Here is a 56,209-nt window from a genome sequence, read left to right on the forward strand (position 1 = left end):
GTCTTTCATCTTTCAAAATTCAAAACTATTATTTTTACACCTTATAAAATAAGTAAATTTTGATTTTATCAACACAGGTTATTATGTCAAATTCTCATAGCACCCACATACCTATTTTCATATTTTTTTTTTTTAATTCCAACAATACATTTTTTTAATATAGTGGAGAGTAGGATGTTTTTTCATTGTTTTCTTTATTGATGGTTGCTTGGTCTATATATTTTCATACTCTCTTTTTTAATTTCAACAATATCTTTTTTAATATAGTGAAAAATGTGATGTATTTTTCATTATTTTTAAGTATAAGTGGTTGTTAGTAGTGGTTGGTGGCAGTTAATGGTGAACGTTGCCGGTTGAAGTAAGTTTTCTAGTGTTTTTGGGTGGTGGTTGTGTTTTCATTCACTTTCTTTTTCATTTTTTGGAAACCACAAAACCCATAAAAGAAATATCAACTAGGTGCAAAGATGAAGTACAAAACTAAAAAAAATATTCACTCCGAAAAACATTAAATACAACGAATATTCTCATCAACTCTCTCACACATGTTTAAATTATGAAACTATTCTCTCAAACACTGCGACAATATGGAAGTGTTCGAAGAAAGATGTAGGATGTAGGAGTATGATAAGGTTATACTTTATATATGATTATTTAAATTTTTAAAAAAATGAAATTGACTTTTTATAATTAATAAAAAATAGTAAAATACATAACTCGAGAGATAATTTATTAATCCACTATTATTTGGGTCTGAAATGTAAAATTGAGGGGGCAAAGAATGATGGGGTTGGGAGTTATTTATCCCAAAAAAAAAGAGTCTTAGAATTACATGGAATGAAGTTCATAGGAGGGCACAAATGTCTTAGAAATCTCAAAAATGATTCTGGCCTCAAAGGCATCCCTTGCATAAGACACTTCACGAGGCTTTGGAATCCCTTTAACACCAAAAATCTTATCACTGTTTATAGCACCTGTGTTCTTTGCCATCCCCAACATCAACTTCATATAAACACTCTTCAGCTTTGCCAACATCTTCAATGGTGATCTCATCACCCATCTAAGCCTTCCAATCCTTCTCACCCTCCAATGCCTGCGTGGACCTTTCAATTGGATCATCGCCATCTTCCTTCTTCCGGTGGCGGCGCCACCCTGTAGACGCCGGTAGCGCTGCCGTCTCAGCCACCTCTTTATGCCACCGTAGGTTGCCTTAGGGAATAGTAACTCCATTTTTCTTGCTTTGAATAGCTTCACTTTGAAGATGAGAGTGAATAGATTGTGTTTGAACTTGTCTTCGCAATTCAACAAATATATAAGTGAGAAACTCACGACGTGAAAGATAAGATAAGATAGATTTTAAATGATTATGATATTATAAGTGAATTTAAATCTAATTTAATCTCATATTATAGAAGTTGGTATCTATTTATTCTATTTATATACGATAAAATGTTCTAATATCTAATTTATCAATTGTTGTCCAAGATGAATACACGTGGATTGTTAATTTAATTAAGATTGTTAAAATCATAAACTATATATATGCTATGATTTTTTTTTTCAATATTATATATATGGCTGCTCTTGAGAAATAAAGAAAGTCAATCAATGATGTTTGACCAGAAATGGTGCTGATGTGTGTGAGACAACAATGACGACCAACACAGTGTTTGGCTTCAAATCCTTCGAATATTATGTAGGAAAATTGCTTTTTAATACTTTGAAGGAAGGAAAAAAAGGCAAAATCATTTTCATTATCATTGTGGTCACTTTCAGTTTCTGTTTGATTTTTTAAATATTTGATGGTTAAAAGTTTTAGACATGTTAGTCAAGTCAAGTGCACTTAATTATATTCAGATAGCTGCCGTATAAAAGAAAAATACTTGGTTTAATTATTTTTATTTTTTAATTCATTTAGGAATATTTAATTGGAGATCGAAAAATTAACATGTTTAATTCAATTATACTAGGATGTTAGTTCTGTGTTGTTATATATTAGAAGAGTTTAATTTGTTATTTCTAGTATTATGAAAAAAAAATTATGTGAGAATAAATGATGGGTGAAATTGAGTTTTAATAGAAATATTAATAAAAGTAATTCGTTCTATGTAAGGTGACTTTTTTTTCTTCTTGAAATAAAAATATGTATCTATGATATTTGTATATCTAACTCTTAACAAGTCATGCACAGATATTTATATAATTTATATTTGATTATAAATAACGGTAGCAGCAACTAAAGGTCAATTATAAATTTTGAATTTTGAAACTTTAAGTCAATAATAATATTTTATACTATTACTTATGAAAGTGGTAAATTAAAATAGAAAAAAAAAACTCAATACTACCAAGTACTAATAACATACTGGAACTAGTACAAATCCATTTAGAGAATTATTAAGTAAACCAATAGCAGAATGTTTGGTTATGCATTTTAATTTTTTTTTCAATTTTATATTATTTTTATTATGAAATGCACAAAACTAGAGTATAATCAATTATGCATTATTTGATGTGATAACCATAATTAATTGATGGGAGCATAATCAATTATGCATCATGCATCATCATTTGATGTGATAATTATAATCGACTAAGTAATTTTTAGCTTAATGAGTATAATTAATTGATGTGACAATATGATAATTAAGTAATTTTTAGCATTTTAAATATAATCAATTATATTCTATTTGTTGTGACATTCATAATCGATTCATTCAGCAGTTTTCAAACATACAAACTATAATCAATTATAATGACAGTGTTATTATAAATTTTGTAATTTCTATTAGTTTTGTTTAAACTAGATTAATGATTTTGAATTATTGTAAGATTATTATTATTATTTTATTGTTGTAAAAAAAATATTAATATTTATTTATTATGATCGTATATTGTTTGAATAAATAAATTTAAAAAATAACAATATCGTATAAATTTAGAAAAGAAATTTAATTATTTAAATTTAGATAATTTCAAACATTATCTTTAAAAAGAATATCGTATTCTTTGATAGTTTTTTTTTGTCTAATATATATATATATATATATATATATATATGTTTTTTTTAGCTTGATCTTTAAGAATGGAAATTATGTTCTTTAAGAACGTAACTCTTTCTAATATTCTTTTATTGCATTTAAAATTATTTTTAAAATATTTTTACAAATTTAATATTAAATTTTCTATTATAGCAGATTTTTTTTATTACATCTTTCATGTTACCAAAACGTTGAATAACTCGTATTCTTTTTTATAAATAATTATTTAATTATATAAAAAAATAATATATAAAATTTTAATTAACTAAAATCTACATAAAAATAACTCATTTTATTACCTCATTTCATTCTCTCAAATAGTATTTCATTCTCTCAAATAGTATTAAAAATAATGAAATAAATTTATAAAATTATATTTTAAATATTTTTAAAAAAATAGAAATTATATTACAATTATCGAATTACTCACTAATTTCAATAAATCTTCATTAGTAATATAAATTAAATTTTTTTCCACCCATTCACTTAATCACAACATCACATAATATATACATTAAATAATTTAAAACTTAAATATAAATTAAAATTTTAAATTATACCTTTTAAATTATTTCACACACTTATATTAAGGCATTAAAAAAAATTGAGCTCAGATGAACAACTTATTCCCTCTAATGCGGCATGAAATGAAATGGAATTGGTGGACTGTAAAATTGGACGTTACAACACGGCTTCATTCATGCTATCTTACAACCAAATACTTAACTTATTACTTCTTCACGTTAACTTTTTTATTATTAAAAGAACTAATGATTTAAGATATTTTAAAAATAAAACATTAACTATTTCTTATTTTTTTAATTTTATATTCTTTTATGAAATTATTTGAGTTTTAAGTACAACTAAATAAGTCAAAATAATATCTTTTATTAGATTAAATGTATTTTTCGTCCTAGTATTATAACACAAGATTTATTTTCATCTTTGGTTCAAACTTTAAATCATTCAAATACATGTAGTCTATAAAAATGATTGAAAATTGGTGATTATGTAGGTAAAATGATGGTTAGTTTTTTTTTTAAAAAAAAAATCGTTATTGTTTTGATTGGAAACTGATAGTCACTATAATTACTTTCTTACAATCTTAAACTGAATCAATTTCACACACAAAATGAATTATTTCAATCATTTTCATACTACAAACACCTGGTGGCCTGAAGTTTGAACAAGAAACGAAAATCAGTCTCATATTAAAGTAAATGGACGAAAAACATATTCAACCATTTTTTATTCCATTTATTTCTTACTCTTTGTTTACATTTTTTTTTTCTCTCAATTTCAACTCTTATATAAACAAAGTGTGAAAATGAAAAAAAGAGAGTCCAAGTTTCGTTCTCTTAATTATATTTTTAGTTAATTAAAAATATTTTATTCTAATGCTAAAAATACATTTAAATTACCTGATAAATCAATAATGTTTTAATAATTGTAAACAAAAACATGATATGTACAGTATCTTCATATATATAATTTAAAAAATTAAAAATTAAATATTTTCAGTGAGAAGAATATCTGAATTTTTTTTTCGTCAAAAACTTCAACGGTAATATAAAATTATAAAAATAAAGAAAACTCTTCTTTTATGCTAGATTTATATGTTTGAATAATATAAAAAAAAAATAACAAAGAGTATGAGATTTGTGTAAAAATAAGTCTTGCTTTTGAAAATGGTGATCGTGCGCAGAAAACATCATCAATATTTTTATAGTATGAATGAACTAATCAAAACTTGGCGGCTTTTCAATTTTTTCAACCAAAAAAAGTTATTAAAAGATGTGTATTAATTAAGTAACCAGATATTCATATCCAAACTTCTAGATGCACCATTTTTTTTTATATTTAATATAAAGTATATACATATTCATACTTTTCTTAATTTGATTCCATTTCCACATGATTGCAACAGTGTTCTTGTGTTGCACGCATAATCCTACCACGAATCATGAATAAAAAAAATAATTCCATGCATTAATAAACACTATTATATTTAGATTTTGGTGTAATCTCTTTATATTTTTTTTATATTTTTCTTTAATAAGATTTTATTTATACAATAATAAATAATTGTTGTTACTTATATTGGCTACTATTGTTTCTCTATATATGCTTTCATTCTACTCCAATTCTATATTTGTTACACCAATTAATATTATACACATATATATGGTTTTGAAATAATAAAAATAGCTTAATCAAATAATTCGTAACATCAATTTTTTCAACGTGCAACTCTTTCTTTCTAAGGTCATATAATTAAATATTTATACTTAAAATATTAATTTTGACATGTTGATAACACTTTTTTATCATGATTTTATTATTAATAAGGTTATATATACAACTTCCATTTATTTAAAATGGATAATTAGTTATATATGTGATTAGCAACATTTTAACAGAAATCAATACCCACAACTAATAAACTGAACTTTTTAAAAAAAAAAATAGATATATTGAACTATTTTTAGTAGTAGTAGTAGGTAAAACTATTTTTAGTTTTAAAAAGTTCAAAATAAATTAGTTCATATAAAAACAGTTCAATTTGATTTGCTTGAGCTACAAAAAAAAATAAAAAATCTTCAATTCCAATGAAATATTTTTAGTTTAGAATATTTTTTTATAATCTAATTCAGTCCAAACACTATAAGAAAATCACGAAATAGAAACTAATTTTTAGTAACAAAAAATAATTAGTTGTTATAATGATTAAATTAGAGATCATTTAGAGACTAAAAAATTTTTGATTTCTAAATTAATTTATATTATTATTAAATGATTTATAAATTGGTATCTAATTAACAACCAATGTTTTTGCTACCAAATTTAAAAACTAAATAATTGGTAGTTAAACCTGGATTGCTAATTAGATACTAATTTATAAACTATTTAACAATAATAGAAAGTAATTTAGAAATATATTTTTTTTCTAAAATGGTCTTTAATTTAGTTACTATAAAAACTAATTATTTTTTATATTTAAAATTGATTTATCTTTCTTGTTTTTTAATCATAGTTATTGTAGAAGGAGGAATAATTTGCTGGAAAAAATATAATATTAGAGGGAAATTAATTATGTTGTTCAATGTTCATGTTTAGTTCTATGATCAAACCTACCATTTTCTGGTCAAATATAGTTTCTTGACTTTGTCTTTTAAAAGCCAATAATAATCCCTTTAAATACTGCAACAAGCTGCAACTTCTAACACACTTTCACAAGAGAAGAGAGAATCACCTTCTTCTTCAACCTTTGCATCATCAACATGGAAACAGATTCACTGTTGTCTAAGCCAACATATGGTGGCATAAAGAGGTACTTTAGAAGACGGCGCTACCAACGCCTCGACAGCGGCGGCGCCGCCACCTTCACCGGAGAAAGGAAAACAAAGATGATCAGGCTAAGAAGAAGCCCACACAGGCAATGGAAGATCAGGGTAGTTCCAAAGTTGACATGGATGGTTAGGTCACCATTGAAGATGCTGGCAAAGCTGAAAAGTGCTTACATGAACTTCATGTTGAGATCTATGAACACCGACAACATCTTTGGTAACAAAAAGATTCTTAAGATTGATCGTCAAGCGTCTAAGGGTTACAAGAGCAATGAGTTTGAGGCTAGACTCATCTTTGAGATTTCCAAGGCCTTGGTTGCGTCTCATGAATTATATCCCATCAAATAATTTTCTTTTTTTGTTTACATTTTTCGATTTTTTCTTCCTAACTTTCTCGTGTGATCACACAAAATAATGTAGAAGAATCACCAGAAAATTGTATTTTTGTTTCTTGTTAATTATCATGACGTTATTTGTCTTGTACAATGTTAATATTGATTAAATTATATGAATATTGTTGAGTTAATATAAAGTCTTATATGATGAAATCATGAAATGAATAGTAGATTTTGTTATTAAATTATCTAATATAAGATTTTTTTTATGAAATTAACGAATGTAAACTTATCCTTTACCACTTAGTTGGATTACTGATTTTTTTTTATTGGCAATGAATTAAATTATTTGGAGTATTAATTAGAGGATACTTTAACTTTTATAAAAAAAAAAATCATATTTTTAAGAATACCAATAAAATCTTCTTTTCTAAAAAGATATATTATTATTCATAAGGAATACCTGATTTTATATGATCAAATCATACAAACATAATGTACTTGTATAGACAAAGTGGACTTAGACAGTAACTGGAACTAGTTGTACAATTGTTGATGTGTCGGCTGTCTACTCGCTCCTCACTACAAGTTTTCTCCTTTCATTGTTGGTGCTCGATTGGATTTAATCCGAAAAATGTACTCTGGCGATCAAGTAAGTACTATGTGTTAAGAGTGTATAGTGAAAACTGATTAAAGCGTACTTTACACATCTGTAAAGGGTTTATCTATAGTGTTTATTCATATGACTTTTTGTTGTAATTGACTGAATAAGTGTTAACTATTTTTTCCAGCATGATCCTTGCTTTAAAGGGAGGTATATTGATATATTTGGAAAATATCTATAATAAATCAACATCTTCCACTAACTCAGTATTGATTGATTCATTCAATACGGACTTATACACATAAGAATTACAAAAATCAAAACACACTTACTACTTTCTGATAAAGCTTTTACCACAAAAAAAAAATCATAATTCTCGTGATAAACATATGACTACAAATTAAACCATACGTGTTACTAAACAACTATACTATATGTTATCAAGTTAATTTTACTTCCATATGTTATCTAAAAGAAAAATCAAATCATATGTTATCTAAAAGAAAAATCAAATCATTGAATCTCTTTTTATACTTTATTTTGAGCATGATATGGTTGATTCCATGTTAAGATGACTTTGGGTTTGAAATATACATTTTACAATGTTAGATACAATTTGATTGTTTATTTCCTTTGACCATAACATTAAAAAAAAGGAAAATTCAGCCTTTGTTATATTTGACTAAAAAATAACAATTTATTTTTTTATGATAAATAAATTGAGAAATAAATGTACTAAAGTTTTGAATTCGTTGCACGTATACAATCACACCCACATGCAACATTTGACTCAACTGTTTTTGTTGAATTTCTACCTCGGAGCAAATCCCTTTGAAATTTAAATAGTCAAACACAAATTACGTTTATAATCCCTAATCTTCTTTAAGTTATGAGAATTAAGAAAAAATATTCTTTAAATGAGGAAAAAATGGAAGACCCATGCCTTTGTTGGTACAAAAAAGATAGCTTAAATTGAATGGTAAATTAAAATACTTTGAAAAATTTATAGAAAAAGTTAAATATTTTATCCTTTATTTTTATAAATATTTATCACCTTAAAACTAAAACATTTTTATTTTTTATTTTTTTTCTTATTTATATTCTTCTATTTAAAAAGTGACTGAGTAAAGACAAATATTACTTAACCAAAACATTACTTTACGTTTTTTTTTTTATAATTTTTATATAGGTTATATGTTTGTACGTGATAGTAATTATTCAAAGTCTTCTAGAAAGTGTTGGAGTCCTTTGTGAAAATACGTGAGGTAATTGAATTAAATATATGTGTAGATATACATGATGTTCAATGTTAAACATTAATTATTTAAACTAGTTAAATGTTTCGTGTTTTGTTTTATAAATAATATGATAATCATATTTTGTGAGATAATCGATGATATTGCGTTTTATAGTAGTTTAAGGTTGACATAGAAGTTGTGTACTTTATCTTACTCACTCACATTAGTTATTATGAGATTTATAAAATGAAATAAAATATTTATTTTATTAACTTTAACATTGGAGTGAAATAAATTTATATAAGATAAATAAATTAGTTAAATATTTTTTTAGGGAATACTTAAAATGTATTTGAAGTATATTTAAATTATTCTTAGTTATATTTTTACCATTGTGAATAAGCTATATCACTACAAGAAAATCATTAAATAGAAATTAATTTTAGAGATAAAAAATAATTAGTTGTTATAGTGACTAAATTATAGACAACTTTAAAGATTAAATAAATTTTTGATTTCTAAATTAGTTTCTATTATTGATAATTAATTTCTATTATTGATAATTGGTTTTTAAATTGGTATCTTTAACTACAAATTATTTAGATTTTAAATTTAGTAGCAAAAACCTTGGTAACTAATTAGATACCAATTTAGAAACTATTTAACAATAATATAAACTAGTTTAGAAATCAATAATTTTTTTAGTCCATAAAATGATCTCTAATTTAGTAACTATAGCAACTAAATATTTTTTTTCCCTAAAATTGATTTTATTTAATGATTTTGTTTGTAATCTATAAACAAAGAGTTTCTGCAGAATGACTTTTTTAATACAAAATGTTTGTAGGTATGAGTTTAAATGGATACCACAATACTTGTCTAATATCAAAACATTAGATAAAATTATTAAACATATTTTAAAATTAGGAGTTAACTAAATATTAATTTAAAAAATATTTATTAATAATAGAAATTATTATTATTTAAATAAAAGCTTTCATGAATAATAGAAATTAATTTAGATATTAATACTTTTTTGTTTTTAAAATAATATTTAATTTAATTAATATAATAATTAATTATTTTTTATTTCTAAATTTATTTCTATTTAATAATTTTTTAGTAATGAAATAATATAATTTATTTATGTTTGAAATAATTTAATTTAGTCGTATCCTATTTTTATTTTAGGAATTTTAACAAACATTATGGTATTGGGAGACTGATATAATATAAATAACCAATTAAAAAGATGTAAGTTTAGTCAAAATTAATAAATTTGATAGTAAAAGAATACTTTGATTTAATTTTAAAAAAAACTACTTTTAATGCTCGTTTATTATATAAAAGAAAGTGAGAGCATGTTCCTGAGATAATTAGCATGAAGTTTTTCCATGTTCACCACCTTTGAATTTGAGTTTCTTGAATATGTAATTCAACATATGAAAAAATGAATTTTATTATATTGTTTATGTTAAAATTTTCTATTTCAAACAAATATCTCATGTACATAATACTGTGGTCCTGTACAAAAAAAAAATCTATATAAAAGAATTATTATTTAAATCTTAATTAGTGTTTTTATATTTTATGAAAAATATAATTGGTATTTTTCTTTTTACCTCATTATTTAATACTGTATTATATAGTATTAATTAAAATATTTATTCAATCATCAGTTGTTTGACCATAATTAGAGTTGTGAACAGTTAATAATTACATTATGTATTAATGACTGATTTGATTTTCAAAATATTAAATTTTATAATTAATGATTAGCGTTGATTAACACAAGTTTCTAAGGATGTAAAGTCCCATTCTATCCCTCTATTTCACTACTAAATTATCAACATTTATTTATAATTGAGGAAAACCATTTCCTTCTTCCATTCATAACAATTACAATTTTAATATTTTAAAAATAAATAAATTTACTATTATTAGTTTTTTTTACAAAACTTTTCATATTTTTTTTATAAAAATTCATTTTTTTTTATAAAAACTTTGATATTAGACATTATTATAAAACTTAACATCTCAATTATAATGACATCTCAAATAACAACAATCATACGTCAACACATGAAAAAATATTATTAAGATGATTATTTTTTTTAATAGTTAAAAAATTTGTCTAATCTTGTCAGTAATGTTTGATATAAATAATTTTTTAATAGTTTCTAATGTTATTTTAGACAACTCTTTTTTTAAAAAAAAATACTAATTCTATTTTATATATTTTTTATTTATTTAAATATTTATTAAATTTATTTGTCATTTTTCTAAAATAAAATATTTGTTCACTTAAATTTATTTATTTTAGAAATTTCCTTTTTTTATATTGTACTATTTATTTTAACTATCATATTATTTATAATATTAACTAATTCATTGTTGTATTTCAAGAAATTGATAAGAGTAGATTTGTATTTTATTAATACAATGTTTTTATGCTTAACCACTTAGATTTAATTATGCATTAATTTTGTTTAAATTTAAACTTCGTTGAAACTATTTTAAGACATAGAGTATAAAAAATTAATAATATAATATAAAAATACAACGATTGAAACTAAAAAATTGTAAATAAATAATTCATTTACAAAAAAAAAATTGATTTTTTTAATAAACATTTCCAAATGTATTTTAACCAGAAAATAAAAAATTATATAATAAATGTCATATTTTGTATATTTGTTATTTTATATTTTCAATCACTCAAACTAATTTTTTTTCTAAACACTCATCATTAAATAACTTAGTTTAATAACATTAGGCTACCAACTAGTTTTTTCAAGTTGTAGCCAAATTTTGAGCCAGTTTATCGAAACGAACCTATTATAATTTTTAAATAAGTCATTAACTTTTTATTTTCTTTCTAATGCACTCTTAAATTAATTACCATTTGCATCTTAAATAAAATAATGTATTTATTAAAAGTTTAAAAATATTTTAATGCATGTGAAGAAACTTTAAATTTAGATATTAATCCTTTAAATGAATGAGTGTTGGCAGACTTCAATATTTTACAGAAGCCATGCCAATAATATTATATGCGTTTCCATATTTAAACTAAGCAAAATAAAATATCATTAATGTTTTAGCATATAATAAATGCAAATCAAGATAATAGAATTTACATGAATTTAATGATTATGTCGTTTTTAAATCCCAAGACTTATATTCAGATTTTCTTTTTTCTTTTTTCTTCTCTCAAAATTATTATAATTCACAATTTTATTTAAATAAGTGCTTATTTGCTTCCATCAATGAATTTTCACTAGTAATTCAGCTTCACCAAACATGTTACCCAATTCTGTGTTGATACCCTCTTGTTCAATTTCTCGGTATCTTCAAGATGATAGAGAGGTTAAGTGATTATTCTTGCTACGTGTTTGGTTTGGATCAAACGTGCTTATTTTCTTGAAAAGTGATTTTTTTTTTTCATTTTTTCTTGATGATGAATTGAACAGGGTGGCAATTTCAATCTACCATTGGATTGCAATAACAATTCAGTTCCATCAAATTTGCTCACAAATTCCATGGCCATGTCCCCTTATGTGATGTCTCAATTTTCTCAAGACAGAGAGGTTAAGTGATTCCATTCATACTCTATTTACTTATTCCCTAAAAAATCACTTATTTTCTAAATAATCACTTATTTTGACTGTGAAATTAAGCAGAGAAGCAGCAGCAATTTGGTTCCATCAAATTTGGTAACAAATTCCATACAGAATCCCTTTTATCCCAGGTTTGAGTACACTCAAGAAGATAGAGAGGTGAAAAGTGATTCCATTGAAACTTCAGTTTCATGTTTTAGTTGATTTTTCCCAAAAAAGAAAATGAATTATTTTAACAAATTTTGCAGGGAAGCAATTTTATTCTACCATTGGATTTCAATAATAATTTAGCTTCATCGAATATGGTATCAAATCTCATGTCAAATCCCTTTTATTCAATGCCTCAATCTAATGAAGAAGATAGACAGGTAAAGTGATTCCTTCTAAACCCCCAATTTTTTTTTGGTTGTTTTGACTTCATTTTCACTATGTTTATAGTTCATTTTGGTTTCAACAAAATTTTCACTATAGTTTTTATGTAAGATAAGAGTTAAATTTGATATCTTGAATCATGAAAAAAAAATTCAAAATTGTGTCTAAGATAGTAAATCATAATGGTTTAGAAAGTTAATATTAAGATTACGGCGCGATTAGGGTTGGAGTCGGAAAGGTGTTACGCTGGAGTTTCTTTGTTTTTGGGTTTACTAATGTAGGTGCGTTTTGAGTATATTGTATAAGGGTTGAAACACTTATAAAGTGTTCAATTTTATTTTATTTATTTATTGTTGAGAAAAAAATATTAACTTAAATTTAAAAATTTTAAAAATAAAAAAAATTCTAAATTGTGCTTTTTAGTACATGTTATAAGTATTCATGGCCTTAATCTTTAAATTTTTTGTTTTTGTTGTTTTAGAATATTTTGTAGGGTGGAAAATGTGCACTTACCATATATATTCATGCATGAATCTAAAATTTTGTTTTTTAAAAAAAAAGGATTATTTATTGTTTAAAACAATTCTACGACAATTTATTAAATGTTGTCAATGGAGTTTTTCAAAAAGAAAATGCTACTCAAACACCTCAAAATATTAAAGATGATACTTAGAGATTGAAAAAAAAAACATATAAATTTCATAAGTGTTATGAAGTGATAAGAATAGACAAAAAAAATAAAAATCATAAATGTTGATGATGGTCTTGTTTTGTTTTTAAAAATGAGAAAAATGTGTTCATGCTTAGAGAAAGAAGTGTTATTGATAAAGCAGGGAAGTAATTGCAATCAAGCAATGGATTTCCGCAGTAATTCAATTTCATCAAATCTGGTACCAAATTCTATGTCAGTGCCCTCTTGTCCTATACTTCATTATCATCAAGAAAAAAATAGAGAGGTAAAGTCATTCAGTTTAAACTCCAATTCCTTTGTTTCAACTACATTTGATTTGTGTGTAGAAAGTTACTCTTTGAATTTTCTTATTTTCTGTATAAGGTTGAACCACCCATTAAGTGAATCTATTTAATTTTATTATTTCTTGTTGAAGTAAAAAAATCACATTTACTTAGTTAGAAAAATGACTTTTTTTTTTTTGTTTATCTTGACAAATTTAGAGGAGGAACACTTTCAATCTACCATTGGATTTCAAAGGTAATTCATCTTCAACAAATGTGTTATCAAACTCCATGTCAATACCCTCATATCCAATGCCTCAGTATTATCCAGAAAGCATACAGGTAAAGTAATTGCCTTTCTCACATGCTTTTTTTTTTCTACTGTTAATGGTTTGAAGCTTAATCATACCATTTTTTTTTTCAGGAGGGGAAACTCCGATCCTTCTGGGAGAAGCAGTTGTTGGATATTCAAGCTGCTGAAGGTTTTTAATGACATTTTTTTAAACTATGATATTGTTGATGTAAAGTAATAAACTAATGACTATATGTTAAAAACAATGTACTATGTTTCTTTGTTCCATTGTATTCAAATGAAATCACAAGTAGATTTCAGTTAACCACTTGATTTAATGGTATGTGTATGTGATTTGCAGCATTTAAGAGCCAGCACAAGTTGCCGCTAGCTCGAATCAGAAGGATCATGAAAACAGACGCAGATGTGCAGGTTTATAGTTCTGATTCCACCACATTCTCTGTTTAGTGTTTATTGCCTGTTTATAAATAATATCCATAATTGATCAATATTGCATCTTAGAGGTAGTGTGTTGGAGATATCGTATCGATTAGAGATTAAGACATTTCATATATATAAGTAGATGCAAATCTCACCTTATAAGTCGGTTTTATGAGGTTGAGTTAAACTTAAATTTCACTTCTTAATGTAATATCAAGGTCATTTTGAATTTATCCTATCGATGGTTTGTTAGGCTTATCAGGTCACCCATTATCGGATTCATAATATTTAGTCTCACGCACGAGTTGGTAGCCTCGGCGTGAGTGGGTGTGTTGGAGATTCCATAAGCAACACCTGATGATGAAATGTTTGTGTGGTAAGCAGATGGTGAGTGCTGAAACTCCCATGCTGATGTCAAAAGCATGTGAGATTTTCATCCAGGAGCTGACTTTTCGTGCATGGATGCGTGCTGAAGAGAGCAACAAGAGTACTGTGCAGCCATGTGATGTTGCCAAGGTTATTATGCAAAATGATGCCTTGCATTTCCTCACTGATATTGTCCCAGATAACCTCCAAAATTTCTGTGCTTATGGTGCTGCTGAGGTATCTCCATTCTTTTCTTCATCTTCTATTTCCTGTTACACCTTCCATTTACATTCATTCAGTGACTTCCTTAGTTAAAACACCCTTGTTTTGATTGTTCCAGAGAAATACAAGAAACACACCCTTTACTCTTAGTTGAATTTTCTATAAGTCTCACTTTCATTCTTGATTTTGTTGTTATCAGCAAATTTTAATTGATAGCATAGAAGGTATTAAATGAAGAATGTTAAAAAGTGTCTGTCACAAAGTACTCTTTTGTTTAGAAAAATAAATATTGTTTGTTTAGTATATAATGGAGATCTGAAGTTATTATTTAGCAATACTATACAAAAAGATAACAAGGCCTTAAGTTTTTCTTTTTATTTAAAGTTTTCACTTTAGATATCATTATTCAGTTAAGCCAACATCTTTAATAACAATAATCATCTGTCATGACATGAAAAAGTATTATTAAAAAAAATATATATAAAAAAATTATAATTATTAGATAAAATCCATATATTAACAAAAACCATACATAGTAGACTATCCTATTCATAAATTTTGTTAAGAATAAACTAGATATAAATCTATTATACAAGTTCTTTAAGTTTTCTCTGCATCATATGATGTAAAGTTGGGTGAGAGATTTGGTGTTATTATGATTCAGACTATTTGGTGATCTTGCTCGAGTTATTTGTGTGCTTGTGATAAAAAAAAATGGTTATTTTATTCTGAGGTAAACAAGCAAATAGGTTATTTTATTCAGTTTTAGAAAATTCACAATTGAGTTATGGTACACTTGTTATAGCAGGAAGAGCATGCTACTGGAAACTTTCCAGAAGGAAGACATTCAAGCCAAACTGCCCTGCCTGACACAGCTGGTTTTAGAAATCCTATGAATATGATGAACATGAGCAGAGTAAGTATGAAGTAAATTCAAATTAGTCTGAGAAAATTGTTATTCCTATTCGTGAATGTTTTTTTTATCAACAAAGAATAAATAAAATAAAATAAGACATTTCAGAGATGTCCAAACCTTTACACAGACACTTTAGGAGTGTTCCAACCCTTATACAGACAATTCTCTTACTCGTGAATGTGTTGATTTGTTTAGTTAAATTAATGGAATTTTCTTTGTTTACTTCATAGGGCTTGGGGGCAGGAAACCAAGTGATTCCTCAACCCAACAACAACAACATGATGCAGCCTCCCTTTGTTATGCCTTCAGATCAATTGCCTTACAATTTTCATCCCAAGGTAAGAGGAACATTGTTAAGTACTATATAATGAACATAGTGTTTCATATACACTTTACACCAAAGCAAAATAACCTTTTATTGTACCTTCTTTCACATGTTGATGTCAATGTTAAGATCAATGTCTTGCATAATGCAGTGAGCTTAGGGATGCACCACAGGGGTGATGAATGAAGTCATGGTGTGCCTCAAAACTGTCTTCAAAACCAGAGCAACAATTTACATTATCAAATAATTCCTCCATCCTTTTTCTGTTTTTGGGAAACATTACCCTATGTCATCTTCATGTTTGAACATCCTATAGATTATCTGCTGAGACCATCAATGACCCTTTTGGAATGGTTACATCAAAATCTAGTTTCAAGATTGGTTATATTATAACTGACAACATTTGCATAATTCACTTCATCATAGAGCAGTTTAGTGATTACATGCACGAAATTACCACCATAAGGGATATTTTAACTGCTTATTTTTGAATTTTGGAATGGATGATACAAGTTGATGAAATATGAAATCTAAGCTTTGGTATCTATGTAACACAGACACTGACTCGGATACTGATACAACATGGACTCAAATACAGAGATACGTATAATCTCTAAAATGTAGGACACGGGAACACATAAACACGGATCTACACAAGTATGTTTCAATTTTTGTGTAGGAGAAAGATGTTTCTCATGGCTAATTCAAAATGATTTATTCTTTTTTTTTGTAATCATAATAAAAAAATTTACAATAAATTTGAATTTTTAGAAAATTAATGTATTTCTCATTTTTAAAATTGTGTTAAAACTGTGTTAGAATTGTGAGAAATCCGACAAATACTCTTTGAATTAAACACTTCATTGATACGTTTCTTAGAATGTCGTACAAGTATCGATGTCCGACATAGACACACTATTTAAGAGACGTGTCCGAACCTCTTTGTTATACAATTTGGGCAAAACACTAGTCATATAAAAGGGTTATGCTCAAGTTGTCAGCAATGAAATTCTGCTTTTGCGAGAGATTGATTATTGCTGATGAACTTTGCATTACTTGATCTGTTTTATACTGCACATTTACAAAGCGAACATTTGTGGTAGAATCTTGTTAAGAAGATTAATTACCAAATTTTTTCAATTAAAAGCATATATGCTGGTGACAAAATGCAGTTCAAATGAATTTAACTCTGCATCTTGTTCACGTTCAACGGTTGAAAAGCAGTTCCATGCTTTCAATCAAAATCAAATTCATGATGCACTTAGAAAGTGGAGAAATTAGGTACATTTGGACAGGCTAAAATAGCAAATAAAAAGCAAAAAAGAAAGAAAGAATCACTTTATGAATAAAGTGGAGAAATTGGGGAACCACGCACACGTTTTAAAGAACCGATTGCAAACGCAAGTATCCCCAATTGGTTCCCTGCTAAAGTGATTTTCATTCAGCTTCTTCACTTTCTTTTATTGCCACCATTTCAACAAATTCCTCAGCTTTGCATCATATTTATCAGTATAACAATAACAAAGTGTTGATATTTGTAAATAATCACTCCATTAGACGCTTAAGAATTGCTTTTAAGAGGAAAAAAAAATCCTCTAGAGAAGAATATATATGAAAAAATGTAAAATATATGTTTGATAGTAAGTTTAAGGTGAGTAATGTTGCAACCCCACTTTCACGAAGATGCTTTATACCAACCATGCTTTTGTGTTGAGGGAATCTTGAAGCTTTAAGCCTTTAACTTTACGTAAAGTGGTGTTTTGAAGAACGTGACTTAAGGGGTGAGGCTTGTTATATAAAGGAGTTGGGCTAAGTGATGAATCAAGTGTAAGATCAAATTAACAAAGAGCTGGGAATGGGAGACTGAAGCAATCAGAATTTGTGGGAATGGGCTGATTGGGAAGCAATGAAAACTCAAGCAATTGTGTCTACATTTTCTTCCCAATTCCGCCCATTCCTATGATTTCTGATGATTCTTCCCTTTCCTCTTATTTGTTTTTTGCAATGTTCCTCAAGCTATTTTACTTACTTTTTTCTCTGTTTCTGTTATTGATGTTAGATTCTGGTTCAACACATGAAGTTCTTAGTTTTGAGTTTTATGTTTCTAGATGTTTTTTATATGGAGAACGGTTAAAGATGTCACATCGATTATAGATTAAAATATTTCATAGTATATAAATGGATACAAATCTCATTTTATAAGACAATTTTATAAAATTGAGTTAGATTTAAAGTTCATTTCTTAATAAGAACGAGTGGATTACTTGAGTTGTGATCATTTATTATACAAGTTCATCATTTATTTTTTGTTTCTTTTGTGTCTTTGATAACTGTCAAAAGATTTTACATCGACTAAAAATTAAACTATTTCATAATATATAAATGAATATAAATCTCACTTTATAAGACAATTTTATAAAATTAAGTTATATTTAAAGTTATTTTTGTTTACAGTGAATTACTTGTGTTATGATAATTTATTATACAAATTTATTTATGTCTTTGATAACTGTTTGTGTTTCTCTGTGAACGTAATCTTAAGCCATAAACCTTAAATTTTGGGACTTCATGTTGTTTACTACATCCAATTTTTCATTCTCAAATGTTAGATAAATTATTTGTTGGAGTGAATTTGTTAAGATAAAAATGTAAGTAATGTTCTTTAAAAGTACTATTTTCAATACACTTTTTACGGTTGACTTGTATTTATTAAAATATTATTAAAAATTATAATTTTTGCAGGTCTCGCAATTTATTTAATGAGTTTTTCTTTTGATTTTATATTTTAAATCAATTTTAATCAATAATAAATGTGTTGGAAGAACATATAAAAAAGTTTGCTACTAACACTTCTCTTGTTTATTTAAGAAAAAACTTACAAAATGTGGTTAATATTATCTAAATTTCTCAAAAAAAATTACCGTTCCTTTTCATGAATTTTAACCAGAAATTTTATTTCTATGAAGATGAAAATAAATATTAGAAAAATATCACGTCATAAAATATTTTTGTTGTCTTTTATTAGACAGGAAAAACTTTTATTTTCATAATAATAATTAAAGTATTTATATATGATAAATATAGATCTATTAGATTTAACAATATATAGAAATAATAAAATTCATTATTAAAAAGTTTAATATAAATATATATATATATATATATATTTATGTAAAATATCTAAATATTTATGTTTGTTGATGTATATAATGGTTTACTTTTAATGAATTTTTTTATGAAGTATTAATTATTGTATTTGTTAAAGTATTAAAGTATTTCAAAATAATAATTAAAGTATTAAAGTAATTTTAATAAATTATAAATGCATTAATATTTGTATTTGCTAAACATTTATATATATAATTAAAAGTAGTAATATAATCAGATATTATATTTATTAAATATATTATAAGAATAACGTTGATTAACTATCATAAATAATCATTAATCAAGAAACGCTACGCGTAGACGAAACCTACACAAAGTAAACATAAAAATAAATGAAAAAACTAGTTTCATCAAAAGTTATGAGGTTCACACACGTCTTTTAAATTGTGCGTCTGTTATCTGATCTGGACATTAATACGATATTCGTAGGACATGTATTACAAATTTTCAGTAGTTTTTTTTTAATGTTGTAGCACGGTTCTAACACAGTTTAAAAAAAATACATTAATTTTTTAATATCTCAAACTTATTATATAATTTTTTATTGTGATTACAAAAATAAGGAACAAATCATTTTGAATCAGTCATGAGAAACATATTTTTCCTAAAAAAAATTGAAACATACTTGTGCACATAAATTTTTACTGTCAATTTATATAATTCATAATTATATAATATATAAATTCGTATTCTCATGTCCTACATTTTAGATATTATACATATCTTTGTGTCTGAATCCGTATCAGTTCTCATGTCATTGTCTATAATACATAGATAAAAAAATGTAAAATCCGCCTTAATAGTTAAAAAACAAAATAATTATTGTTATTTAGTGTCGACATGAGAAACACGAAATAATAAGATATAATAGGAAATAAAAAAAATACTCATTGATTTGATGGATGTTAAAGTTTTTATAAATTTTATAATTTAATTTAAATATGTTATATGTGTTATAAGAAAATTATGAAATAGAAATCAATTTTAGATACTAAAAATAATTAGTTACTATAGAATCTAAATAACTAGTAGTTAAATCTTTGGTAGTTAATTAGATATCAATTTATAAACTATTTAACAATAATAAAAACTAATTTAGAAACTATTTTTTTACTAATTTTAGTTTGTGATTGGCAGTTAATACAATATAAATAATTTTTTTTTTGGCCTAGCGTGAATAGAGCACTGCAATGCTGAGTGAGACAGTTGTGTGGGGTTAGTCCATGCTTATTGGTTATACAGGGAAAAAATAAATATAAGAGTGAGTTTTGTTTTTTATATCAGTACTATTTATGTTTGTTTTGGAAACATAATGTATTTAAAATAGTAATGATTTTTTTTTTCATTCTTATGCATATTTTTTTATATTTGAGATGTGAATTCAAATACTATAATTAGACAATATTAATATTATATGATTTTAATGAAATAATATGTAAAATAGTATACTTTGACAATATCTATATAATATGATTTTAATTAGTATTAAGACATTCTATTATTATATATATATATATATATCATAATTTTTATATTATTGAATTATATTAAAATAGTAGTATATTTGAGAAAATTTCGTATAAGCTTAAAAGGTAACATAAATAATAATACTCTTTTATGAAAAACATTACGAATATAAAAAAAAACACCTATTTCTTGTTTAATTCTCATAAAAAGAAGTACTTAACCATTTATTTTAATTTAAATATTAAAAAATAAAGAAAGATATAACTTTTTTTATACCACATTGTTATTAAAAAATGTTAAAAACAATTCTTTAATAAATAAAATACATCCTTATGTTGATACTTAATTTATTATTATTCTTTTATAATTATCTACATAAAAAATTAAATAAATTATATTAGATATTTATTATATATATATATATATATTAAAAGTGAGTACGATTTGAGATAAATATGATGTCAAGAAAGATTCGTTTAAGAAGAAAAAGATAGCAAATAAAACAGAATAAAAATATATACTATCCAAAACCTAAAATAATAGATATATAAACTAGTTACATTTTTTTATATAAAATGTAGTAATAGAAATTTATGGGCAGGTATTTTAAATAAATGTTTTAAATTCAATAATAATTTATGACTTGTGAATATTTAAAAAAAAATACAAGAAACATTTATTCTCTCAAACTTTAAAAAATAAAAATAAAAACTTTGTAGCATTTGTTAGAAATGTAAGTTAAAAAGTTAGTAATATTTGATGTTAAATAAAGAAACATAAAATTAAAATAAAGAAATAACATTTTACTTTACTTTTTTTATCACCAAATAATAAAATCCTTACACAAAAAATTGTTTAGGCTATATATCATGTCCCTTTTCAATTCATACAATATATTATTATATAGACCAAAACTACCTATTACATGTTACAAAAGTGATACAATAATTAACATACTCCTAATAGAGAACCAAACTTTCAGATTCACACAATACAAGAATATATACTTTATGTTACTAAATATATATGTTACAAAAACGTAATATAACTATCTCAATTTTTTTCATCTCATCCTTATATTTGACAATTTTAATTTTATACATTAAGGAAACTATTTGACAATGAACCAAAGTTATATATGAAGAAAACAAAAGATGCCCATAAATGTTAAGGGATTTATGGGAATTATAATTACACATCTATCAACTTTTTCGATCTCTTGTTATTCGTTTTTTTTAGGAAAACAATAATTGATGGTCCTCTTCAATACAAATGGATGTATTATTTTAAAAGGTAATCATCTCGTCCTTATTTATAGTGTTGATAGTTGGTGTACAATGTCACATAACTGTTGTCAGATGATGGGAAATGCAAGATGAGCAGTAGCTAATTTGGTAAGGGTAGAAAAATAAATATATGCATTCTACTTGTAGTGTGAAAGAATTATTTTTTGTTTTCATTATTTCAAACATGCAAGTTTGTTCTTAAATACAAGCTTGAGAAATGATCATTGAACTACTATAAACGAGAGAGTCCAATCAACATTCTCACTTTTTAGTAAGGATCCATCAGATGTCGATCGATCCGGTCTAGCAAGATGAGTTTCATCTGAACCCAAATCACAAGGTGGCCCATAACTAAGCGAAATTAACCTAGATTTTTGGAAATATTATTAACGAATTCCTCGTAATTATCATCAATAATAACAATAATTTGGATAAATATATAATCAATTATTATCGTACAAATTAATAAATTTTCATGGAATTTGATTTAAGAACACAATATCCCGATTTCCTCAAATACACTGACTTGATCATATAATACCTCTGATCATATATGTAATATCTCTTCTCTATTAATACGTTGACTTAATCGTACAATATCATTGATTATATTACATAAATAATTTGATTATATTACATAATACTCCGATCTTATATACATGATATTCATATTACATTTGACACAATACTCACTATATACAAATATACAATGAATTTAATACTCTTACCGACTTGAGTATCAAACTGCAGGTGAAGTCTCCATCATTCCTTAAAGCCAGTTCACAAAATTCGGACGGACCTTGTCTCAACGAGAACACTTAATTTTAATTTATAAAAATAAAAATGATTTAGCAATGGGTATAGTGGAGATAAGGTTGGATATTATGATATTGTATTCCTCCTCGTTAAAGGTAAAGCTAATTATTAAAATGCATGTACATATTATTTAGGGATATCCATTAAATGTACTTTTTGATACCCATTGTAGATTTTATATGCAAATATTATTCATCAAGTTTATATTTACCACATAATACTTTCATCTATATTATTTAAACTATTAATAAAACTTTGATATCTCATTTATAATATTCTATAACGTAATACTTATTCCATTCTCACACATAATAATATTATCTTTCTCGTAGCTACTATCTCAAATTAAACAACTCATAATATTCATCTTGCTTCAAAAATACACATTTATGCAACATTAGCAAATATGCTCATTACACTCCAACTATATATGTGTTTATTCATCTTTTGTCAAAAACAATTCAATAATCAAGTAAAGACAATGCAAGTGAAATAAGCATTTGAATTACAAGACACAACAATTAACCATTTAAAACTAACCTAAACTAGTAAAATATGTCTTAAAAAAACGGAAACAGTGAGGTGATTTTGCTTATACAATATTCTTCAATAAATATATAATTTTTTTTCTTGACAATCTCCTTGTCAAATAATGAGTAAAAGCTTGAAGTTTCCTGAGAAAATTTTCGCTTGAGTTATAGTTGTTTATTAGTTTAAACAAGAATATATATGCAGAACTTGTTTACCAACTAATTTAATGTTTATTGTTGAAAAATAAAATAAAAAGTTGAGAAAATGTAGGACCATAACAAATTAATTAAATAAGTATTCTTGATGGACGCTTTAAACCAAGTAAAAATTCAATAATGGTAGTAGTTTCAATAATTTACTTTTACATTTTTTAGGGAATTATTAGGATTGTACTGCTTTTCAATGATAAATTAAAAAATGAGAAAGGTTAGATAAGATCCAAATATGTATATATTATTATATGCATTTTATGTTGCAGCAGTGGCAATTTAGAAATTGAAAGAGATGTGTTATTGTTGTGGAAAAGATGGTAAATAAAATAATGTAAAGGTGGTATGCTTATGGGAATAATTGGTTTGTGCATCATTATCTGTCAGCAACATGGCAGACAATACCTAGATTTTTCCCATTTTGGAGAATACCTTTTCTGCATTCCAAATTTGGGAACAAAGTCTCCTACAACACTCTTCAAAATTCTCTTCCTTTAATTATCTAAAGGATATTTTTTTTTTAAATCTACGAATTTAGGTATCATTATAAAACTTTTTTAATTAGGTTAACACTTAAGTAATAACAACACTACTACAAGAAAATGATGAAATAAAAATCAATTTTTAGAAACCAAAATAATTAGTTGCAATAGTAATTAAATTAGAGACCATTTGGGAAACTAAAACAAAAATTGGTTTCTAAATTAGTTTCTATTATTGTTAAATAGTTTCTAAATTGGTATCTAATTAGCAACCAATGTTTTATCTACCAATTATTTAGTTTCTAAATTTAGTCTCTAAAATCTCGGTTGCTAATTAGAGACCAATTTAGAAACTATTTAACAATAATAGAAACTAATTTAGAAACCAATTTTTGTTTTAGTTTCTAAAATGGTCTCTAATTTAGTTACTATTGCAACTAATTATTTTGGTTTCTAAAAATTGGTTTCTATTTCATCATTTTCTTGGAGTGCAATCATCTATCATCACATAAAAAAAATACAAAAAAAATTAAACAGAACTAAACCAAAATTCATATATTAACAAAAATGATATATAGATAATCTATATATACTAATAAAAAACTCTAAAAAAATATTAGATAAAAAACTATTATACTAATAAAAATATTCTATATAAATAAAGTCTAAGTTAACAAGTTTATCCGCACATGCATCCCCTTCATATTAAAATGTGAGAAATCTTAAACTTGATTTTCCCCACAATAATTAAGAATTATGCAAAGGTTTTGTTACTACAATTTTCACTATTTTAAATGTATTTACTTTTCTCACTATAATTAATCATAATCTCTAATCTTGCAAGTTTAATTATATATACATATATAAATTTACAGGAATATATATCATCAAACAGTTTTTTTTTTATTTCCTTATATTAAATTTAACATTTTTAATTACTAAATATATTTTTGCACCTCAAGTTATATAATACTGTGGCTAGTTTTCTCAAAACATCATAGAACAAGAACAAAGGTTGACAAAGAAAAATGAGAACAAAAATATAAATGCATTGGTGAAAGAAGAAAAAAACTTTAGCATTTCTAGATTTATTGTACAATACTGGGGTAAAAAATATTTTTTTAATCTATTCTAATTATTATACACAATCTAAAAATCCCAGTATTATACATAGGATAATACTTTTAAAATTGGTTTTAAGAGAAGGTTTATTAATGCTGACATATACAATTATTTTTTAGAAAGCATTATATTTTTTTTAAGTTAATTAAGTGCTTTTTTCTGCTATCAATACATCTATCTCTTGGATATTAGCTAATATTTAAAAAATTCCATAGATAAATGAAAATGAAATTAAAAAGAGATGATAGGATTCGTTAAAATACAATATTTTTTAACATTATCAGCAAATTATTGCATTACAATATTAATATTATTCTTTTTTCAATAATCACTTTAACATAATTTAATATAATTTCTAATTAATTAACTGTGGCTAGATAATATTACATTAATAATTAATATATTAAAATTAAACTCTATAAATTTATGAAGTTAAATAATGATAGATCTTGATATCATTAATAAATATATATATTTTTAATTAAAAACTAATAATTTAACAACTCTTAAAATTATATATAATTTTATATGTAATCAATTTTAAAATAAATATATATAATAAAAAATAAGTTTATAATTAAATAATATAAAAATAATAATATTAAAAATTATAATATAGTTGTATAAAAAATTAGAGTTATGAATATATCTTTACTCTTTTACCCTACATTCCTTGAAAAACTAAAGAATGAATATAGAAGAGTGGGATATGAGTGGCATCAAATAAAAAGTAGGAGAAGTTGAACAAGTTGACATTGAAAAACAAAGAGATAGGAAAAATGATGAATAGGTATGTCACATGGCACTTGTCGCCGCCCCCATACATCTTTATCAACTTCACTTCAAAAAGATCACATCTTCTTTCTATTCTTCTCTGCATCTTACCAACTTGTATGAACCCTTCTAATTTTAAGTTCAAAAGATATTATTGTTAGATCAATCATCGAATTTGAGATATTGTTCGTTTTAGATGATGGGTGTTGTATAACGATTTTGTCTTTAAAAATACTTCGGTGAGTTAAGAGAGAAAAATGTATTTAAACTGTGAAACTATATTAACCATACCAAAACACCTTCTTTCTCCAATTATTGTTTATCAAATGAGGAACTTTCTATTTGCTGTTATACAGAAATGAAGAACAAATTCATCTGGTTTATGTGTTTGATCTATATACATATACATATACTTCACCTGTTATGTATAATATTAATCATCTGCAACAGCAACTTAATTTGATGGAAATAATTGGGTGACAGATCATAGATCTAGAGAGCAAAAGAATTGATATTCTTCAAACCATTATATTATTCTTTTAAAGTTTAGCTGAGAATTTTGCCAAAGACTTGAACTAAAGTAAAAGTGGGCTGTAATGTTCTTTGATGCTTATGCCAATAATGGCAAAGAACAGAGACTGAAGAAAATCAATCAATAGATTCCCCCGTGCTATGTCATCTATATCCTGTCTTCCAACGAACTTGCAAACCCTTATAACTGTTCAACACAATACAATCATAACTCTTACATTGACCACATTTTTCTTCACCTTTTTTGAGAAATTATTTGTTCCTTAGACACAACTAGACTAATCATAATACAATTAATTAATCACTCCTTAAATAGAATTAGAGAAGTATTAAATTTTTATCAACATGAGATAATCCTTAGATCCAAAGAAAAACTATAAATAGATGAGAATCTCAAAGAAAAAAAAGTAATAATTCTCTCACTGTAATAACCGTAATCTAGACATATTTATTATTAACTTATGTGTTAAAGTGTCTTTGTAAATACTTAACACCAAGGTACTGAAGGATGAAAAGATTAAAATTTTGATAGAGGAAATTCGACCATGTTCATGATGGAAAAAATGCACACGGAAGCAACACACAATCACGAATCAACTGCAGAAAAATAAACAACACAAGATTTAACGTGGTTCGGTTTCCAAGTGCAACCTACATCCACACAAGCAACTATTAGGTTTTATTAATTTCCTGTTGCGTACAAAATTACAAGCACAATGATCTCTTTAAATAGAGATAATAAAAGGATACAATGATTAAGCCCACTCACTAAACATGTGTCTAGTCAGCCCAACCCAATTGGTCCTGACTTCATACCCAACAGTTCAACCGTATAAGAACATAATAAAAAAACCAATGAGAAGATGTATATTGCAGTAACATGTGATATCATATTTTAGAAATGAGGCAGGGGTGTTGCAGAACCGGATCCTGCAAGTAGCACAATGAGAATATCAAAATCAAAGATGGATCAGAACTAATGACTAGTCAAAAAAGGAAATTGTTCAAATCTTATAAGAAAAACTTTAACATATTCCCATTGGACGTAAGATCATAACACTTTGTTTTTTGCATGGCACGTTTGGGTGAGTACATTCCATGATGATAACATTGTCTGTCATATTAAGTTCCATTTGAAATGACATTATTCACGCATCCCCATTATTAATATCTAGGTGATAATATACTGGGAATTAACTAAGAGGGATGTGTGAAAGCAATAAAGAAAGTGAAGGGGAAATGGCTTATTAATATTCATTTAGTTGTTGCAGGGAAAGAACGGTGTAAGGGAAGCATATATGCATTAGTTCCCTCTATAAATAGAGCACTTTGACACACATATTTCCATGTCTAATCTCTTCCTCTTGTTAGATAAGCAAGAAGGAAAGGACCATGTATCTCTCTCAATTCTTTCTCTCAGAAGCTCAAAAGCAATCTTATTTGGAGTTCTCATTTCAATTTGGTTTTCTCTGTCACCTTTTTTTCTGTGTTTTTTTATCTGATGTTCTCTCTTTTTTTATTTTACATCAACAGAAGGAGGTGTTGGTGCTGCTGTTGACAGAAGATAGAGAGCACAGATGATGAAATGCATGAAAGGAAATTGCATATTGCTCCTTTGTGCTTTCTATTCTTCTGCCATCATCCTTCTGTCTTCCCTCTTACTCCTTCTGAGAAATAATGTTTTGACAATTCTGAAAGTGGTATTCAACTAATTACATTATATGAAAATAGTAATATTGGAAATTGTAATGTGGTTGTATGAAAAATATAGGTTGTTAATGTATCATTATTCTTACCTCTTAAATTTTATCATGAAAAAACAAAATCCTTTATAGTTTTAATAGCTATATTTATTTGCTTTTGGCTCTATAGCTACTATAGTATAATCTGGGGTATAATTAGTTGATGTCATTTATGTCAGTGTCTTTTCTGTACTTTGATTACTTTATGAAAACTTTTTTTACTTAGAATCTGTTCTGTGTCGCAATTGTTTTGTAAAGGAAAAGGGACCACGTATATGCTTTTCAAGAAGATCATGCTTACCATTGCCAAATGAAAAGATTTGATTGAGTCTATTTAGCCATTGAATTTTGTTCTTTAAAATTTGACAACGGACTTCAATTGTTGCAGAAAGGCAGATGCATGGTCATTATAATAGAAGATACGTGGATTGAAGTTGTGATTTTTTCTTGACACCTCTTTGTTCTTGTTTCAATGCACTTCTTCTAGCTTGGTGTCGTGCTATCGATGTTTGTATCGGTCAGGACCGAACGACCGAATGGAAGCTCAATATTTGGTCAAGGTCGACCGACATCATCATATCCTAAGAAGATTAGTATGGTCAATCTATAACTAAATATATTAGATAATACGTTCTTAATTATCGTTCATATCTTTAATACAGTCCAATAACAAAAAGTCCATGATAATCATATAAATAGACACAAATTCCAAGGATCAGGTACGTCATCATTAGACATTGAATACACCAAGTGTCGAATACCTAAATTTTACTTGAACGTCGGAATATTTTTTGCAAGTACCATCCAAACTTGGAGTTCATAAGAACGAGAGATAGAGAAGCAAGAGGAGTACGAGGAGTTCACACAGAAGAGAAGGAGCAGACTGATCAGCAGACTGAGAAGAAAGGACAATATTTTTTTGATTTCAATCCGTTCGAGAACAATGTTGTTACTACCTTCGAAGGAGCCTTCTCAAATACAGATGCCATGAGTGTGGCAAGTAAGAAGCTGGTTTAGTGATGGTGAGGAGATTGGCTGAAGCATCTGTTATAATGGATACATACAGTACAATGTCAGCAATAGTATTATTCTAATAAAATGGCCCACAAATATAGTTTTGCTATGTGTGAACAAGGATTCTGCCATCACACTCAGCAGCAGTGTGAACAATGATTCTGCCACCAAAATTATTGAAATGATATATCTTGTTTTAAATATCCATAAGCTATTAATTAGGTGAAGAAAATTTGTTACCGCAAAAGGATTGAAAATGAGGTAATGTTTGTTCTGCATTAGGGAGAATGGAGCGAAAATGGAGGTACAATTAATGAAGCACGTTGCTTATGCCAACTTTTTTAGTGCATAGGGTGAATTTTCTGTACCAGAAGGGTGAAATTTTAGATAATATTTTATAAATCCGATAAAAATAAATCAGATAATGTTTTTTTAAAGATATGTATCGAATACAGTCCATAAATGAAATAATTCACTATTAACATTATAAACAAACATTGTTTACAATAAAGTATGTTTTTATCAATATATCATTCACTTTTATAAAGATCATTTATTTGATCGTCGGATAATCTTTTGTTGGTTAACTCTTAACCGAGTATCAGAGAATGAGAAGGGAGGAGAAGAAGGAGCGATCAAATGTCAAAGAATGAGTATGAAAAAAAAAAAGAATGACCTACCAAGAAACCAGAGACAATTGTTCAATAAATTAAAATAATTAAATTTTTAATAAATTAAAGTTAATTCATGTCTTATTTACAAAAGTTATTTTATATAATTTTTCCACTCTTGCAACCCCTGCACAAACAAATCCAACAACACTATTTCAGCAAATAGAAACGTAGCAGAAAGAGCTCGTACTAGACTATCTGAAGAAAAAGACCAACACACAATGGGAACAATGTCTGCAACATAATACACAACTTCCTCGTCATTGCTATAAGCATATCCTAATATATGCCTAAAACAAAAGAAGAAAGTGCTGACAATAACCCCATCCACAATTCCAAGAATCACAACACGAACACTACATTGTGCTGCATTTGGATTCCCTGCTCCTAATTCATTGGAAATGCGAGTACTATAAAGCAAAATTCATAAGATCATTAACAATTGTGCAGTGCCATTGATCTTGTGTATAGAAATGAAGAAACAAATTTGAACCAAACCTTGCAGAGGCACCTACTGCATATGGAATTATGTAGTGCATGGTATTTGTGTTAAGGCTGAAAACAATGAAACATTTTAGAAAAAAAAACCTCTTAAGAGTTATTTCAACAACCAGAAATATTAACATTCTTTAGCCAAAACTTATTTGAACTCATAAATTTAAGTAATGAGCTTTCGATCGTGATTCTGTAATTCCCAATTTTTTTTTTAAAATGTTTTGTTAAAACCCTCTCTCTATTAACACAGACTTGATGTCGTAGACGTGACATTGGGTGAGAATGTGACATTGAGATTTTTTGTAATACTGATGAGAGTAATGTGGCACTTGAGGGCAATGAGAGTGATGTGACACTGAGGGCAGTTTTGTAAGAGTGTAAAAGTTTAGCATTTGAGTGTGGGTGCTGAGAATTTCGAATAAGGAATATCGAACGAAAGGGAAAAAGAAGCAGCGGTCTCATCAGAGGAAGGGAGAAAGAATCAACTGAAAGCACCCGTCAATCTCACTCTGCCACGTCAATACACCTCTACAACGTCAAATGTGTGTTATGTGCAGAATGTGTCAATATATCGGAAATATGAAACTGCAATAGCATATGCTGCTTCAACATGGCCAAGTCCCAATTTTTCGTAAAATCTACAGTTATGCAACTATAGAGCTACAGAGCTACTCTTACTTTTTCGTATAGTATTATCATATATAAGCATCAAGATTCAAAATATGGACTGTTACTGAACTTTTGATGTACATTAGCAAAATATTTTTTTTATAGGACAAAAGAATATTTTAATAAAAAGCAACCAAAGCACAAGAAATGTCAAGATAAATATGAGAATCATAAAAATTATGATATCATGGGATTAGGTTAATTAATCTTTGATTGTGTTTTTGTTCTGACTTGTCATGTGAGAAAGTTGGCAAAAACAAATATCTTAGGCTCTTAGCTCCATCAATAAGGAAAGTTAACAAAATTATTCACTAAGCTCCTCATGATGTCAAATAGTCAAAATGTCTGTTGCCTCTGATGTGCCCACATCACTTATTTAATCAGGAACATCTCCTTTTTAAAATATATTTTTGTTTGAACATATTCCTTCTTCACAAAGAACATATATATATCTTTAATCTACCATGAATTCTTTAACTGCTAGAGAGAGGTATAAGAGTTATAGTAAAGTTTTTCTTTCAATTTATTTTCATATATATATATATATATATATATATATGTTTATAAACAAACATTAACTTGTATATGTTTAAGATATATAACTTGTATACGTTGAAAACATGTTTTGTAATGTGATTAACTGATAAGATGAAATGAAAATTGTTGTTCTTGGTGTTTTGTATTGTAAAATTAATGAAATGTTTCTGTGATCTGTCTCTCAGTATAATTATCTTGCTTTGTTATTTGTTGAATTCAGTGACTAATTTGTCTCTTACAAATTGATGTACATGAAATTGTTAAATTAAATGGGAAAGAAATAAAAAAGTTGGATGACATAATCTAATTTTTAATATAACTTTGAAAGTTTCGTCAAGAAGTTTAATATGCCTCCATCATTTTGCTTTTCTCTCCATATATGTTTATCTTAATTAATATAAATTTCTATTACACAAAATACCCAAATAAACCTCCAATTATAATTAAACTGCAATAGAAAAAGATTTACATAAAAATTTAATCTTTTCCAATTTTAATCTTCTTAAAAGAAAAACAATGATAGACTGAGTTATAGATACTTCATCATCTCAAAAACTCAACTCATATTTATTTCTCTATCTTTCCTATATTGGAACATTTCTTTGGGAAAACCATAACAAAGCAAATTTTGAATTTTTTTTTGTTAGGTTCTTAAACATTAACTGGTGATGTGATTTGATCCATTTTGGTAGGGTGCTCTGGCATCAAATATTCTCTCCCTTGCCATCATTGCCTGAAAGAAAAAAAGCATTAATCCAGCATCTCATTAACACCAAACATGTGTTTCTACATGCAAAAGAAAAAGCATAATTGGATAGTGTTAAGGGTAGTATGAAATTTTTTGAACCTGTTTTTTCCAGTTTGTAAGAGCAGTGATAAGGGAAAGGAGAAAGGATTGGAGAATGGAACCAGTTACTATTCCAATCCAAAGACCCTTTGCTCTGTAATGTGCAACAAAACCAAGTAGGACACCCACAGGAATTCCAACCAGATAAAAAGCTCCAAGATTCACATAGGCTCCAAGATGTTGCCACCCACTTCCTCTAGCAACCCCTTTTTTTTTCAATAGGATCATTGATTAGCAGAAGAAGAATGTTGATTATTACCAACAAAATATGAGGAATTAACACACCACCAAATGTTAATAAGTCTTTTTCTAACACTTGTTTCACTGGCTAAGAAGCCCAGACACGGATACGGGCACGGATACGACACTGACACGGACACGGACATGGAGATACGGTTAAACTGAAAATTATAGGACACGGGACGGCTATATATAAATTAAAATGTAGTAATATATTTTGCTATATGAAAAAATATCAAGAAAAACATAATGTTTAACTTTTACTTTTTTTTGGAGATTTTAATATTTTGTTTGAGATTTTGTTTATATTTTATCAGAGATTTAGTGTGGAAGAGAAGAGGTCTTTAAAACACTGAACTGCGTCTTTTTTTCTAGCTTTTCTGATGTGTTTAAGGAGGGAAACGTGCCTCCTCCGACGTATCTAGAAAGAGGGTCGTTTCCGGCCCAATATAAAGCGTCCGACACCGGGCACGCTTCTGCCATGTGTCCGCGGTGTATCGGAAACACTGACGGCACCTTTTTAGACGTATCCGAGCTTCACAGTTCACTGGTTTAGATTTATTATAACACACCAAAATGAAAGGAGAAACATTGAATGATAAGTGAATTTCATGCAACTGTACAGTTTTCAGTCAATTAAAACAAATATCAAAGAAAACATTTGAAGGATTATGATCTGAGATATATCAGTACTGAGAGGAGGATAACTAACCTGAAAGAACTGATTGTAAACTGTCAGTAAAAATGGAGAGACAAAGCAGAGGGGTCATAACAGCCACGTAATGAACAACCACATGGTCATTGCTGTAGGCATAACCCAACACATGTCTGCAACTGTACAGCACTGCACATACAATGAGACCTTCTGTCACTGCAATCAACATTGTTGCAGAAACAGCCACTCGAACTGCTGCAGAATTTCCAGCTCCTAATTCATTCGAAACTCTAGTGCTGTCACATACAACACAATCAATGTGTCACTTTTTTAGTTACAATGCTTGCATTGCATGTCAATATTACAGTTTGATGAAGTGAGAGACAGACCTAACAGCAGCCCCAAAGCCATAGGGTAAGGTGAAATGTAATGTGGAGATTGTCAAGCTGACAATATAACAAAAGAAATCAAGTTAGAGTAGTTAATAAACTTTATAAAACCAGTATAAAACCGATATGTAAAGTGAGATTTTCACACATTTATATACTATAAAATGTTCTAATCTCTAGTTGAATTTTTAGTTAATATATGAATTTTTAACACACATCCTTCACGCAAGTTACCAACACGCAAGTTACCAATTTGTGTGTGAGACTATATATTGTCCGAGAATCTAAATCAACCTTATAAAATTGACTTATAAAGTAAGATTTGAACTCACTTATATACTATAAAATGTTTTAATATTTAGTAAATTTACGATCTCCAACAAATTCAAAACTATCATATAGATAAAACAGACAAACACACTTAATCTCTAGTTGATATGAGATTCCAACACACTCTTTCTCACGAGACTATTAACTTGTGCAAGAAACTACCATATAGATAGAACAGACGTCTCCAACTTTGGGTTAGGAAGAACTCCAGCCAGCAAAACAAGTATCTCGCAGGCCCACCATTTAAGACTGTAATCAAGGCAAAAAAAAGTTCAAGACAATGAATGTGCTGAAAAATATCAATTTGAAGAATATATATGGTGAATTCTTATAATCGAAACATGAAAATTTGAGAAACAGTTACCAAACCATGACTGCAGAAGGAACAGCAAAGCGAAAATACTCTCCAACGCCAAGCAAAGCTTTGCTGGAGAAAGGGATGCGTGTTTTGTGACAAGCTGAGGAAAACCTCACAAAGGACAAAAGCAGCATCACATTCAACCAAACGCAGAAGCTGAAGGCTATGGCGGCGCCGACATGTCCCAACTCCAACTTAAACACGAGGATCCAACATGTTACCACGTGGAAGCACAGAACAAGAGCAGAGGTTAGAATCATGGGAAAAATCAAACTCTGGGTCTGGAAAAATCGTGTGAGGGGTTTGAGAATTGCAGAACCAAACAAAGCAGGTATGAGGCAAAGGGCATATTTGCGAGCTTGGAGGGATATGATTGGGTCTTGGTGTAAGAGGATCAAAATTTTGTCCATGAAAATCCACAGAATAGTGATTGGGATAGAAACCAGAAGAAGAGATATAATGGCAGTGTAAGTGTATAGTCCAAATTTCTCATATTGTTTTGCTCCAAATGCTTGCCCACATAAAGTTTCCAATCCACCAGCCATTCCTGACTGCAGTATGAACTCAAATAATCAAACCACTCATGCATGTCATAATGTTTGTGACAGAAAGTAAGAGATTTTATCAAATCTAACCCTTTTTGTATACTTGTTCTTTGTGTGATGAATAATTGAATGAATTTGACTAGAAGAGAAAGTGCTTCTCAATAACTATGCCAACATCTTTTAATTTTCAAGTAACCATGCAAATTATAAATTTTTTTTGATATATATATATATATATAATAATAATAAAAGGTTTTGAGATTATTTGTCTTCCGAACTTATTTTGGGACAATTTTCTTGTACTGAAGTTCCTTGACCTCTTTTTACAGAGCCTCTGGTGAGAATTTGTATACATTTATTTATTTATTCGTAGTTAACGTTAATTATTTAATGCGCTCAGATAAACAATTTAATTAAACAGTTATTTAATAAATATGCATAATGTAAATGTTTATAAATAATTTTTTTTATTATAAAAAATAAAATTAGATTGCATTCGTATAAATAAATTATCTACTACGCTATACTATTTATTTACAAATAAACATTTTATAAACTCTTCAAAATATACAATTTATGATAGCCTCATTTGCATGAAAAAATATATACAATTGATACTATATAATTTATGTGCAGACTCTAAAAATAACCTAACATATGCCTAATGAAGGATTGTTCGTAGGAAATTGCACTCTCTAATAATAAAAGATGAAATTTTAATTTATTTTCTCTTAAATATTTTTATCAAGAAATAATAAATAACTTAACTCTTATACCAGAATTAAAAAAATAAATAAAATAGAACCTCATTTCTTAATCTATTCTAAATTCCCAAAAAAAAACTACGAGTTATTCCTTATTCTTTATTCAAAATCAACTAAAGAAGCTGAAGCTCATCTTTAAGAACAACTAGAAAAAATCAACATATCAAACACCAAAATGCATAAAAACATAAATAAATCATCAAACACTATCTTCTAATAATATTAAATTTTTTTTAATCTCTTTCAAAAAATACAAAAAAGAAAACCAAAGACACAAGAAGAAAACCATAGAAATAATGAAAAAAGTAGAGAACCTACTTACCAAAACACTAAAGCCAAAAACATTGGTGAGAGAGGTTGCAATTGCAACACTTGAAAGAGCTAGCTGGTTAAGATGGCCAACCATTATCAATGACACCACTGGCAGAAGATATTGCAGCACAGTAGCAACCACCATTGGAGCTGCTATTCTTCCCACCTTCTTCATCTCCTCTTTCATTCCTCCCTTCCATGAACCTTCTTCCATCATCACTGCCTTATTCATCATCCTCAACCTTCTACACACTTTTATATGCACTCACTTTCAACTCTTTGCCTCCTCCTTTGTCCTCTTTCATCACAAGTAAGACAACTTTGCGTTATCACTCATCTCAGAACAAACTAATAAACAAAACAACCTTATACAAATCAGAAAACAGAATCTGTGCCCATAATGCAGATAATTTTAAGAACTACAACGTGCACATAATTAATGTACCAAATGGATGTATTAGTAAAAGCTAAATCACATAGACAGGATCAGAGTGATGATGTGTTATGTATATATTACCAAATGGAGCATGCAAGCTGGCTAAGATATGATATAGTATTCCATGAGTGCACATGACCGAATCCTTTCTGTACGCCAATTAATAGCAATTGGTAGGAACTGGTATATTTTTTATAAAAACTCTTACATTTCAATTAACAATAATCATCAATAATCATTTGTTATTATTGTTGGAGATCCACATCGACTAGAGATTAGAGCCTTTCATTGTATATAAGTGGGTGCAAACCTCAACTCTATGAGCCGATTTTATGAGGTTGAGTTAGGCTTAAAGTCCACTTCATAATAATTATATGAAAAAAAATATTATTAAAAAATATTTTAATTAAAATTTATTTATTAACAAAAATGGTACATATTAAAAAACTCTAAAAAAAACTAATAGAAGTTTGTCATTTTCATATGGAATCTATTTTTTTTGTTGGGACCAATAGGAATTATTATTAGTCATCATTATATATCTTATTTGGCTAAATGCTAAGTTTTCTTCTTCTTAATACCATTTTGGTTTTCTTCTTCTTCCGTCATTTCACTCTTTGGATTTTTAGAAAACCTGCAATTTTAGTACAATTATCAAATTTCCATGTAATTTTTGTATTTTAGTTTAATTGAAATTTAGATATTGCATATTTATTTAAGGGTTAAATTTACCATTACTCTACTTTCACTCACGAAATTTAATTTTTGTCTTTAGTCCAAACTTTAAATTTCAGATGTATTTGTAGTAAGGAAACTATTAGAATAACTTCTTAACCATTTGTTTTTACTTAGCAAAAAGTTTTCACTATAGACTATGATTGTGAACTAGGATGTTAAAATATTTTTTGTTAACTCATCACCAACGTAAATGTTATAATATTATGATGCAGTTTATCCTGAAAATTTATTTTTCAAATAAAAAATAAATGTTGATAAAACATATCTCAATAATTTTTTTGTTATAAATATCTCTAAATCAGGGAGAAAAATCAATTTCACCTTAGATAAAAAATATATTTAACAAATGTAATCAATAAACAATTGAACATAATAAAATATAAAAATAAAATAAATAAATGTATGAGGATAAAATTATAGTTTTTTTTTTAAATATAGAGACTAAAACTGCAAGAGCTTAGATTACAAAATCTCGTATTAAAAAAATCACACTTAACCTATTATTAATTAAATGGGAATAAAATACCTTTTGGTAAACAAAAAAAGTGTGAAATTATGAGATAGTTTTCTAAATATTCTCATACATTAATATTTTAATTGGTAATAGAGATTCAATGTAACAAAATCTTAATAACAAATTACTTATTTGTTTTTTTTTCTTTATTTTCAGGATTCTTTGTCTAATAGCTCATATCAAACCTCACTTTGGGATTATTATTACACAGATACTTTGGGTTGACTAATCCTCTGTTTGCACGTAAAGCCAAACTCCACCGACTGCAACTAAGCAATTACAAAAAACATTATTTTATAATTTTTATATAAATAAATACGTATATATTTTCATAAATATATATATATATATATATATTTTGGATTGTATAATCCAAAAGTAAAAAAAAAAAACTTATAGATTATGAAATATGGAAACTTTTTTTCATAAAAGAAAATACTTTTAGATTTTACAATGAAGAAGTAAAAAAAGTTCATAGATTACACAATTGAAAAATAAATAATTTTTCACATTCTGAAGAAAAAATATTTTAAAATTACACAATTTATTTTTTTAATTTTAAATTGTATAATCTAATTTTTTTTTATTAAAAAATACTTTAAAATTGTACTAAAAATTATTTTTTCAGGTCAATCAAAATTTTCATATTTATTAGGTTGCAGAAGAAAATTACGGGGTTGTAAAAGGAAATCCTCAACAAATTCCATGGGGTACACCCTCATATTCCAAAGAGGATATTTCTGTCAAAAGATATAAAAATGTACACTGAAGAAGGAGAAATAGGAAGTGCGAAAAGCAGACAGCGTCTCATGGGTATTGGTCTATGAGCCCAAAAGGATTAGAAGTTCAAGCCCATTATTCCTATCAAACCCGGTTTCAAACTTTCGGTTCGGAGCTATGCCTCTGGTTTCGCCACTTCCCAACGTGTCTCTGCGCCTCTTCTCATTGCTGCCAAGTACGTGTAAGCTCTCTCTCTCTCTCTCTCTCTCTCTCTCTCTCTCTCTCTCTCTCTGTAGCAGCTTCGTTCATTCACTCATCTATGCACTGTTGCTTGCGTTTGTTATCGGTGAAGTCTCTTCATAGCGTGAACGAGCTTATTGGTTCAGTAGTTTTCTTTACAGAACAAAAAAAATGATAAAGAGGAGGTTCTTCAAGCTCGACCACGGTGACAGAGATGGCTCGGATCCGTCTTCTTCTTCTTCGGACTCAGAGCTCGAAGCCGAAGCAGAAGCCACTGAAGAAGAGTCGGAGGACGATGCTACTGCAGAAGCGAAACCGAATCATGATGAAGCCGGTTCAACTTCTTCTGGTTGGTTTATTTATTTAACTGTTTGTTTTTTTTTTTCGCTCTGTAAAATGTGTTTAGTAGTATTAGCACTTACGAGATATGTAGAATTGCATTAGCTGGTGTTGCTTTTTGATTACGGAATCATAGAGTTCACTATAAGAGCGACATGTGTTTTTGTTATAACGGGGTTTGTTATTTGTTAATGTTAGTCACTTTTTTTTGGTATTTTGGCACATTCAGGGTATGCAAGTGAGGATAGTTCTGCGAATGATATTGATGTCGACTCGACAGGTAACACAGAATTATGCTCTATCAGTAAGGAAACAAGTCATGCAAATGTACTCTTTCAGCTTATTGATGTAACGGAATAATGGTAACTACTATTTGTTAGGATATAAGGAGAAGATGAAGTTAATTAAGATAGTTAAATATTGATGAGGTATTTAGTTAGAGGGGTTAGTTAGATGTAAACAGAGGAGGAAGGATTAGATAAATTCAGATTTGTTGTTGTAAATTGAGCATTGACTCTTTATGAGGGAAAACACAGGGAGAAGAAGTTTCTCTCATATTATTTTTTTTTCCTCTTATTCAATAAAATTCTTTCTCATATCTATTTTTGGTTCCTAACATATTAGGCTTTGACCTTGGGTTTTTTCCTTTTCACAATATTAAATTCAATGAACAATTTTTCAGGGATATGTAGTCAAGAGAAAACCTTTATGCAGAAGATGTAGTTTGCCACTAGGGTTTGGTCTGTGCTTGTCTACTTGAGATTTAAGTCTTGAGCTTTTGTACTCATTCAAAATTCTTTTGTCATTTTACTTTTGAATGTCAAGTAGATGTCTATTATGGGATAATAGCATTCGTTGTATTAGTTATTTCTGTAACTTCCATGGCTTTATTCCTTGAGAAATAATCCTTTCATGATTATTTTAACATTGACGTAAAACATCAGGTATGCTCTTCAGTGAAGATGACGCTGGAGCTATAAATGAAAGACGCATGCTTTTTAACAAGGATTTACTGAGTAAACGTGATACTGAAAATTCTGATGTGATTGCTGAAAAGAAAACCTTACCGGCAGATGTGCCATCTTGTGTCTTAAAACACAAATCAGTATTTAAGTGCAAGATATGCCCCCGAATTACCTGTTTATCTGAAGACACCTTGAGGGATCATCTGCAATCAAAGGTAATGTGCTTTTCTTTTGGTGGCTTATTATGCTTAAGCAACAGCTTTTATTATTCGTAGTACTTTTAGTTTTGAGAAAAAATTCATAAACTCCTATCTTATTTATTCTTTGTCAATTACTGCATTTATTACATACATTTGGCTGGAAATTAGTACTGGGTTTGAAAGTTGTTCTGAGAAAGGAAACAGCGATAAGTTCATGGTTAATTACATACTCTAGGATAGGACCACCATACTTTGGGATCCTTCAACACATAGCTACATATTTTTATACAATCCTTGTAAAAGCAAAAGTTGTTCACCATTGAGTGTATATCGATAAAAAGGATGTTACGGTATATTGCTGGCAGCAAGTGTAGATCAGTATTATAATTAAATGAAGTGAGTTAGGAAGGGGAATTATTGCTGGACTCCTTTAAGTGAGTGACAGTATATAACTGGGTCAAAATGGCATGGAATTTCTGCAAAGGATGTGATGAATGTATGTGTAATTTATCTAGAGTATTTACTTTTTATTGGTCGAAAGGTTTGTCTCTCTAATCCGAAGAAAAAGAGAAGAAGATACTCTAATGAAACACTAGAAAGACAAAATAGTCTAATCTCCTCCCTTCTATAACTTAGCCACGATGTCATAATAAGTTCAATCAAAGAGAGATGGGTTACTTTTTCCCTGACAACCTGCATTTTTTTTATAAAACCCAGTAGTAGACTAACGTTAATAGTATTTTCCTCTGGCCTAATAAACCAAAAAAAAACTTCATAGATGTGGTAATGTCAAAGATTGTTCCCTCTGGAGGTGGAGGACTTGCTTTTAGTTTGCGTTTGCTAATAGTAATCGTTCATTCCAACTAAACCACCTAAGAGGGTAAAACTAGCATTTCATTCAACTCTCGACAATATGATCAACTTCGATTATCAACTTTTTCTTGTCATTTTGTAAAGCTTCTTATTGATTGAATGATGACTTTGTAATTACTGTAGAGACATGCTCGATCTGAAAAACTACTTAGTGAGGGTAGACTGAAGGCTATGCTCAACAGTGATGGTGAGATTGAGAATCAAGAGATAGCAGAGATGCCATCTAAAGATACCGAGGTTGGTTGTTCAACAGCTCAATTGCATTCTACTGCAACTCAGTTAAATAAAATAATTATCTGTTACTGAATTGAACATGCTTGGAAAACTAAATCATTTATGAACTTTTTAGGATGATGCTGAGAAGAATGACAAAGGGCAGAAGCAGCATAAAAAGAGATTCAGAAAGAAGGTAACGAACACCAGTATTTCATTTATAAGACATTTTAAATTGAAATTTTGAAACTGTAAGGTTTATGGAAATGTTTTCAATGGCAGAAAAGTGACAGAGGAAACACAAGAAAAATGCTTTCAACGAAAGGACCAGCCAAGAGAAAGCGAAAGAAATGACAAGTCTAATCTGTAGTGTAGTCAGCATTTTGTAGAGCAAATTTTGCCACCAATGCCAAATGCCTGCGTGTGCAAAGTCTGCGTAATCTGATACATGTATACTCTACTGAGGGTGCAAAGTCTGCGTAATCTGATATTTTGCTTTTTTTCTTTTAATTTGTTAGATGTTGCCCTCTGCTTCCTACAGTGTCTGAAAATATTTAATTTTTGGCTTTTCCCGTAGCATACCAATGTTTCCGAAATGAAAGTTTCCTTGTAAAGACTTGCCCAGTAAAGATTATTCAGATTATGAGGTTAAATTTGGCTGTGTTTTTTTTATCAGAAAATATTTAATTCTGTGCATCTGCCATGCCTCATAAGAATCTAAGGGTAAGCATTTATTAATTTAAAGAACTTTGGCAATCATAATTATAATTTAGAAAGTTTAAATCTTATGCGAACATGTCATTTAATATGGACTAACCAGAAAAAAAGGGGTGAAAAGCTATATCTTGATTTGAGATTATGGGTTAATCTAGTTGAGAAATTAAATTGCATAAATAATATTTAACATGAAAGTATTTTTATAAAATAAAATAGACTATATTTAAACTCTAGTAAAAATAATAATAAAGTAACTAAAAAAAGTTCTCAAATAATTAATCCATTAAATGCCACTAATATAGTTAGAAAGTGAATCTCTCCTTTCATAATGATGCCTGGAACTGGAAAATTTTAGCCTCCGAGCCTAAAAAAATAGAAATGGGAACCTGAAAGTAACAAAATGTGCATGTCCCTGGCGATAACTTGTATATTAGTTTTGGCGCCAGCCACAGTCACTATATAAGCACCTGAAATTAGTAAGAAAGAAAATAGCATTCCATTTCTGATTCCAGACCTGAAAATCCTCTTTCTTCTTCCATTCCAATTCCTTCTCCCAAATGTGATTGATTACTCTTCCAACTTCCATGGATTCTGAAACCCTAGACTCCACTCAGCTATACCTCACCGCCCTAACAACCCTCCAACAACCCCCTCCTCCACCCTCCGCCGCCCTCCCCCCACTCCCCTCCTCCGTCCCTCACTCCAAACTCATCCCCCACACCCGCTTCCTCGTCGATGCCTTCCGCCACGCCGGCCCCCACTCCCACTCCTACTTCCTCTCCCACTTCCACTCCGACCACTACACCGGCCTCTCCGCCTCCTGGTCCCGCGGCGTCATCTACTGCTCCGCCACCACCGCCTCTCTCCTCCGCCACATCCTCCACGTCCCCGCCGCCCTCGTTGTCCCCCTCCCCCTCCGCCAACCGCTCCTCATTGACGGCGTACAAGTCTCCCTCCTCGACGCCAACCACTGCCCCGGCGCCGTCCAGTTCCTCTTCGCCCTCCCCTGCGCCGATGGCACCGCCGCCCTAAGGTACGTCCACACCGGCGACTTCCGCTTTTCACCTTCCATGGTTTCCGAGCCCGCCCTCGCCTCCTTCGTCGGTGCCGATGCGGTGTTTCTCGACACCACGTATTGTAACCCTAAGTTCGTTTTCCCCTCGCAAGATGAATCCATTGATTACGTTGCCAGTGTTGTGGAGAGGATTGAACGTGAGTGTGGTGATAGTAATGATAAGGTTCTGTTTCTTGTTGCTACTTATGTTATTGGGAAGGAAAAGATTTTGCTTGAGCTTGCACGTAGGTTTAAGAGGAAGATACATGTTGATGCTAAGAAGATGGAGGTTTTGAGGGTTCTTGGGTATGGTGAGAGCGGTGAGTTTACTGAGAATGGGTTAGAGAGTAATATTCATGTAGTTGGGTGGAATGTGTTGGGGGAGACTTGGCCATACTTTAGGCCTAATTTTGTCAAGATGAAGGAGGTTATGGCTGAGAGAGGGGGTTCCTACTCCAGGGTTGTGGGCTTTGTTCCAACCGGGTGGACCTATGAGGTGAAGCGAGGTAGGTTTGCAGTGAAGTCCAAGGATTCATTTCAGATTCATCTTGTGCCCTATAGTGAGCACTCGAACTATGATGAGCTGAGGGAGTATGTGAAGTTTTTGAAGCCAAAGCGAGTTGTTCCGACTGTGGGTTTGGATGTTGAGAAGAGTGACAGCAAACATGCTGACAGAATTAGGAAGCATTTTGCCGGGTTGGTCGATGAGACTGCTAACAAGCACGAGTTTTTAAGGGGTTTTTGCCGTGCACCTGGTGAAGAGGGTTTCAAGGCTGAGAAGGGTGTTAGTGATGCTCTGGAACCAAGTCAAGGCATGGACAAAGAAAAGGTCATTCCATTGGAGGAGATAGAAGGTAATAAAAGTGTGGGTTTGCCTTCTTTTATGGGAGATACTTGTACACAAGATCCTACTTTGCTGAATGATGAAGAAAAAGAGAAAATAATTCGAGAACTTAGTTTTTGTTTGCCCAAGTGGGTCACCCGAGTCCAGATGCTGGATATGATCAGCATCTCAGGGAGCAACGTTGTTGAACTTGTTTCTAATTTCTATGAACGTGAAACTGAGTTTCATGAGCAAGTGATTTCCTGTCAAACTCCTGTTTCAACATCCAAGTGCTGCACAATAAATGACACTGATTCACTTGTAAAACCTAGCCTTAATAATACAAACAGGACATGCGAAAATATTGACATTTTTCCGAGTCAAGACTCCAAATCAACTATCCTGGGGCGGAAAGTATCCAGTCCCATATCTCCTGCCAAAAGTCCTGCCAAAAGGAAGAGAAGTAATGACAGTAAGCTAAACAAAAAAGGCAAAGTCAAAGCAAAATCTGAACCAAGTGGTTCGAAGCAGTCCACACTTACAAGATTCTTCAGTAAAGTAACACCTGAGATGCCTGGTGGTACTCAATCTGATAATTCTGAACCAAAGCTTGACCAAAGCTCTGAAGTTGTGGACTTGTTGCCGACTGATGTTGGACAAATATACAAGGATGAAATTGATCAATTTTTGCAGATAATAAATGGGAATGAGTCATTAAAGAATCATGCCATGACTATAATTAAGAAGACAAAAGGAGATGTCAATAAAGCACTGGATATATATTACTGTAATTCTGGAAATCTTAGCGAAAATGAAAATGAATTATCAGTTATAGAGGAGAGCACAATTGATAGACCTTTAGTAACGAAGCATGCGTCAGAGGGATTGAGAGTTACGCCTGATATGTCTGGGCAGAAAGTGTTAAAAGATAATGTAGATGCCACTCAACTATCTCTACCACCAGAGAAATACAGCCCTAAAGAACATGGTTTGTTTTAATTTTTATCCCCCCGGATATATTGGTTTAGAAGTTCTTCAACCCCTCACTTTTACTTCTACTTTTACTTTTTAATATTCATGTTCTGTCTTGTGACCTATGTATACAATCGACATAAATGAGCAGCATGTTGGACAGATGGACAGCCTGCACCATATTTACATATTGCACGAACCTTCAACCTGCTCGAGGGTGAGAGAGGAAAGATTAAAGCTACTTCATTGTTATGCAATATGTTCAGAAGGTTCACTTGTTACTAGTCGCACTCTTTGTATTATCCATTTCCACTCTCCTTTTTATGAATAATGAAACAGTTTTTCTTGTAATTGGCTAATTATAAAGAACATTGTTTGCATGCAATGTTTCTATCACACAGTCTGTTGGCCTTATCTCCAGCAGATGTGCTTCCTGCAGTGTATCTATGCACAAACAAAATTGCTGCAGACCATGAAAATAAGGTAAGTTTTCCTGGTCTGACAATTTGGGCTTATAATCTTTATCATTGATGAGAATGAAATGGCTGCTGAGTAATTTGAAAAAAAAATGAATAAATTAAAGTAAACATTTAACCTTTCCTTTGCTCTTTTATTTGTGCTGTATCAAGTTTTTGAAGCCTAGGACCTGAGTTCCTTGGCGAACACATTGACAATTTGTTATTTATGGCATTTCCCTTCATTGTTGTTTGAGGGCGACTGTTTGTATCAAAACTAGCCATTTTGCATCTCTAGTTTTTCTTTGAATTGCTATTCCTTTTTCTTCATTTTTTTATCACAACAAGGACTGTAGCTTTGATTTCAACACCCTAGTTATTTATTTATTGTTTTATGATAAAAGAGGTATTTCGAGCCTCTATTTATTTTTTAAAAATTAATAAATTCAATGATATCAATGGGTGGTTTGAAGAGTGTAATTATAAGAATAAATAGAGAATTGTTGGAGAACCTACGTCAACTAGAAATAAGGTCGGATTATAATATATAAGTGGGGTACAATCCTTACCTTACAAGTTTGTTTTGTGAGGTTGAGATAGACATAACCCACTTACTAAGATGGTATCAAAGTCATTCATAGCCTATCCTAGTTAAGTTCTTTGGGGTTATTATGCAACCATTATCAAGCCTATTAGATCACTTATAAATATCTAATCCTATGCTCGAGATGTTCATTCCTCAAGGTGAGGAGGTGTGTAAGAGACCTCACATTGATTAGGAATAAGGCCGAATTATAATATAGGGGTACAATTCTCACCAAGAAGAACTATGGAGGAAGATATAGGGGCAAAATGGAACACAAAAATGAGTATACCAAAGTCTCATATCCCCTTTATATATAGTTATAAATAACATGTGAACATGTAGGATGTAGGAAGCAGGGTCCACTATGTCACTCTGCATGATTTTTCTTCTCCCCTTGAAGTGAATAGTATTTCTTCTAGATTAAAAATTTACCACTAAAATCTATCAGCCAATTTAAAGGTCACTTTATTTATACCATAAAAATACCTATCTGCAAACATACATTACTGTTTCTGGGTGTTATTTAAGTTTGAATGCGAATAGGAGTCTACAGTATTGCAATAAGAGTGTTATTATGAACTAACAAAGTTCCTTACATTATATTATTAATTTCAGGAACTAAATATTGGTGGAAGTTTAGTCACTGCAGCACTTGAAGAGGCATGTGGAACAAATCGTTTGAAAATAAGGGAGATGTACAACAAATTTGGTGATCTTGGTTGGATGATTGTTTCATAATTTTTTACTGTTTTACTACTATACCTGTTCTATCTTTGAGGATTTTGAATAACTTAAATAACCTGCAATGGTTAAAGGTGATGTTGCTCAAGAATTTCGTCAAACACAGAGATTGCTTGCACCACCTACACCACTTCTAATTAAGGATGTTTTCTCTGCGCTACAAAAGATAAGGTATTGACAGCCATTCTGTTTCGTATGGTAACCTAAGATCACACAATGAATATAATACCTCCCAATTGTCTGTTCTTCAGATGTTTAGTTAAAGTTGGTGCCAGACTTAGGGTCATGGTTAATTTAATGTAATTCAAATGTTTGTATTGCTCTTTAGTTAGGTGGACTTTTAGTTCTGCTCCACATGCTCTTATGTAGTGTTCATCAGTGTACAAACAGGCAGTGGAAGTACATCTCGGAAGAAAGGCATTATTGTTCATCTCATGCACTCCTGCCGTGAGAAGGAGATGAAGTTTCTTGTTCGTACCTTGGTAAATATCTTTTCTTTTTGGTGCATAGAAGTTTGGTGGGAGGGAAGTTTATCCTATTTCAAGGTCAAGGCACTTACAGTTACAGATTGTTATATAGGTATTTATCCTTATTAGATGCACTATAAAGCTTATTAATGGCTTATAGTGGCACTTACAGATTGTTATGGTTAGGTATTTAGCCATATTTTAGATAAATTTCATCAAGGTATGTGTACATATACTGCTTCAACTGGGTCTATGGAAAAGAAAGATTCTAAGTAGTAGTGAGGAATTTGGATTTGGGCTTATCTTATCTCCAAACAGATGAGGATGTGTCTTGATTTATTTGCTATGCTGCAGACATGACATTTCTTATTGTGATCATAAACATGAGAAAGGGGACAAACCAATAAAGAATGAGAAGTTGACCAAGAAGTCAAGAATGAAGCACAGTTTATAAATTCACCCAGCCTTTACCTCACTTTATTCTTTAATCATCAGTGTCCCATAAATCACCTAGAATAAGTCCCTTTGTAGTCATCCTTGATTTTAGGGTCTTCAACTTGGTGCACATGACTTGGAATAGTTGTGTACACTTAAGAGTGTTTTTTCCCTTGTCATGGTCTTAGTTTGCTTTTGTGATTACTTGTTACTCTTTTTTCTTTTTCTTTTTTGTGTAATGTATATTGTTGCAAAATCATTGCTAAGTATCTTCACTGAATAATATAATTTATTAAGCTCAAAAAATAATGTTTGCCTTTAAAGATTAAGCAGAGAGGAAACATGATTTTGAGGAAATACTGTTTCCTAACCTTACCATTTAATAATACGGTCGTCCTCCATGCCATTAAAAGGCAGAAGAATGCGGCAACCATTCTTCTCAATATTGAATATGTAGAAACTATGTTAATCTGAAAGAAGAAGAGAGGGAAAACTAAGGTTTATTTCAACCGAAAAACTGAAATGTATTCATATGTTTAATCCGAGTACAACTGTCTGTATTTATATACATATTTAAAGGCAGCAAGCTAAGCCAATCATCTTACACTGACAGCTCAGCCTAGCTAACTGATAGATAATCAGTAGAACAGAGAGCTACTGAGTGAAATCCACATGTACAAAAACATAAAGATTTTTGTGTTTTATTATATAACGACAATCCCTCTGACAGATATTTGAAGGAAAGATGCGGTATTTTGTATTTTACACACATGATAATCAAGTTCAGTAGTAGGCAATTCCCTTGCACACCTTATCTATCTTCTGTTCACCTTCAATTTGGATATCTGACAGCTTCAATAGTTCCAACTTCCATTGCCTTTTAATGAATGGTGACTTAGAAATGGTAGTCGTACTTCATGTTGTTACTGAAGTTAAAAGGTTAAGTTATGGACATGAATCACTTTTACCATCATCAACTGTATGCAATTAAATCCAAAACAGATTTAACTTACCATTATATAACTTGTCACTGTCTTCTATCATAAGTTTTTTCACAATATGTGCTTAAGTTAGTTCATCGGCAGTCATATCAGGCTAGGTTGTGTAATATTCTCTCTACACATTAAATTTCAATATAGAATGTATGTATATGATGGTAACTGGTGGTATACACTCAAGTGCCTTGATATCAATAGATATTTTTATCCTTGTATGCTTGAGTCCAAGTTTGAACTCTGCTTCATGTGTAGGTCAGGAACCTAAGGATTGGGGCCATGCTTAGAACTGTTTTGCCTGCATTGGCTCATGCTGTTGCTATGAATTCTAGCCCCACTTTTCACCAAGGAGGAACTGCAGAAAATTTGAAGGAGAAACTTCAGGTTCATTCTGCAGTCATCTTTTACCTATGACTAAGTTTATGCATTAACGTGCTATTTTGTTTCCCTATCTGCTTTTTAATGATTGATTATTTTGTCATAATAATCACTTTTCATCTACCATTTACTATGTAGAGGAACTTCAATGTAATAGGAGATAAGATTATGTTAATGTTAGTATATAAGATAACCATATCGGAGAATACATTTAGAAAAAAGCATGAGTAACACATAATACAAGGCATTGTTAGAAGTTTCTAGTTCATGGGACTTGTTTTGTCGGTTAAAAATGCTCTAATAGTAGAAGTGACAATTTATATCTGCCAGACTGTCACTAAATATTTTTCCCTCACTCCCCAGGTTCTTTCTATGGCAGTTGTTGAAGCATATAACATACTGCCTAATCTGGTAAGTATTATACATTTGAATCGTGAGTCTTGTGTTTGGTAGATTTTCTGATTGAAACCACAGAATTCATGCATTCATTAGGCTGTTGTTAAGACTCTACAGTACTCTCATATAGTAGGAGATAGGAAGCTTGGTATCTAAATGTTTCTTTGTTTCTGAGCAGCTGTTGTTGAAAGTGAGAAAGTATAGGCATTCTAAGTTTATATCTACTGCATTGATTAATATGATCAAATACTGATCATGTTTGATATACAATTTTAGCAGTAATTTATCTTCAGGTTCCAATAACTTTGTTTGAGTTGTTCTGGTTTTCTCTCGATGGTCTGTAATTAATATTTGTTTGTTTTAAGGTTGATTCATGAAGAATAATCTGCCTAGTTTTGACTCTTAAGCAATAAAGCAGTCTCATGATGTTAAAAAAATGTCATTTACTTTATGCAGGATCTCATAGTTCCATCTCTCATGAACAAAGGCATTGATTTTTCCGTTTCAAGTTTATCAATGGTTCCAGGAATCCCTATTAAGCCTATGCTAGCAAAGTATATACTATTCCATATATTGCCCCTTTCTTGAAATCTTGATGATTTGATTTCAAGTTTCTAGAACCTTTTCTTAACTTCAGGAGTCTTCACGAGTCCTTTATTAACTCCCAATTGATTCCTGTATTTTCCATTTCTTCATAGGATCACCAATGGTATTCCTCAAGCACTGAAGCTATTTGAAAATAAAGCATTTACATGTGAATATAAGTATGCCCTATTCCTTAATTAGTTAGTTGTTTTCCTTTTATGTTCACTTCTCTCTTGACATCTCATTGCATTCAACGATGAACATAAAGGAGCAAGTTGTCATGTAATATTTTGGTGGGATATTTTAGTGGATCATGTGAAGTTTCAATCACAACAGGTTGGTTGTTAAAGCAATGTGCATATTAAAATAGTAATTTTATATGCAATTCTACATGACTTCAATGTTTATCAACTTTGTATGTCAATGCTATACAATCCTGTGTCCTATTTGATGAATCCTTTACAGTTGCACTGCCTGTCTTCTTGGTTATGCCTTTACAAACTTATGGGACAACGAGCTGTCAAGTTTCCTAGACTGTGAATTCTAAAGTTTTTGCGAGTTCACTATTAAAAAAAAAAAAAAAACATCTTTATGTATCAAAATTAAAGATTTAATCTTTTAAAAATGGTCTTGGAAGGTCAGGAAAGCTGGTACAAGGCAGATTCATCAGATTGCCTGTGAAAAAAAGAACCTAAATTTTTAACATTCTCAGTTTCCTAGACTGTGAATTCTAAAGTTTTTGCGAGTTCACTATTAAAAAAAAAAGAAAACATCTTTATGTATCAAAATTAAAGATTTAATCTTTTAAAAATGGTCTTGGAAGGTTAGGAAAGCTGGTAAAAGGCAGATTCATCAGATTGCCTGTGAAAAAAAGAACCTAAATTTTTAACATTCTCAGTTTCAAAATTTGAAATTCTAATCTGGTTTCTTATAGAAGAATTTCTAAAATTGGTCATTGTGCAGTGATTACTTGCACTATTGTACAAAATAGAGGTAGTAGTAGGTGCAGAAAGGTCAAGATAGCTTCATGTATAATCAATTTTATGTGAAACTTGTAGAATTGCTTGGATAGATTTAAAATTATGATCTTGTGTGTTTATTAATATCTTTCAATGTGGTGATTTTGTTAAGTAGTAAGATCCGCTTTGGCACTACTTCTCTCTCTTGTTCAAGATTAATTACATTTTTCTTTTACATCACTTGTTTGAGTTTAATGTAATCCCATCCCAGGTATGATGGTCAACGGGCTCAAATTCACAAATTAGTTGATGGATCCATTCGTGTTTTTTCAAGAAATGGGGACGAAACAACTTCAAGATTTCCTGATCTGATTGACATAATCAAGGAATCCAGCAAGCCTGTTGCATCAACTTTCATAATGGATGTGGAAGTACAAAAAAAGTTCTTTCCATGATATTCTTTATATTTGTTCTTGTTAACTTAGCTCCTAGTATTCATTCATAATTTTATAGTTCCTGCTCCTTTCAGGTTGTTGGTATTGACAGGAAAAATGGATGTAGGATTATGTCTTTCCAGGAGCTATCATCACGTGGGAGAGGTGGCAAAGATGCATTAGTGACTGCAGAGAGCATTAAGGTTGGACATTTGCATTTGGCCTATGAAACACGTGTCATCTGTATTAATTCTGTTCAGTAGTACAGTTCAAAATAGAAGACTCGACCTTAGAGGGAGCTTTATATTTTCACAAGGGTTGGCAAGAAGAAAACTACCCACCCCTACTCAATAAATATTTCAATAGAATGGATGTTGGTAACTGTTTGTTCTATGGACAGCATAGCTGTTTAACTTCAGGTTGTAATTAACTTAGATCAAAACCAATGAGTTGATAATGTTAGGTTAGGAATGTTATTATGTGACTCACTAACTTTTTGAAGGGTTTAATAGGATGAAGTATCAAAACATTTGTTTAATTATCAAGAACATGGACGTTAGAGAGGGATTGGAGAGCTCTGTTGAAATTATGCTCTTTTCTTCTTCTTCTTCTTCTTCTTCTTCTTTGTATTTTTCTATTTAGGTCATTTTGCTTTGATTTGGTTCCTTTGTATTTGGTGTGGTTTGGTTTTTGACTTAGTTCTTGTAGTAGGATTTCTTATCTTTCTTTGTACTTCTCTAGTTCTTTTCTTCAAATCTATTTACAGTTTAATTCTCTGGATTTAATTCTGATATCTTCTGTTCGTGCAGGTGGCTATATGCATCTTTGTCTTTGATATCATGTTTGCAAATGGAGAGCAGTAATTTTCTTTCACTCAAGTTTATATAAATTGGTGATGAGTTTAGCAAATGTGTCTCGTGAACATGTTGGCCTTGTTTGGTGCACTATACTAAATATGTTTTATCCTAACTACTGGATAGTATATTGATTGTGTGGGAGTATAGGGTCGTTTACAAGATGGTGCAATGTAGGATGGACCATAAAACTAGATAGGGTAAAAAAATGTGTGATTTTCTCATTTGTACAATAGTGCAGTTAATCAATGATGATCAAACATGTGAATCTCTAATTAGATGCAAAGTAGGTCTATGCGGGCAGTATTGATTTGCTCTATAATATATATGAGACAAATTATCCTTAAGCAGTTGTTGATATTTCATTTGAATTTGCAGGTTATTGGGTTTTCCTCTACGCCTTAGACGAAAGTGTATGCATCTAATCATCTTATATTGTAAATCTCTGCATTTTCTGGCAGGCAAGGCAAAAATGTACTGTAACTTGTAATTACACTTTCATATTAATCTTTTTTTTTGTCTTGGAAATTATACAGATCTGAAGGATTTATTCTATGCTGAGAAACCTGGGTATTTTGAATATGCAAAGGAAACAACTGTAAGCGCTTCAGATTATGATTACTATTTTCTACAGAAATCTATTTAGTGAAGGCATATATATATGAGTACTTAAATGTAGATTGAAGCAGATGATGCTTGCTTAGCCTGTGAAGCCACATTAACTAAGATAAATGCTTTCCTGGAAGATGCACTCCGCTCTTCATGTGAAGGAATTATGGTGAAAACATTGGATGTTGAGGCTGGCTATTTTCCATCAAAGCGTTCTGACAAATGGTTAAAAGTTAGTTCTTGTCCCTCACGACTATGGACATTTTAGGTATTAAATCTGTATCATATTCTCATAATTCATTTTGTAGGTCAAGCGAGATTATGTGGATGGATTAAATGATACCCTTGATTTAGTACCGATTGGTGCTTGGCATGGAAATGGAAGGAAAGCTGGATGGTAATTTTAATCTTCATACTTTTTTTTCTCTTAAAATCATTTTAAGATGCTGCAATGAAACTTGCATTAACTTACAATCATTTTATCTCACATTTTTAGTAAGTTCTTTCAAAAGAATGTTTAGGTGAAGGCTAAAGAATGTTTTTGTATCTCTAGAAATTCCATGTCCTGCTAGGTTTATCAATCTCATGTAGTGACGGTAGCTTGTAACAACTAACCCCCAAAATGCTAGTTTATACTGCATGGTGGGTGGCTCTGCCGCACTTGTTGCCCTGAGGCAGAGCAGATAGAAGAGATGAGAAAGCATGGGGGAAAATATGTAGAGGTCAGGCTTTTTTAACCTTTTGGGTGGTTGAGTTTACCCCTTAAAATCCTAAAAAATGACAGTTTTGAGGGGGGGAATTCGTTTTCTGTCAGCTACCACAAAATTATCACTTCTTTGGCCATGAGAGTGGCTACCACTCCTGAAAACAGAGAAAGCACCACACTAGGAATTCTGTGGCGGTTGACATTGGCTTCACTAAAAAATCTAATTTGAACTACTGGATGGAATATAAGTTCCTCCCAACCAATGAAATTATTTAGTTCTGGGCTTGAATGTGCAACTGACCTATCAAACAGCAGTGTGACTGGACATCGAACTCTTACTGGAGGTTAGGTTGCGAAACAAAGGGGCTAGGTAATTAGAAACCCTTACATTCAGTAGTTACAGTAAACATATAATTGGGGTTTGGATTTTGAATATTGAGAAACAACTGTTGGTGTCTTACTTTTTATGGATCCTAGTGAATTATTCTTTAATCATCCATGGATGTAGGCCTACACTTCTCAGTGCATAGTGCATGTCGTTTCATTCTCAGATGCTTAGGTATGAAATTTTTTGTATGAAATTTTTAGGTGAATTATGTGTTAGGTGCAACCAATAAAACAACAGTCCTATCTAACAAATTTAAAATAGAGTATAATCAATAATTGTGATGCATTGTAGTAAGTATATCAACAAAAGTCAGAGTGACACTTTAGTTTGAAAAAGGTGTTTTAAATATTATGTTCCATGTGATTGGTAAAGAATGAGGATGATTATGTCGAACAACAGGCTAGGCTTGGTAATTGGGAGAGAAATTTGTGTCTATGTAGTGAAATCATGAAGTTTTATTATTTTGCTCACTGGTTGATATGCCATAGGACTTTGTTAAAAAAATGGAAAATGAAGTGGCAAAAAAGTGTATGCATTTTTCTGCGCCTACACAATGATTTTGTTTTTGTTATATGAAAGCATTTAACTTTATTGCTGTATATGTGCATCTTTTACTGTCGCAGGTATAGTCCATTTCTTGTGGCGTGTTTCAATCCTGAAACAGAGGAGTACCAAAGTGTATGTCGAGTGATGTCTGGATTCTCAGATTCATTTTATATAGAGGTATAAATTGTTGACTTAAAAACATTCTGCGCTGTGCCAGCTAACTCAAAGTTCCACATACTCTTTTATCTTTTAAGTTAAGGATGTAATCTTAATTATATTTTTCCTAACCTGTGTTTGAAATATGAACCCTTAGAAACATCAAGGTCGTATCTATGTTATTTTTGCTTACATTGTTGAAGTTCATGATAGTTTATTGTTAACCGTCTTATGCTGACTTCTGCAAGTCAGTACTCGTTGATCATTCATATTCAGGTTAATGGTATTCGAGGTGCTTGAAAAAACATTTTAAACCTTGAAGAACAGCAAAATAATTTTTCAGGGTGGGGCGGACAATTTTGTCTGGCTACTTAATCAGAATATTTAAAATCAAATGAATCCTTTGTATTAGCAGAATAATAATTTATTTTGGTGTCCTTTCCAGGTCGAATTTGCATTCTGGGAGCAATATTTTGAGTATTTTGTTCATACAGGCTTGACAATATTTTTTTCAGTTTAGAGGAGTCAAGAATTGAATTAATTTGCTAAAATTTAATAGACATTAATATAAAGGTCTATTACGGTTTTATTATTTCTATGGCCTACTATCTGTGTTTATCATAGAATCTGGCTAGAACAGAGAAAAAGGTTGGGTGGGGAGGATGTTTGTGACAGTAATATGTAAAATTGGCGGATCTTTTATTGGTATCATGAAATTTATCCTGTAGTAATCATGCAGATTGAACTGGTCTTTCTTCAGTATTAACTCATCCAAAGTGCTTATTATTGCTTTCTTTTTTCTTTTTGAAGTTGTAATATTGATGCCAACATTTTTTATCATCACTGACACGAAATTATATTGCACTGCAGATGAAAGAATTCTTCTCTGGGGACAAAGTCTTGTCCAAAAAACCGCCATATTATCAAACAGGAGAGGTACCAGACATTTGGTTTTGTCCACAAGTCGTTTGGGAAATAAAAGGAGCAGACTTTACAGTATCCCCAGTTCATCATGCTGCAATTGGTTTAGTTCATCCATCTCGTGGCATTTCAATCAGATTTCCGAGATTTATTTGCTGTGTCTCAGACAGAAACCCAGAAGATTGTAGCACAGCTTCCGATATAGTTGAAATGTTTCATTCTCAGACTCGGAAGATGGATGTCACGGCTAAATAGTGAATGTGTATGGATGTGTATATAATCAGTTTTTTGATGTAAATCACTTAGGTATCAGCTTATTGAAGGTTTTAACGTTTTACATGTACAGTGTAGACATTTTAACGGCAGATATATTGGCTTGTAGGACTCTTGGTAGGACACAAAGAAGTTACCCTATCCCACTTAAGTTTTGCTAGCTTTTTTTTTTTGTTCCAAACTGAGACTTTATGTCCATATTGATGTTGTGTTTCCTTTCGGTATTTGTGAGAACCACATTTTGATCCAACTTCTATTTGGACAAATGGATACACTACTGTCATGATAAAACTTTGTACGGGTTTGAGATACTTCAACAAACAGTCTTAGCATTCAATGTGGAGCGAAACCAACATTTTCTTTGTACTGGTTGGTTAAATGTTACATATTGTTATTCGTAGGATTGGTCTACATGAGTGCAGGTGGGGCCATTGCTAGTCATGAGTGTAGTGGTAATTCTTGGGAATCATTCCTTCAAAGAAAACATCAAACGTCTT

The 56,209-nt window shown here is 29.8% G+C and overlaps 5 protein-coding genes and 1 long non-coding RNA gene across 11 annotated transcripts; 5 read left to right on the forward strand and 1 right to left on the reverse strand.

Moving 5' to 3' along the window:
• The first annotated feature begins 6,319 nt into the window (after positions 1-6,319).
• LOC137823449 (uncharacterized) lies at positions 6,320-6,733 on the forward strand. The gene has a single exon (XM_068628587.1). It carries the CDS (start codon positions 6,320-6,322, stop codon positions 6,731-6,733), a length of 414 nt encoding a protein of 137 aa, XP_068484688.1.
• Positions 6,734-11,936: 5,203 nt separating this feature from the next.
• On the forward strand, positions 11,937-16,434 carry LOC137826037 (nuclear transcription factor Y subunit C-3-like). The gene is made up of 7 exons (XM_068631880.1): positions 11,937-13,850; positions 13,933-13,990; positions 14,162-14,232; positions 14,626-14,844; positions 15,638-15,745; positions 15,976-16,083; positions 16,222-16,434. Exons 1-7 carry the CDS (start codon positions 13,800-13,802, stop codon positions 16,222-16,224), a joined length of 618 nt encoding a protein of 205 aa, XP_068487981.1. The 5' UTR covers positions 11,937-13,799; the 3' UTR covers positions 16,225-16,434.
• A 10,935-nt stretch (positions 16,435-27,369) lies between these two features.
• LOC137826647 (uncharacterized) lies at positions 27,370-29,415 on the forward strand. Its single transcript, XR_011083564.1, has 2 exons — positions 27,370-28,156; positions 28,587-29,415. It is a non-coding gene; the product is annotated as an uncharacterized lncRNA (long non-coding RNA).
• Positions 29,416-32,130: 2,715 nt separating this feature from the next.
• Positions 32,131-36,518, reverse strand: LOC137826259 (protein DETOXIFICATION 14-like). 2 transcript variants are annotated; one of them, XM_068632158.1, is made up of 8 exons: positions 36,470-36,518; positions 36,035-36,372; positions 34,410-34,954; positions 34,208-34,294; positions 33,716-33,772; positions 33,384-33,622; positions 32,432-32,637; positions 32,131-32,317 (listed from the first exon to the last, which is right to left on the reverse strand). In XM_068632158.1, exons 2-8 carry the CDS (start codon positions 36,257-36,259, stop codon positions 32,243-32,245), a joined length of 1,434 nt encoding a protein of 477 aa, XP_068488259.1. In that variant the 5' UTR covers positions 36,260-36,372; positions 36,470-36,518; the 3' UTR covers positions 32,131-32,242. The 2 variants fall into 2 exon arrangements, 1 of the variants encoding a protein (XP_068488259.1); XR_011083470.1 differs by having other exon boundaries at positions 32,432-33,218; positions 36,035-36,506.
• Positions 36,519-38,571: 2,053 nt separating this feature from the next.
• LOC137823543 (lisH domain-containing protein C1711.05) lies at positions 38,572-41,915 on the forward strand. Its single transcript, XM_068628732.1, is given in 9 exon segments — positions 38,572-38,667; positions 38,834-39,021; positions 39,241-39,291; positions 39,956-40,191; positions 41,173-41,286; positions 41,399-41,458; positions 41,545-41,566; positions 41,569-41,639; positions 41,642-41,915. Coding segments are annotated over 8 exon segments (798 nt in total). The 5' UTR covers positions 38,572-38,667; positions 38,834-38,843; the 3' UTR covers positions 41,708-41,915.
• A 395-nt stretch (positions 41,916-42,310) lies between these two features.
• On the forward strand, positions 42,311-55,962 carry LOC137823541 (DNA ligase 6). Of its 5 annotated transcripts, none has more exons than XR_011083142.1 (19): positions 42,311-44,844; positions 44,980-45,097; positions 45,230-45,311; positions 46,485-46,587; positions 46,685-46,781; positions 46,990-47,092; positions 48,763-48,891; positions 49,249-49,296; positions 49,738-49,835; positions 49,980-50,045; positions 51,097-51,267; positions 51,355-51,462; positions 52,069-52,118; positions 52,492-52,526; positions 52,650-52,711; positions 52,793-52,954; positions 53,031-53,119; positions 54,440-54,539; positions 55,389-55,962. XR_011083142.1 is itself a non-coding variant. In XM_068628730.1 (19 exons), exons 1-19 carry the CDS (start codon positions 42,564-42,566, stop codon positions 55,692-55,694), a joined length of 4,197 nt encoding a protein of 1,398 aa, XP_068484831.1. In that variant the 5' UTR covers positions 42,311-42,563; the 3' UTR covers positions 55,695-55,962. The 5 variants fall into 5 exon arrangements, 2 of the variants coding, with proteins under 2 accessions (XP_068484831.1, XP_068484832.1); XR_011083141.1 differs by having other exon boundaries at positions 51,097-51,256; positions 52,803-52,954; XR_011083140.1 differs by having other exon boundaries at positions 51,097-51,256; positions 52,860-52,954.
• The last annotated feature ends 247 nt before the right edge of the window (positions 55,963-56,209 follow it).

Source organism: Phaseolus vulgaris, chromosome 8 (assembly GCF_000499845.2).
Source record: "Phaseolus vulgaris cultivar G19833 chromosome 8, P. vulgaris v2.0, whole genome shotgun sequence".
Classification (NCBI taxonomy): Eukaryota; Viridiplantae; Streptophyta; class Magnoliopsida; order Fabales; family Fabaceae; genus Phaseolus; species Phaseolus vulgaris.

What these genes read in the sequence shown, in the direction of transcription:
- LOC137823449 (XM_068628587.1), top strand. Translation starts at nt 6,320, where the DNA reads ATGGAAACAGATTCACTGTTGTCTAAGCCAACATATGGTGGCATAAAG.
- LOC137826037 (XM_068631880.1), top strand. Translation starts at nt 13,800, where the DNA reads ATGTCAATACCCTCATATCCAATGCCTCAGTATTATCCAGAAAGCATA. An exon ending in GGATATTCAAGCTGCTGAAG is followed by an intron (nt 13,991 to 14,161) that starts GTTTTTAATGAC and finishes TGTGATTTGCAG; the next exon opens with CATTTAAGAGCCAGCACAAG. An exon ending in ATATGATGAACATGAGCAGA is followed by an intron (nt 15,746 to 15,975) that starts GTAAGTATGAAG and finishes TTTACTTCATAG; the next exon opens with GGCTTGGGGGCAGGAAACCA.
- LOC137826259 (XM_068632158.1), bottom strand. Translation starts at nt 36,259, where the DNA reads ATGATGAATAAGGCAGTGATGATGGAAGAAGGTTCATGGAAGGGAGGA. An exon ending in TTTTTGGCTTTAGTGTTTTG is followed by an intron (nt 34,955 to 36,034) that starts GTAAGTAGGTTC and finishes TTCATACTGCAG; the next exon opens with TCAGGAATGGCTGGTGGATT. An exon ending in CCTTCTGCAGTCATGGTTTG is followed by an intron (nt 34,295 to 34,409) that starts GTAACTGTTTCT and finishes CCTTGATTACAG; the next exon opens with TCTTAAATGGTGGGCCTGCG.
- LOC137823541 (XM_068628730.1), top strand. Translation starts at nt 42,564, where the DNA reads ATGGATTCTGAAACCCTAGACTCCACTCAGCTATACCTCACCGCCCTA. An exon ending in TCTGCGCTACAAAAGATAAG is followed by an intron (nt 46,782 to 46,989) that starts GTATTGACAGCC and finishes AGTGTTCATCAG; the next exon opens with TGTACAAACAGGCAGTGGAA. An exon ending in TGACTGCAGAGAGCATTAAG is followed by an intron (nt 51,463 to 52,068) that starts GTTGGACATTTG and finishes CTGTTCGTGCAG; the next exon opens with GTGGCTATATGCATCTTTGT.